The sequence below is a fragment of the Phacochoerus africanus genome, chromosome X (genome assembly GCF_016906955.1).
Source record: "Phacochoerus africanus isolate WHEZ1 chromosome X, ROS_Pafr_v1, whole genome shotgun sequence".
Taxonomy (NCBI): domain Eukaryota; kingdom Metazoa; phylum Chordata; class Mammalia; order Artiodactyla; family Suidae; genus Phacochoerus; species Phacochoerus africanus.
The window spans coordinates 114,373,386-114,434,333 of record NC_062560.1 but is presented as its reverse complement, the minus strand read 5'-3'; the positions used below and the strand labels follow the sequence as shown (position 1 = coordinate 114,434,333).

At 39.3% G+C, this 60,948-nt stretch overlaps 1 protein-coding gene across 5 annotated transcripts; it reads right to left on the bottom strand.

Annotated features, from left to right (window-relative positions):
* Window positions 1-1,021: 1,021 nt before the first annotated feature.
* On the bottom strand, window positions 1,022-55,095 carry PHF6 (PHD finger protein 6). 5 transcript variants are annotated; one of them, XM_047764756.1, is made up of 11 exons: window positions 54,933-55,095; window positions 50,775-50,958; window positions 50,433-50,534; window positions 36,348-36,481; window positions 35,996-36,039; window positions 19,911-20,080; window positions 19,590-19,733; window positions 18,012-18,116; window positions 14,884-15,017; window positions 4,518-4,647; window positions 1,022-1,653 (listed from the first exon to the last, which is right to left on the bottom strand). In XM_047764756.1, exons 2-10 carry the CDS (start codon window positions 50,910-50,912, stop codon window positions 4,518-4,520), a joined length of 1,101 nt encoding a protein of 366 aa, XP_047620712.1. In that variant the 5' UTR covers window positions 50,913-50,958; window positions 54,933-55,095; the 3' UTR covers window positions 1,022-1,653. The 5 variants fall into 5 exon arrangements, with proteins under 5 accessions (XP_047620712.1, XP_047620713.1, XP_047620709.1 ...); XM_047764757.1 differs by having other exon boundaries at window positions 1,022-4,189; window positions 19,911-20,077; XM_047764753.1 differs by lacking the exon at window positions 1,022-1,653 and adding an exon at window positions 1,676-4,189.
* Between the last annotated feature and the right edge of the window lie 5,853 nt (window positions 55,096-60,948).

Sequence of the window (60,948 nt, the reverse complement as noted above, 5' to 3'; positions counted from 1 at the left end):
TTAGCTAAAGAAAACCACATAACTCTCTTCTCCATATTTTTGGGTAATTAAAATGAAACTAAGTAATGGATTTTGAACACACACACACACACACACACACACACACACACGCCAAGCACAACTAGGAAACATTTGCAAGAAAGCACACGGTCCTATTGCAATAGCGTTAATCAGAACTTCTTACTTGATTTAGTTTTCCTCTTGAGTAGGAATGCAGGAATGCAGCTTAGGAATTGTATGTATGAAAAGAGTATATTCTATCAATTAAAACTTTGATTTCTGCCTTGGATAGGACCCTCTCAATATATGAGCACTATTGCTAGAAATAAGCTAAGCACAGAAAAGGGAGTAAGTACACTGGAATGGTTAAGGTGGAACACCTCTATGACAAGGACATTAATCCTGCACCCTTATTAGCAATCAGATAAACTGTACTCGGAGTTTTTGGTTTTTTAAATTAAAAATTTTTTTTGCCATTTCTTGGGCTGCTCTCGTGGTACATGGGGGGTCCCAGGCTAGGGGTCTAATTGGAGCTGTAGCCGCCAGCCTGCGCCAGAGCCACAGCAACGCGGGATCCGAGCCGCGTCTGCAACCTATACCACAGCTCACGGCAACGCACGATCCTTAACCCACTGAGCAAGGCCAGGGAGCGAACCCGCAACCTCATGGTTCCTAGTCGGATTCGTTAACCACTGTGCCATGACGGGAACTCCTGTTTTTTTTTTTTTTTTTTTAATTACCTTCTAACTAGGTTCCAGAGGAAGAACCAAGATGTAATGCAGTTCTACCATGCTTGAAAGATTGCTGTTTCTCTCCATGATAAAAACCTTTATGTGTGAAACTTTGGACTAAACTCAAATTCACATCTTTCTCTGTCTTATACCTGTTTAATGACAAAGTTATTAAACAAACTAGGCATTTCACTTTGAAATAAGAACGAGACTAAAAGGAACGTAATACTGCTGCTGTTACAAATAAGCTTCATCACACCGTTGCACAAAAAAAGACATAAATACAAACATGAAAGTCATAACTCATTTATTGAATGAATAGTATATGCAAGAATACCAATAAAAGGAAACTAATACTACAAACTACAATTTTGAAAATAAAGCCAATATAACAGGAACAAAATATACATAACATGAGAGGAATGTTTGATTTTGACCCATAATGCATTCCTTATCTTTACAATTACCCTAAATGTCTGTTAGAACAAAACTGTATACCTTGGTCTAACTTTAGTGCTTTTTAAAAAAGCAACAACATTCTAGAACACTTTTCTTTTCCTTTGAGATATTTAAGATTCACACATTTGTTCAAGTACATAGATTCTGATTCAACAGTAGATCTACATATCTTGTTATTCTCTTAGTATCTTGAGTAGCATGTACTCCTGAGCAAGTACTATCTGAAATTCTAAAACTGCTGATCCTTGAAATAAAACGTATTTCAGTTGTGGGTTTTTAATAAATTGAGATGAAAGTAAAACTCCCCCCTCCCCTCCCCCCTCCCCCCAGGAACAAAGAGCTCTTATTAAAGTATAGAAACTCAAGTCTATCTTTCTACTCTAAAGAACATTTCTTACTAACATTTCTGGTAAGGCAATAAATGCTCCAGAATAATCTTCAATATACGCTTGCAAAGATTACACTGTTTAATATCAATAACAAAAACAAAACAAAAAAAGGGGAAAAAGAAAAAGGGAAAAAAAGAACAGACGCTTCAAAATTTCAAGCTAAAATGCGTAAAAGACAGTCATGGCAGTATTTTTTGAAATGATGTAAAATGTTATATACTTAGCAAATAATGTCATGCTTATTAAAACTACAGTTAAGGACTTAAGAGATGAACAGTAAATACACTGCTGAGGTCCATTTTGCTAAATATTCATACCACAATGTAATTACTACCCAGAAGATGATGATGCTACTCGGGAACATAAGTACTGTACAATTTTTACATTGTAAGGCACTTTTACTCAGCATGTGACGAAAACATGGAGAGAGAATCAAAATATTGGAGGTTTACAACCAAAGGTGATTTTTCATGTGACTTCAATTTACACTTCAATTTTTAATGAAAGACTGTTTAGCCAATCACACCACAGTGAGAAAAATAGGTAGCCAGCCACTTCTCTAGCCAACCAAATGGTAAAGTGCTATTCTGGTTGCTAGTGGCAGAGAAAGGGTTGAAGAAACCCATACAAAGTCATACACTTTATTACATAACAAATCCGTCAACTGACAGTTATAGTATTTGAAGTCCGTTACATGACTATTGACTGGCCATTATTACCCTGGCACCTTCCATTTTTCCGAAAAACATCGTTACAGTAGTTGTCCAAAAATGAAGGTGCTCTATTATTCCATGGGTAAGTTTATGGCACACAATGTAAAAGTGATCTAGACACAGTGATTCAAAGATTTAAACTAACGGGTTTCAAGCTGTTGTAAGGAAATAAAGTACAGATCCTTTGGGAAAAGTCACATAGCTTGGTAAACAAACATCTAGATCTGTCGTTGCACTTCAAGTCATGGTGAATTTTGAAAATTCATCACATACACACACAAAAAATCCAATGGTATATTTAGAGCAAAAAGAGAAAAACATATAGGGCAAACCACTACTAAAGCTAGTTTCCTTCTAAAAATAATCAAAGATGGTTAAAATAAAGCAATCATCAAGTCCCTTGATTTAAGTAAATGTGTGAATACACACTTGACAAATGTGACTTTAAGGGACGAGCAGTTAAAAAAAATCAGTCATTAAGCACAGTGTAATTTTCCACCTGTTACATTTTTTAAATGCTTTTCCATAAGCTGCAGAATGTCAATGTACAGTCAAGTTAACATGTTATGTCTTGTTTGCTAATTTGCTTTTATGTGGTAGGTTAACTCATAATTCAGAAATCAGAATCCCTACCCTTGATATTGAGGTGCTATGGCAACATTAGGCAGAACACAACTAACGTTTTTTGGTTTTGCCATAAAGAAATACATAAATGTGCTTCAGCAGGTAAGTGGAAGAAAGTAGCACTAGCTAGAAATGCCAGTGTGAAAAATCCTTTCTAAAAAGCTGGGTTCTTAGGCTTTGAGAAACAATTCGGATGATCAATAAAACAACACCAAACCCTACCAGAAGAGAAACAGGGCACAGAAGTCTATTTTATAGATAAGCAAAGCAATGAATGAAAACATCAACAATATTAAATAAAGTTTCTAAAATAGTGGTCACGAAATTAAAAATAAATACTGTTTTATGCAAAGACTGTTTTTTTGTTTTTTTGTTTTTTTAACTTCTACAGCACATGAGACCTCCATACATACTTTGGGCCAATACATGAAGTGTTCCACAACAACACGGCACTTGAGAGGAACGGGGTTCAGACATGGTGGCTAAAGTCCTCAGTAAGTGGTAACCCTTTCAATCTTAAAGAGGTTTAATTTGCTGTTGCCAAATATTAATTTACTCTTGAAAGGATCCAATCATTTTGCTAGAAGCTCTTTGTATGACATGAAAAGAGAAGAGGTGTACTGTCAAGAGAATTTTGGCATAAGCACTGGAGCTCATAGCTTATAATCACCAGTTGCCCGAGTCCATGCTGGTCAGTGAGAACAGCTTTAACACGAACCAAACGAAAAGCTTTAGCACACTTCTTGGAAGAGATGTTTAGCATGTGCTATTAAAGCCAAGAGAAAAAGAAGGTTCTCTTCATTTCTAGCCTCCATTACTTGAGTGTGGGAAAAAAATTTCACAAATTCCTATGTGTTGCCACCAGAGGCAGGTTTGCACTGTAAAGTGAAATTTGCTTATGCTTTCCCTTGAGTACGAATTCACTAAACAAACTTAGACACTCTATAAACAGTAGAACTTTGTTCAGTCCAGAAATATAGCTTACTTCATTTCAATGTCTGCTTTAACTGATGACACTATACACAGGGTTAATAGTGTTTCAATTGCTTCCCAGAAACTGCAAACTACAGCTACGTAATATCAACATGTCAAACTCTGCCATCTAGTGAAGGCTCATAAAACAAACAAGATGTTTTTAGGCAGTTCAATGAAGGATCTAAGAGTTGGGCAGTAAAAAGTTACAAACCCTTTTTGATTTTAGAAAACAGTGAAAAAAGAATAGTAGTTATGGATGTCTTATTCATTCCCAGTTTTCTAACTCTGTCCCATGAACCTGTTTAAAAGATGATAAAAAAATGTAAAATATGATGCTTGAGCGGAACATAATAAATATAATGTCATCGAGGAGCGAGAATATCTTACTGGTCTGACATTACAACTACATTTATTGATAAAGTGGATAGCTTTTTTTTACTGCTACAAAATCAGCTAGTTAAAAAAAGAAAAAACTATGCAAGCCTACATGTCCTCAGCATTCTAGTAACATGCTTAACTAAACATAAGAGCATTAAAAAAATCATACTGCAGATCATTACCTCAATATATACTTATCAGTATGTACTGTATCCTGATAACAGAGCCAATATAATTAACTTTCATACCTAGTTTCCATTAAGTTGCTGCTGAGTTAGTTGTTGCTGATCAGTTTCTACTTTTCCCCGGCTTTTACTCTCTCGTTCCTCATCTTCTTCATCTCTCTCATCATTTCCACTATGGTTTTTACAATATAGTCTATGATGAAAGATAAAAAACTCAAAATGTTTTGCCATTGCTCATGAGAATATATTTATGTCATGAGGGAATGAGGTTGATGCCCATTTAAAACATAGGTTTCCTCATCCACACTTAAAAAACACTCCACAATTAGCTACAGGTCCATTTCTATCTAAAAGACAGCAAGGAAAGCACTATAAATGAGATAATAAAAGTTCACCTGAAATAAAACCTCTGGTTTAGGATCAAAGTTAAGTTACTACATATGCCCAAATATAAGGCAATTCTTCACTTTGCCCAATGAGATTAAAAAAAGTTTTCGGCCAACATGAAAATATCAACTTTCAGGTATACACATGAAATAAATTCTAGGTTTCATATACGTAACATAAAAAGCACATTTTGGGAAAGGATACAAATTCTATATATACTGCTGCTTTCCGCTCACATTTCCTGAAACAACTGTGGGTTTTTTGGTTGGTTTGTTTTTTGCTTTTTACAGCCACACCCACAGCATATAGAGGTTCCCAGGCCAGGGGTCAGGTCGGAGCTGTAGGTGCCGGCCTACGCCAGAGCCACAGCAACTCAGGATCCAAGCTGCATCTGCGACCTACACCACAGCTCATGGCAACGCCAGATCCCTAACCCCACTGAGCAAGGCCAGGGTGAACCCGTGTCCTCATGGATACTAGTCAGGTTCGTTCACCACTGAGCCATGACGGGAACTCCATCATGGAACAATTTTACCCAAACTCTTCAAGTGCCTTTTCATCATTAGCCTCCTGGCCGTCACTAGAACACCGTTATGGGGCACCTAACAGCTTTCCAGGCACTGCATTTAGCTACGTCTGCCATGATGTAGACTGGTTCCTCCAGTTTTTGCCCCTATGACACTTTCTGGGAAGAGAACATACACCTTCTCAACTACACCACATTCTGGATTTTTCTTACTGTGGTAATGTTTTATTTTGCTTTCTCTCACCCTTTATTTCCTATAAGCTAGAAATAAGGTCTAAGGGCTTGGTTAACTTTAGGTTCAACCTTGCTTTGTTAGTCCAGGATGCTCTGCGGGTAATTCTGCATACTTTGGGAGGCGTGTAATTTTAGAAAGTTCTGCTATGAGTGATGCTGTCTTCGTTTGGTTAAGGTGGTAGTGATGGCCAGATTCCTGCATTTTAAGGGTAGGTTTTCCCTCTTTGAAATTAGCAAGTTATCTCTGGAGCGATACTCTGACATCATGCTATTCCAACAACCTTTATTTGGGTAAACACACTATACATTTGACATTCATTGCTTTTAACGAAAACAGCTATGCAGGTGATTTTGAACAAAGGATCAGGCCACTTTACTGTATCTGCACCAATGTCTTTTTTATAGTTAACCACCCCCACCATATTCGAAGAAAGGTGGAAGCGGATCTGAGCTCAGTTTTAGGTCAATTATACACAAGATGACAAGATGGAACGATGCTTAAAAAATGTTCAGTGAATGCCCTCTTGTGGTCAGCGATGGGTAAAAGATGATCACGTAAGAATTCACCACAAGTGATAGATGAAAGTTTAATATGAAAGTTTTTAACAAGTGGGACTGGGGGGGCAACCGTAACAACTGACATCCAACCTAGTTTTGCTCTTTTTTTTTTTTTTTGGCTGTGCCTGTGGCATGCAGAAGTTCCCAGGTCAGGGACTGAATCAGCACCACAGCAGTGATCTGAGCCATAGCTGTGATAACACCAGATCCTTAACTCACTGAGCCACCAGGGAACTACTGAATCATCCTTTTTTATTTTCAATAAATTTCAAAGAACTATGGAGAATTTCTACTTTTTAAAAGTTGCACATTGGAAAGCATTTTTAAAATCAGTAGTTCAAATGTCCAGAATAAGACGTCTATATAGTGTACACATGAAGTATATTCCTCCCAAATATAACCTAAATAGAAGTAAGCCTTTGAACCGACTTATAAATTACAGGAGTAGAGAAACGAAGTAAACAACAATCATGGAAAAGCAAATAGATAAATCTAGAATATGGGACTTTTACAGGACAACTTATCAGGGTTCTTCAACAAGTAGGGGCAAAGGCAAGGGTGCTCTATATTGAGAAAGACTTAAGAGACATCCACTAAATGCAATGTAAGGACCTTGTATGCATTGAGATTTGAACAAATTAAGTCTAAAAAGGTATTTTCAAGACAATTGCGGAAATGTGAAAGTTGACTAGGTAGGAGATGATACTGTTAATTTTATAAGGTGTGATGATGACATAGTGATACCAAAGTACTAAGGATGAAGTGATAGGAGACAGATTTGGGATTCTGCTCTAACATACCTTAGAAAGAAAAAAAAAATACATGAAACAAGCGTGGCAATAATTTGGTACCTGCTGAGATGGGGAGTTGCTACATTCTTCTATTTTTGTGTTTATTTATTTACCTATTTATTTATTTGTTTTTGGCCACTCCCACAGCATATGGAAGTTCCCAGGGCAGGGATCGAATCCTAGCCACAGCTGCAACCTACACCACAGCTGTGGCAGCGTTGGGTCCTTGACCCACTGTGCCACAGCAGCAACTCCTTTGCATATACTTTTAGAAATTTTTATAGCAAAGTTTTATCTAAAAGGATGGGCCCTTTATTGTTAGAACAAATTTTAATCTTTTCATTAGATTATTTTTCACTTAAGGACTGTTTCCCATGGACCTATTAAGTGTCTTTCACCAGTCTGGACACCAACAGCTACAGGTGTCGATTAGTCAAACAAGATCCCTGCTGTCATAGAACTTACCATTTTTATGGTGGGAGACTGACATTTTAGAAAAACACATATTTAAATAGTTTAGAAATATAATAAACACAACAACAAAATAGGATAAACAGAATCACTATATAATCTTCCCTTGACTTTTAAATATGAATACATTCAGGATCCAGAAAGGGTTGGTAAAAAAAGAAAGCAAGTCACATGTAGGAGGGAAGGAAGCCACTTCATTCAGAAATATTCCTCCTTCCAAAAAATAAAAAATAAAATAAAACTTAAGAGTTCTCTTGTGGCACAGCAGGTTAAGGATTCAGCACTGTCACTACAGCAGCTCAGGTTGCTGCTATGGTGTGGGTTCCATCCCTGGCCTGGCAACCTCTGCATGCCACAGGTATGGCCAAAAAAAAAAGCGAAAGAGAGAGAGAGAGAAACTCCTCCTTGCATTTCCTCCTATTTGTCCATTCTTCTCTCCCCAAACTACTTGTTATGGACTCTCATTTGAACTCAACGGTCTCTATGAAAAAGTGTGGAATCTACCTTTTAAGCAGATTTTAGAAACAAATCTCAATGTGAAAAATAAAAAAAGCATTTCAAATCACGGATCCCAGTCTGAATATTTTTGTTTAGAGAGAGATGATGACTGCAACATGGTTTTCTAATAGCTAAAAAATAAAAACTATCTAAATGTCTTAAAAAACTCAAATAAGCAAACATGCCCATACAACGGAATACTATGCAACCATTAAAATGGTGATATACAACAATATCAGAAAAAAATGATTCAAGATATAGTTAAGTGGAAAACAGGCTATAAAACAGTATATATAATGGAGTTCTCATTACGGCTCAGTGGTAATGAACCCGACTAGTATCCATGAGGATGTGGGTTCGAGCCCTGGCCCCACTCAGTGGGTTAAGGATCTGGTTTTGCCTTGAGCTGTGGTGTAGGTCACAGACATGGCTCGGATCTGGTGATGCTGTGGCTGAGGTGCAGGACAGCAGCTGTAGCTCTGATTAGACCCCTAGACTGGGAACTTGCATGTGCCATGAGCGCAGCCCTAAAAAGAAAAAATGTATTAAAAAACAGTATATATATATATGAAAGTTTTGTTTTTTATAAGTGTACGCACATATACAATCATATAAATGTCTAAAAGAAAATATTCCAGGAGTTCCCGTCGTGGCGCAGTAGTTAACGAATCCGACTAGGAACCATGAGGTTGCGGGTTCGGTCCCTGCCCTTGCTCAGTGGGTTAACGATCCGGCGTTGCCGTGAGCTGTGGTGTAGGTTGCAGACGCGGCTCGGATCCCGAGTTGCTGTGGCTCTGGTGTAGGCCAGTGGCTACAGCTCCGATTCGACCCCTAGCCTGGGAACCTCCATATGCCGCGGGAGCGGCCCAAGAAATAGCAACAACAACAACAACAACAACAACAAAAAGACAAAAGACAAAAAAAAATTCCAAAAGATTTAAAGTTATTTCAGGTGGTAGAATTGTAAGTTGACACTAAATTTTGTTTTTCTTATCTATAGTTCCATTTTTTCCCAAAATGAAAATGGATAACTACTGCAATAAGAATATCTAAATAAAACTAAAATTTAAGTACAATAATTCTCCACATACCTAATTTTAAATGTTTTAAATGGGCCTGTTATTTTAAAGTATTATTAGCTACTTTAAAAAATAATGTATTGCTCATGAATTATATAAAGGAGAATATAAAATTGCCTTTCCAACCCATGCCTCGAATGAGAGATGACAACTGTTAAGTTTTCTACACTCCTAGAAAATTTTCTATCTATAAAAAACATACACATATCTTATATACATGTGTGTGCCTGTGTACTTTTTATATGCTGGAATAGAATTACACGTTTTTCCCCTGACTCTCTTATGGGAATACCTCTCCATAACTCTAAACATGGGTCTATTTCATTCTTTAACTGCTGCACAGTACTCCACCAAATGCATGTCCGTACTGAAATTTATTAAGTCTCCTGATGGAATCCTGGTTTTCCTTTTCTTTCTTTCTTCCTTTCTGCTATTGTGGTGAAAAGTTAACAAAACCTTTTTCCCTTCTGCATGAGAATTTTACCTTTGGTTAACTATTTAGCTCTGTCCCCCAGGCAACTTAACAAAAATTGGTGTCAACTATTCCACTGATCTGTTACCCCCCAACTGGTAGACTGTATCTAGACTGGGAAAAATATGAATATTCTGATAAGAAGCTTTATCTTTGGTCCTCTTTCAGTGTGGTGTAATCTGAAAATTATCTATGCCTATGTAACCATATTATAAGAGAGGTTGACTCAGATGGGGTTTGAGGCTTGTACCCAATGTGAATCCTATCCTACTCAACCTGAGCTGTATTGCTACACTGACTGCTGCAAGAATGCTCGTAGAAGAGGAAGAGTGGATGTCACCCTGCTGGCGAGCTGTAGTTCCTGTCTGCATCCTTCCTCGGTAGACTGATGTCATCTGGGGAAATCCTGTTAGTTTGAAGTAGAGTTGAGTCTAAGAGGATGCTCTGGGGGGGCGGGTGCTGCAGCTATCTTTAACGGTAATGCAATGAAACTTCTTGCATAGATATCTCTGAACTGTTGTCTTCGCAATCTCTACAAGCAAGTGAGCAGCAAAATATATACATTATTTTAAGGTTTTGGTCTCAAATGCAAAACTGCTTTCCTAAAAAGTTGTACCCATTTATTGGAGTTTCCACTCTGGTGCAACAGGATCAGTGCTATCTCTGGAGCACCGAGATGCAGGTTGATCCCCGGCCCAGCATAGTGGGCTAAGGATCCAATATTGCCACAACTGCGGCTTGGATCTGATCCCTGGGCCGGGAACTCCATGTGCCCAGGGGCGGCCAAAAAAGAAAAAAAAAAGTTGTACCCATATATTGTATTCCATCTTAACATGGAATGAGAATGCTTGTGTCTCAAAAACCTAGCTAACATTAGATAATCTAAATCCTATTCATCTTTGCCCAAACTGGTAAGACCTTGTTTTAATTTGTATTCACTTCATTACTAGGAAGGTTGAACAGTTTTTCACATGTTTATAACCAGTGGCTATTTCCTCTATACATTGCCTGCTCATGTCCTTCGCTCATTTTTCAAATTGGGTTGTGATCTTCTTAATGATTTGGAGTTCTCTTTATGTAGTCTAACTTTAATGTACTCAAATGAAAGTTCTGAGTTTCCTACCATGTTTAATTAGAATGGCCTTCTAGACGCAAGACTGTTTTCTAATGGAGAGGCAATCGCATAGACATCAGGTACTGAATTAATCTATTCTGTCTTCACAGATATATACATGGATCTATCTTCTGTGATCTTTGTCACTGGGCCAGGATCATACTGTGTTATTACTATACAATCAGCTTTGATATCTAACAGAAGATTTCTCCTTAATCAAATTAAAAATTTTCTTGGCTTGATGTGATAAAACCAGTTGGCTACCTCAATATCTATTTTCTCCCTTCCCCTCAGTTGTACTGAACCATATATATATTTTTTAATGTTTTTCTTTTTTGGCCACCCTGCAGCACATGGAGCTCCTGGACCAGGGATCAGATCCGAGGCGCAGCTGTGGCAATGCCAGATCCTTTAACCCACTGTACCGGGTTGAGGATTGAACCTGCATCCTGGCACTGCAGAAATGCTCCCAATCCTGTTGCACCATAGCGGGAACTCCTGAACCATATTTTATTTGGCTAGCACTGTGTCCACTAAGAGTGCATTTCCCAGCTTCCTTTGGATGTGTGACTAAATTCTGGCAAATCAGATGCTGAGCAGGAGTGTGTATGGAATTTTCAGGAAGGCTGACTAAAGCCTGACTCAGCTGGAGGAAGAGCTATTTTGTCCTTCCATCTTCCTTTGCCCCTGCTTCCTCCTACATCCGATGGAAGGACACCCCAAGGAGGAGAGAGCAGAAAGACGCTCATGGGGCCCCTGATAACACTGAAATGCTGCCACCACAACTGCACCGCTTTCATCTGGAAGTCTTTTAGGGGAGAAACAAACTTCTATCTTGTTAAGCTTTTTCTTTTTCTTTTTTTTCCTTTCAGGGCTGCACCTACAGCATATAAAAGTTCCCAGACTAGGGGTCAAATCGGAGCTGCAGCTGCCAGCCTACACCACAGCCACAGCAATGCTGGATCCGAGTCGAATCTGCAACCTGCACCAAAGCTTGTGGCAATGCCAGATCCTTAACCAAGGATCAAACCCGAATCCTCAAAGACGCTATGTCAGGTTCTTAGCCCACTGAGGCACAGTGGGAATTCCTTATTTAAGCTTTTATTTCTTTTCCTGTTACATAGGTAACTTAATCATTACCAATAGATAATAATACCACATTTACTTCTTTGGATAAAACTGTCAAAAGTTGGACTTCATTAAAATTATATTCAACATATAGATTTGTTTGGGGAGAAGAGGTATCTTTCAAAGTTGAGTGTATCAAGGAACATAATATATTTCGTCATTGGGGTCCTGTGTAAGATGCTATTTATTTATTTATTTATTTATTTATTTATTTTTATCTATTTGTCTTTTCCAAGGCTGCACCTGTGGCATATGGAGGTTCCCGGGCTAGGGGTCCAATCGGAGCTGTAGCCACCGACCTACACCACAGTGACAGCAATGCATGATCCAAGCCGCATCTGCAACCTACACAACTCACAGCAATGCTAGATCCTCAACCCACTGAGCGAGGCCAGGGATCGAACCCGCAACCCCACGGTTCCCAGTCTGACTCATTAAGCACTGAGCCACGACAGGAACTCTAAGATGCTATTTTTTTAAAAAAAAGGTTCACTCTTGGTTATGTGTGGGGAGTGAGAGTGGGTAGACACTTCTTTACATTTCCTAACTAGTTATTTCTGGAATTGTTTTTAAAAATTCATCTCATATTCAGCAGCCTTAGTGAGCTCTTATAAATTTTAATAAGTTCAGGGTTAATTTCTTTGGATTTTCTTGGCAGACAATGATATCAATAAATACTCTTCTCCTTCACAATATTTACTATACATCTTCCTTCCTTCTCTTGTTGCACCGGCCACATCCTCCAGAAAACCAGTGAAAGTCACCTTGGTAGCTGGCAGGCTTGTCTGGTTCCTGAGCTGAATGGAAGTGTCCTGATACAGTGGCGCTCAGGCTCTCAATTAGAGATGAATACGACAGTCACCTGGGGAGTCATCAAAATAGATGGTCTGGGCCTCAACCTACACAATTTCAAGCTGAGGGTAGGGCTCAGGCATGAACATTTCTAAAGAGGGCCCTATCCACCTCCGGGCCATTCTGAGGCTCAGCTCTGGTTAAGAACCAGGTCCATTAACTTTAATACTAAATAAACTACCGTTTTCTTTCTCTTTAACACTCTTACTAAGACTCTTAGCTTAACACGAGCACTCTTGCTACCTTACTTTAAAATACAGAAATGGGAGCTCCCGTCATGGCGCAGCAGAAACGAATCCGACTAGGAACCATCTCTGGGTTTGATCCCTGGCCTCGCTCAGTGGGTTAAGGATCTGGTGTTGCTGTGAGCTGTGGTGTAGATCACAGAGGTGGCTTGGATCTGGCTGTGGTGTAGGCCGGCAGCCACCACTCCGATTCGACCCCTTAGCCTGGGAACCTTCACGTGCCGCGGGTACGGCCCTAAAAAGGACAAAAAAAGGAACAAAACAAAAAAAAATTCAGAAATGGATGCTGAATGATATCAAATGTCTTTCACTATCCACTAGGTTCCCTTTTATGGACGTTCCTGGGCCAGGGATTGAATCTGAGCTGGAGCTGAGACCTATGCCACAGCTGCAGCAATGCTGGATCCTTAACCCACTGCGCCAGGCCAGGGATCGAACCGGTGCCTCCACAGAGATAAGCCAGATCATTAATCCACTGCAGCACAGTAAGAACTCCAACATACTTCCTAATTTTGAAGAGCCTTTAAATTTTTAGAATACAGCAATGAATTTGATTTTCTTATATTTTATTTAGGATTTGGTATATAATATTAACAATAAGATTGTTATAGTTCTACAATTTTTGTTGTTAAATGCTATCTTTGTCAGGTTTGGTGTCTCAGGTATGCAAGTGTCACAGAATGAACCAAGAAGTTGTCCATCTTTTGCTCTGTGCTAGACCTCTTTAACGCTGGAATTACCTGTTCCTTAAAGGCTCGCTGGAACTCACTTGAAAAACATGTGCCTTTACTATTAAGCAAAGTTTGGCCAATTTTATAACAGAGCATTAGCACCTCATGCGGTCATGCAAATCACTTGGTGACTGCTTTGTACATGGAATAGTAGACCCTGAGTCATTAGTTTATTGCATCCTGGGAATGTAAGAGCAAGAAAGTGCTTTACAACCTGCAAAGGCAAACCCAATATTCAGGGATCCCTACCAACTCATTCTCCATTCCATTAAACAGAGGGAACCAGAAGTTCCTGTCATGGCTCAGCAAAAATGAATCTGACTGGTATCCATGAAGACACAGGTTCAATCCCTGGTCTTGCTCAGTGGGTTAAGGATCCAGCATTGCTGTGAGCTGTGGTGTAGGTCACAGACGTGTCTCGGATCCCGCGTTGCTGTGGCTGTGGTGTAGGCTGGCAGCTACAGCTCCGATTTGAGCCCTAGCCTGGAAACCTCCATATGCTGTGGGTGTGGCCCTAAAAAGACAAAACAAAAACAAAAACAAAAAAACAAAAGGAACCATTTCAGATTCACACTTGCACCCACTAGCCTAACGCAGCACAGGTAAGTGGAAGGCCATAAAAAAAGAAGGTAACGCGTAATCCCAAATCTCCCAGTCTTACTCTTTCAGTCTTGCAAGTATATCTCTCTGTCTTCATGAACATTCTGTTCTAAGCTACCGACAATTCTCACCTGAACTCTCAGCAGTAGCCTCCTAACCGGTCCCCCCTGCCCCCGCCCCATCCCATCTGCACCTTTGTTTCTGGCCCACCTCAGGGCCTTGTACACACTAGTCTCTTGGCCTAGAACACCTTCCCAACACCTGCATTCACGTCACCCTTCATTTCGCAGCTCAAGCACTATGTCTTTAAGGAAATGCCTAAACATTTCCCATCTACAGACTGGTTTAGCTCCTCCTTGTTACATGCTCTCTCAGGGCTCTGTCACAGATCTTTCATAGCACCTCCAAAGTCAGTGATTGTATATTTACATATGTGGCCATTTAACTGAGCTGACTCTCCCACTAGACTGTAAGCTTTCATGAGGACACAGTCTCTGTTTTGAGCACCGTTCAATGCCCAGCCCCTAGCACAATGCCTGGCACTCAGGAATGGATGCTAATCCAGGGATGTACAGGCAGAGGAAAATGCCAATTACAGTTCCCATGTCTTACACAGAGTCCTCAGCATTCTGCGCTTGGCTAAACACCGTCTAAGAACAGTGAGCAAGTAAACTAACATCATATATTTAAGAGCAGCTACTTACTGACAAGTTTAGGAAAATGGATAATTGTGGTTCTCTTACTTGTAAATTCCTCGTGACATATTTTCAATGTATTTAGCTTTGTCTTGTACTCCACAGTGGTAATGGTAAGTCTTCACACAGGCTTTTATTTCACATCCAATAGTAGCACCAGGCTGACTGCAAAGTGTACATTTCTGTTTAAGGGAAGAGAAAGAATAATCATTAGCAGTATTTCCAAGTTTACGTAATCTTATTCTTCTATTTTAGCCATATCTCAGCCAAATATTCCACTTTACAAAGAAAACAGCCAGTTTTTCTCTTGAAAAAGAGTACGCTGAACTTATTATATAACATCTATATTAAGTAATGCTGCAATTTAAATCATACTTTGAAACTAAGTCACATCTAATGTTTCATTATTTAATTGCACCAGCCATCAGAGATCTGACATGTAAACATAAAGAGAACACTTATTACTGCCAAACACACAAAAAAGATGATAGTCTATATTTTAGTGGTTGGCTTCTTTTCCTCCCTGGTATCAGTTCCTTTCCTATTACAACCAGGGACAAGAAAGAGAAGGTAGGAAAGCAATTCCCTTCAGGGAGGGATTGCTACCCAGTAGGCAAAAGGGCAGAAGGAGACTAAAGGGGCTGCAATCTTTTCAAGACTTAAAAGTGGTTTTTGACAAAGGGGTTTCATAGTCAAATAAGTTTTTGAGAAATGCCAGTTTTAAACAGATTTTTGATGGCAGAACTTCTGATAGCCTTTGCTCCATGAAGGAGGGTACAGTAAACAGTTCCCAAGTTTACTGAACTCCAGATGCCCTTTTCATTTTGGAGCAGTGGAAGAGGATCCTGGGGGACTGATTTCCTTTGGAGCACACTTGGGGAGATGCTAGGTTAGTGTTTATGCTAACATATCACAGTGCACAGGTAAGGAAGTTGATCAAGAAAACGGAATTGGAGTTCCCAGTCGTGGCTCAGTGGTTAATGAATCCAACTAGGAACCATGGGGTTTCGGGTTCGATCCCTGGCCTTGCTCAGTGGGTTAAGGATCCGGCGTTGCCATGAGCTGTGGTGTAGGTTGAAGACTCGACTGGGATCCGGAGTTGCTGTGGCTGTGGTGTAGGCCGGTGGCTACAGCTCTGATTCGACCCCTAGCCTAGGAACCTCCATATGCTGAGGGAGCGGCCCTAGAAAAGGCAAAAAGACAAAAAAAAAAAAAAAGAAAAAAGAAAACGGAATTGCTATCCTAGTGACCTATTTGGACTTTAGCTGTCTGACACAACATTGCTCTACGTGACATGATCAAGTGATTTTTTTTTCTTTTTTCTATTTAAAGGAGTTTCATTTTTAACAGAGTATCAAGAAACCGAAATGGATTTAAATGAAACAGATGACATCAATATCTTTCTATCTTCAAAAATGCAGTTCCACAAGGAAAGGGTCATTTCTAATGGATTCAGACAAAGATCAGCAATGTCTGAAACCACGAGATGAAAGCTCAACAGGGAACTTCACAACGGAGGGGTCAGACTCACCACCTGAACCCAAGGATCAGACATAATGACCTGTCTCATGTGACAAAATATGGATGACAGACTTCCACCTGTGAAGTATTCTTACCCTCAAAATGTTGAAAATGAATCTAATCAAGCCTTTACAGCTACCTTACGCTTTAAAAGAAAACCTGGCAGACAGCGGGACAGGTTAAATGGCATCATGAAAAAGCAAACAGACAAGACAGGTAGGATATTCTACAGGACAATTAAGTCATTTTCTTCAACAAGTCAATGGCACACAACACAACAAAACAGAAACAACAAAGACAGGGAAGAAGGAGTGCCCTAGATTATTTAAGGGATATATAACCACCAAATGTAATGTGTGAACCTCCTCTGAGTCACACAAACCAACTTAAAAAAGATAGTTTTCAGATAATTGGCGTATTAAATGACACTAAAGACGCATTGTTAATTTATAAGGTGTAATGACATGGTTAGGTAAGAAATGTCCAACTTTTAAGAGCTACATACTGAAATGTGTAGAGGTAAAATGATATGAAGTCTCAGCTTTGCTTTAAAATACTTCAAGCAATAAGAATAAAAGGCATAGATGAAACAAGTGCCACAAATTCTTGATAACTGATGAGTCAAGGTGATGGACAGACATGTTACTAATCTTTCTAATTTTGATGTTTGAAAATTTTTACGATAAAAAATTTTAATTAAAGTCATTTCTAGAGACAATTACTGTCTTAAAGATTTTGCATTCCAATGACATTTTATAATATTCATAAACTGAAAAGGAGTAAGCAATCAATAAAGATGCCAATATTTCTTAAAGCTATTTATTAGTAATTCAGTACGTTTAAAAATATGAGACTTAGGCACATTTTATAAAGGAAACTTTAAAGCTATGATAAACATATTAGGATATAACTGTGTATGTGAACTTTAATCAGAAGGCTCTGAAAAAAATCTTTTCCTTTTATTTTTTTAAAAAAAGGAATGCATAACAACATGGGGAGGTTCTCAATGTTCTACCGGAGTTATGGAATTTTTCTTTAAGTGACCTTAAACAGCTTAACATTTTAAACTTAATAAGGTCACATTCACATCTTCATTTCTTTTATTAAGACTTTCAGGGAGTTCCTTTCGTGGCTCAGTGGTCAATGAATCCGACTGGGAACCATGAGGTTGTGGGTTCGATCCCTGGCCTTGCTCAGTGGGTTAAGGATCCCGTGTTGCCATGAGCTGTGGTCTAGGTTGCAGACGTGGCTTGGATCCCACATTGCTGTGGCTTTGGCATAGGCCGGTGGCTACAGCTCCGATTCCGATTCCGATTCGACTCCTAGCCTGGGAACCACCATATGCCATGGGAGTGGCCCAAGAAATGGCAAAAAGACAGAAAAAGAAAAAAAAAAAGACTTTCAGATACCCTGAAATATAAATCTTAATATAATTCTCTTAAGTAATGAAGTTACATAGAAAGAGGAATAACTTTCAGCAACATCAGCATCCTTTATTATATTACAAATAAGTCAAATATATACTTTGCTAACTTAACATATGAACTACATTATATTAAACTTTTTGAAGGCTGCATATATGTGAACTGTGTTCTAAATTTAAAGTACAAAGTCAGAGGAGTAACGTTGCATAGCATAAACATAAATCCACAGACCATTCTTTTTCCTCGCTTTATCTCCTGAAGTACAGTTTTAATATCAAAATCTCCAAATTCTGCTCTTGATGTTGTTGTGAGCTGGACTGTGCCAGAAGAAAATAACTAGAGAAGAAAAATGCAGGAACATTTAATGTTCACAATCCTTGTGAGAAAAATATTAAACAACATAAGAACAAATGCATTATATTATTTTAATGTCCTGAGAAAGATGACTTTTCCTTAATAATCAAGTATTGGCTCAAATATTTTTTAATATATCCATATGTCTGATTCAAATATAACCCAAAGTAAGGATGATGGAATAAAACTAAGGTTGCCAGTGTGAGGCCAAGATTAAATGCTTCATTAAACAAGGAGAGTTCAGCAATGCCACCTTGTCATCTCAACTATTTTACACTTCCACAAAGTTTCAACTATAGATGTAGATGAGAATCACCTGGTGTTTTTTTCTCCCAAACAAGACATGTTTGGGATCTACTCTAGGGGTGCATACTTTGGAAAAGGTTCCCCAGGTAAATGTGATATGCATCACTGGTTAAGAAAGAACTTCTGATATAAATAAAATAATTTTTAAAAGCTAGGGAGTTACTGCTGTGGCACAGCAGGTTAAGGATTCGGTGTTGTCACAGCTGGCATACGTTGCAGCTGCAGCTCGGATTTGATTCCTGGCCTGGGAACTTCCATATGCCACAAGTACGGTCCCCTCCGCAACCTCCCCCCAAAAACCCTAATAGTATTTGGGATGAGTAATTCAATACAATATAGTTCAAAAATGCTTACATAAATGGAGTTCCCGCTGTGATGCAGTGGATTAAGAATCCAACTGCAGTGGCTCAGGTCACTGTGGAGGCACAGGTTCAACCCTTAGCCCAGGAACTTACATAGGCCACAGGTGTGGACATAAAAATAAAGTCTTAAAAACGCCTATAATTTGTGGAAGTTCCTGGGCCAGGGAATCAGGCCCATGCCACAGCGACCCAAGTGGCTGCAGTAAAAATGCTAGATCCTTAACCTGATGAGCCACCAGGGAACTCTTAAGCGAGAGTTTTACTAGGATAATAGTGGAGGCCAAACAGCTTCCAAGACAAGTTTATAAAGTTGAAATTTTTACAGTTATGAAATTGTTAACTAAGGATTATCTGGAACATGGTAACTATAAGTAGGATTACTTTAAATCCCTCTAAATAATAAAGGCTATGTATTTTTTTGAATCTAGAGTTTATGAAATAAACTATAATTTGGGATTACAGAACTTCCAGGTATAAAATAAATAAGTCATGGGGATGTAATGAACAGCATAGAAAATACAGTTAATAATGCTATAATAACTGTGTGGTGACAGATTGTAACTAGTCTTATCATGGTGATCATTTTGTAATGTACAAAAATATCAAATCACTATGTTGTATACCTGAAACTAACATAGTAAGTCAATTATACTTTAAAAATAAGATTTTGGATTATAGGATACACTGTTCATAATTCTAAAACACGAATGCTGGGGACGAAAGTGCCATATCTGAAATGCCTTTCCAAAACTTGGGTTTATAAGCACATAAAAAGAACCATACTTACCATGCACTTATAATGTGCAGCTGCCTTCTTGGCATTAAATATATGCAGTTTTCCTCTTGCTTCATTTTCTTCCTCCCCTACATGACAAAATCCACATTTAGGCCTGGTGTCGCTAGGGCTGCTTCTGTGTGGAGACCTATCTCTCTGCAAATGAAAAAGCAAAAAAATAAACTTGAAAAAAAAATCCATGAAAATATACTACCAGTAGCTCAGGCTTAGTTAACATTTCAAATGATGAACTTTACCTATAAACAAACACAATTTAGATGAGATATTCATGATGCAACAAAAAGTAAGAATCCGACATTTTTTTCTACTTACATAGGAGCTACTTTCCATTTCATCTGTCCCATGCGAGGATGTGGACCTGGTATCTTCCGACAGCCCTTTAAAATTAGTTTTTCGTGGCCTTCCTTTGCGACTTTTCTTTTTACTTTTAGGTGATGAGGGCTCCAGTTCATGTTCATTAAAGCTTTCGTCTAAATCAGCTGCTTAAAAATGAACAAAAGCTTTACATGGACCAATCCTAAAAATGAGCATTAGTTCATGGGTCCTTAGAACATATGTTTCTCCTTAGAATGAAATCACCTCAAGATATGAGAAGAAGTGGTCTGCGATATGTCTGTCTAATATAGCAACCTAACATTTCATATAAATGCAACAATCAAAAACAAAGAAATAGTTTTATTATAATCACTGTAAAATTATTTCCACATTTATAATTCTATGAAAATGAGTTTTGATCTTGACTATGCACATAATTCAGTAAATATTTCTAAACTCTAATAAGTAAATTTTTAGAATTAGATCTTGTATAATTATTTTTTACCATCAGTTTCAGAGAGTTCTACCTCATACTGTTGGTGAAATCAGAACAATTACTTACTATAACTTGGAAAATCGAATGAAAATAAAGTACGTATACCTGTGCTATCCAATACAGTAGCCACTAACAACACATGGCTTTTTAAAATTTAAGTCATTTATAATTGAAGAGAATTAGGAGTTCCCGCCATGGCTCAGCAGAAATGAACACGACTAGTATCCATGAGGACACAGATTCAATCGCCGGCCTGACTCAGTGGGTTAAGGATCCAGCGTTGCTGTGAGCTGTGGTGTAGGTCACAGACATGACTCGGATTGCATGGTGCTGTGGCTGTGGTGCAGGTCGGCAGTTGCAGCTTTGATTTGACCCCTAGCCTGGGAACCTCCATATGCCTCAGGAAGACAAAAGAAAAGAAAAGAGAAGAAAGAGAGGGAGGGAGGGAGGAAGGAAGGAAAGAAGGGGAAAGAGGAAAGAAAGAAAAAGAAAATTAAACCATTCAGTTTCTCAGTCTCCATGACCGCATTTCAAAGTCTTCACAGTCACATGTGCCAAAGGCTGAGTCTCTACTGAACATTACACCACAGCTCACGGCAATGCCAGATCCTTAACCCAATGTACGAGGCCAGGGATCGAACCTGCGTCCTCATGGTTACTAGTCAGATTTGTTACTCCTGAGGCACGATGGAAACTCCCTTTACAGGTTTTTTTTTTTTTAAAGAAATAAAATCATATTCATTATGACAAGAAAGGGGTAATTTAATTAGTATACTTGAATATATAAGCTCCAGGAACTGAGAGCATTAGATCATTTGCAAAACAGTTAATAAGAATTAATATCAATGTAACTTCACCTAACGAGGAAGAATTTGAGAGAAGAAAAGGTAAAAGCTAGTAAGTAGTAGAGTGTTTCACAGGCAACATGACAAATTCATGTGAATAACTCTCCTTCGAAGACAGACAAGTCAATTAAAGATCTTCTGATCATAACACTATGGCAAATTTCACATAAGAACATAACACCTATTTTAAACAATAAATCTGACAATTTTTAAAATACAGAATTCCATTAAAGCTATTAGAATTACTTGCACGTACAAAAATTTAAAACAATTGAAAATCATAACCAAATGTTTTGATCATCCCGATACATATCATATACGTAAGATGCATAATATTCTGTTATTTAAAATGAAAACAAATAATCATTAACACTATGACAACACTACATTGTTAAACACCTATAAAGAAATTACTTAACTGATTGTATTATCATGCCAACATGACTAGTTTTCCACATGGCACATTTATCTGTCCTAAAGATGGAATCATTCAGTATAAAACTTAGAAGGACTTTAACAGGAACCATTAAAAAAAAAAAAAATCATAGGAGTTTCCATTGTGGTGCAGTGGAAACAAATCCGACTAGGAACCATGAGGTTGTGCGGTTTGGTCCCTGGCTTCGCTCGGTGGGTTAAGGATCCAGTGTTGCCGTGAGCTGTGGTGTAGGTTGCAGACGTGGCTCAGATCCCGCGTTGCTGTGGCTGTGGCGTAGGCTTGGCAGCTACGGCTCCAATTAGACCCCTAGCCTGGGAACCTCCATATGCCGTGGGTGCAGCCCTAAAAAGACCCCCCCAAAAAAAAAAAATCACAAAAAGAATGACAGATTTAAAGTTCTGAAAGTAAAAAAAAAAAAAAAAAGATATTAAAAGTTGAAATAATTTTTTTTTTTTGTCCTTTTAGGGCCCGACCCGTGGCACGTGGAGATGCCCAGGCTAGGGGTCAAATCACAGCTGTAGCTGCCAGCCTACACCACAGCTCACAGCAACGCCGGATCCTTAACTCACTGAGCGAGGCCAGGGATCAAACCTGCATCCTCATGGATGCTAGTCATATTCGTTTCCACTGAGCCACGATGAGAACTCCCAAATGGCAAACCTTTTATTTCCTTGCCTCCTTTGTTGAAGATTAGTTGACAATAGGCATCTGCATTTATTTCTGGGTTCTCTATTCTATTCCATTGGTTTGTATGTCTCTTTTTGTACCAGTAACCCACTGTCTTGATTACTGTAGCTTTGTAACATTGTTTGAAGTCTGAGAGAGTTTTGCCTCCTGCTTGGTTTTTTTTCCTCTCAGGATTGCTTTGTCAATTCTGGGTCTTTTGCGGTTCCACATAAATTTTTGGATTATTTGTTCTAGTTCTGTGAAAAAATGTCATGGGTAATCTGATAGGGATTGCATTAAATCTGGAGATTGCTTTGGGTAGTATGGCCATTTTAACAATATTAATTCTTCCAATCCAGGAGCATGGAATATATTTCCATTTCTCTGAATCCCCTTTAATTTCCTTGATTAACATTTTATAGTTCTCAGCAAACAAGTCTTTCACCTCCTCGGTCAGATTTATTCCTAAGTTTTTAATTTTGGGGGATGTGGAGTTCCCGTCGTGGCTCAGTGGTTAACGAATCCGACTAGGAACCATGAGGTTGCAGGTTTGATCAGTTGGCCTCAGTGGGTTGGGGATCCGGCGTTGGCATGAGCTGTGGTGTAGGTCACAGACGTGGCTCGGATCCCACGTTGCTGTGGGTGCGGCGTAGGCTGGCAGCTACAGCTCCGATTAGACCCCAGCCCAGGAACCTCCATATGCTGTGGGTGCGGCCTTAGAAAAGACAAAAAAAATTAAAAATTAAAAAATTAATTTTGGGGGTGTGTGGTTTATTTAAAAGGTATTGTATTTTTATATTCCTTTTCTGATATTTGTTAGTACATATAAATGCAACCAATTTCTGAATGTTAATCTTGTATCCTACTACTTTGCTGAATTTGTTGATCAGTTTGAGTAGTTTTCATGTGGAATTCTTAGGGTTTTCTATATATAGTATCATGTCATCTGGATAGAGTGACAATTTTACCTCTTCTCTTCCAAATTGGATATTTTTTATTTCTTTTGTTTGTCTGATTGCTGTGGCTAGGACTTCCAATGCTATGTTGAATAAAAGTGGTGAGTGGGAAAAAGACAGTCTCTTTAGCAAGTGATGCTGGCAAAAAAGGACAACTGCATTTAAATCAATGAAAGTAGAACACATCCTCACACCATGCACAAAAACAAACTTAAATGGCTTAAAGACTTAAACTTAAGACAAGACACCATAAAACTCCTAGAAGAGAACATAGGCAAAACAGTCTCTGTCATCAACTGTACAAATGCTTTCTTAGGTCAGCTTCCCAAGGCAATAGAAATAAAAACAAAAATAAACCAATGGGGCCTAATCAAACTTACAAGCTTTTGCACAGCAAAGGGAACCATAAAAAACAAAAACAAAAAGACAACCTACCGAATGGGAGAAAATAGTTGTAAACAATTAAGCAAGGACTTAATCTCCAAAACATACAAATAACTCTTACTACTCAACAGCAAACACACACACAAATTGAAAAATGGGCAGAAGACCTGAAGAGACATTTTTCCAAAGAAGATATTCAGATGGCTAACAGGTAGGCATATGAAAAAGTGGTCAATATCACTAATTATTAGAGAACTGTAAATCAAAACTACAGTGAGGTACCACCTCACACCAGTCAGAATGGCCATCATTAATAACCTATAAATAAGAAATGCCAGAGAGGGAATGGAGAAAAGGGAATCCTGGAGTTCCCGTCGTGGCGCAGTGGTTAACAAACCTGACTAGGAACCGTGAGGTTGCGGGTTCTATCCCTGCCCTTGCTCAGTGGGTTAACGATCCGGCGTTGCCGTGAGCTGTGGTGTAGGTTGCAGACGCGGCTCGGATCCCGCGTTGCTGTGGCTCTGGCGTAGGCTGGTGGCTACAGCTCCGATTCAACCCCTAGCCTGGGAACCTCCATATGCCGCGAGAGTGGCCCAAGAAAATGGCAAAAAAAAAAGACAAAAAAAATACATTAAAAAAAAAGAAAAGAAAAGAAAAGGGAATCCTCCTGCACTATTGGTGGGAATGTAAACTGGTACAACCACTATGGAAAACAGTATGGAGGTACCTCATAAAACTAAATACAGAACTACCATATGATCTAGCAACTGCACCCCTGGGCAAATATCTGGACGAAACTTTCACTGAAAAAGATACATGCACTATTCATTCCTATGTTCCTTGCAGCACTATTCAAATTAGCCAAGGAGTTCCTGGCATGGCTCAGCGGAAACAAATCTGACTAGCATCCATGAGGACTCAGGTTCGATCCCTGGCCTCACTCAGTGGGTTAAGGATCTGGCATTGCCGTGACCTGTGGTATAGGCCAGTGGGTACAGCTCTGATTTAACCCCTAGCTTGGAAATCTCCATATGCCACAGGTGCGGTCCTAAAAAAAAAAAAACAACAGCCAAGACATGGAAACAACCTAAATATCCATCAACAGATGAATGGATTGAGAAGATGTGGTGTATATACACAATGGAATACTACTGAGCCATAAAAAAGAACAAAAGAATGCCATTTGCAGCAACATGGATGGAACTAGAGACTCATACTAAGGGAAGTCAGAAAGAGAAAGACAAATACCATATGATATCAGTTATACCTGGAATCTAACATATGGCACAAATGAACCTTTCCACAGAAAAGAAATAAACTCACGGACATGGAGAACAGATCTGTGGTTGCCTAGCAGGAGGGAGTGGTAGGGACTGTGAGTTTGGGGTTGGTAGATGCAAACTACTGCATTTGGAGTGGATAGGCAATGAGATCCTGCTGTATAGCACAGGGAACTGTATCCAGTCATTTGTGATGGAACATGATGGAGGATAATGTGAGAAGAAGAAGGTATGTATATGTGTAACTGGGTCACTCTGCCATACAGCAGAAATTGAGAGAATACTGTAAATCAACCACAAAAAAAAAAAATTTGTTTAAAAGGCAAACAAACTGGAAAAATACCTGCTGTACTTAAGACAAAGGATTAGTATCCTTATGATCTGATAAGCTCACAAAAGATTAAGACCCCCCAACAGAAAAATGGATCAAGCATATGATCAAATAATTCATAGAAGATTAAGTATTTAAATATACTTTTAGAAAATTTGGCTTCTCTAGAGTCAAAAAAGTGTAAATTAAGTGATATATCATTTTCCCCTACCAAAATAGAACCTTTAAATAGTTATAAAAAGCTACAAATAAACCCAACTAAAAATATGTTAGAAATACAAATATAAAAGCAGCCCCACAAAAATGTTGAGGTAGACCATGCTTCTCTTAGATGAATGGGATCAACATTAGAATATCAGTTCTCGCTGACCTAATTTAATGAAATGCTGATAAAAAGGAACTTCAAGTTGATTCCACGGTTTTCTGCAAGAGTAAATGTATAATACAGAGACTATCTTTTTTAAAAAAAAGATATCAGAATATGCCATAAAGCTACAGTAGTTAAAACACTGGCATAGGAATAGATATATATCATCAGAAGAGAAAGCCAGGTTGAAAACAGCCCCCTATGCATATGGGAAATCAGAGTATGATAATGGTGGCATTTCAAATTAGTGGGGGAAAAGACATATTGGCAAAACTGGCTATCTATTTTTTAAAAACTGAGATTCCTTTCCTCATATTAACATGAAAAAATTAGGGATGGGGCAAAAAAAAAATCTAATAAAATAATAAGCTAAAAACATAATAGAAAAAAACGGAAGAGAGTATTTTTTATAATCTTGGAGTTAGGACACTTAAAAAGCCATTTAATTGCAGAGAATTAATATCTATATTAAGAGAGCACTTCAAATTAATGTTTTTTTAGGAAGTGCACTTTTATTTTATGGCCACACTCGGGGCATGTGGAAGTTCCTGGGCATGGGATCAAACCCGTGCCATAGCTGTAAGCAGAGCCACTGCAGTGACAATGCCAGATCCTGAACCTTCTGATCCACAAGGGAACTCCTTCAAATCAATTTTAAAAAGACAAACCTCAAAAGAAAAATGTGCAAAGAATAGGACTAACAATTCACAGATGAAATATAAATGACAAAAAAAAAAGAAGGGCAGAAGCCCAGCCTTACTAGTGATAAGAAAAATGCAAATTAGATGAGATAATGAAAGACTGATGATAACCCCAGTACAGGTGTAGGGAAGTGCACTCTCACACACTGTTAGTACATATGACGGTACTTATTCTCAAAGTTAAATGCACACTCTCACCTGCCATCCCCATTTCTAGGACTTTGTCTTAAAGAATCACTTGTATAAGTACATAAGCACATATGTATACAGAATATCGATGCAGTTTTATTTGTATTTGTGAAAAAAGATATAACTGATTTTTATTAATAGAGAAATCCTTAAACTACAGCTCTGTTTATTCTAGGGGATATAACACAACTGTTAAAAAGAATGAGGTTGAGCTACATGCACACAGAGAAGGGTATCTGTGATATAATACAGAATGAAAAAAACAAGTTGGATAAATTATATATACCATGATGCCACTGTACTACTGTACTACAAATAGTGCACATATGCATATATACGTCAGATTGTATGTATGTAGGGAAGGCTCTGGAAATATACAAACTGTCATTAGTTACCCAGAGAATGTGATTTGGGGCTAAAGAGAGGGCTTTCTGAATTACTTTAATTGTTTTAACAATGGGCAATATACTACCTTTGTATTTTATTTATTTATTCTATTTTACTTTTTTTTGTCTTTTTTTTTTTTTGCTATTTCTTGGGCCGCTCCCGTGGCATATGGAGGTTCCCAGGCTAGGGGTCGAATCGGAGCTGTAGCCACCGGCCTACACCACAGCCACAGCAACGCAGGATCCGAGCCGCGTCTGCAACCTACACCACAGCTCACGGCAATGCCAGATCGTTAACCCACTGAGCAAGGGCAGGGATCGAACCTGCAACCTCATGGTTCCTAGTCAGATTCGTTAACCACTGCACCACGACGGGAACTCCCACTACCTTTGTATTTAAAGGAATTTGTTAATATCCAACGTGCTGAAAGGAGGGGGTAAAGTTACCCACTGCTGATGGGAATATAATCTAGCACAATCTTTCTAGAAAGTAATATGGCAATGTGTATTGGGAACCTTGAAAAGATTAAACCCTTTGACCCATTGATTTTTACTTTTGGAAATGTATCCTAGAAAATAACTGAAGACCATTTGCACATGAAAAAAATGTGAGTATGAAGCTAGTCACAGCACCTTTGTTTAAATTTTTCACGGTTACTTACTGTTTTTTTCCCAATTCGAAACTGAAAATATTTCAACATTTCAAAAAATTATTATTATTTTTTCATAATAATTATAAAAGAACTATCAGTATAAAAGTAGGGGAAAAAAACCTTCCTTTCCACCTTCTGATTCTACCTGCTCTGCCCTCTCAGCTGGGGCCCTAGCCTCCATGCTTCCCATTCTTTGTACTCACTCCCTCCCTCCCTCCCTCGGATCGAACCCGCACCACAGCAGCAACCCGAGACACAGCAGTGACAGCACAGGATTCTTAACCCATTAGGCCACCAAGGGACTCCTCCAGGTAATTACTCTTAACACTTCTTTTTTCAGTCTCAATGGTGGAGAGTCTGGTTTTGAATCCTGGATCTGTCAGAGACTCTGTGTCCTTGGATCTGAGACCTACCTCAGAGGGTTCTTCAATTAAATGAGTGAGTTCACATAAAGTACTAGAACAGGGCCTGGCACAAAAGACACTCTCAGTAAACGTCAGCTATTATTTTCTATGCATATACAAATCTATTTTAAAATAATATACAAACAAATGGCATTCTAAGCATACTACTCTGCATCTTGCCCTTTTCCATTTAATATATGAATGCAAATACTCAAAATATAAGTGTTAACATTTGAGCTTTTTCAGTTTTGACTACACTGGATGTGCTATGCAGTTTACATCTAGTATAGTCATGACCTCATTTGAGACTCACGACAGCTGCATAAGGTTGTATCAGTCTCCATTCCCATCTCCGTTTTATAGATAAGAAAACTAAATTCATAAAAGTTAAATACTTTCGCCCAAGGTCACAAAGCTAGGGAATAGCAGAGCTGGGACAAACACATGTCAGTGAGTTACTACCTGCTTTGGAAGTGGCCAATACCCATTATCATGGAAATTAATATTTTCATATGCTCCTACAAATTAGGAAAGGGATAGCTATACACATGCTTATGTATGCACAGAACTGCTCTGAAAGGACACATAAGAAACTGATAAGCTGTTGCTTTTGGCAAAAAAAAATTTGGAAACTGAGATACAAGGACAAGGATGGGAGGAAAGCTTACTTACGGTGTATACTCTTTTGTATTGCTGATTTTTGTACAATGTTCATCTAGTCAAAGAAATGAATATGGTGGAAAATGAAGCCTTATCCTTATATTCACACCTACAATTTCTAAAAATCCAGGTTTGATAAAGTAGCTGACACCAATAAGGTAGTCCTCCTTTCCTGAGCCACCAAGCCTTCCCAGCCTTTATGAGCACAGGCCCCAGATGTCTAAGTCCCCTTAGACAGGCCAAGCCTCTCTCTATTACCCTTCTGATTATCCCTATTCGACAAGGGATTGAACCTGCGTCCTCATGGATGCTAGTCAGATTCGTGGTGAGATTTGCTCTGCATGCCCCTTGTCATGAGCCAATTTTGCTATTTCATAAGATGAGTTTCAGATAACAGATTTATTTTATGTAACATACATATGTATATAAATACGTAACATATACACTTATTATTCTTAAGTGTGCTAAAATGAAATACGATGTCTGGGATTTAATTAAAAAATAATCCAAGTGAAGGAAGTGGGTAGGGGGCATAGATGAAACAAGACTGTCCATGAACTGATGGCTGCTAAAGCTAAGAGACGGGGCTTTTTTTTTCTAACATACTTTTGCGTATGTTTGAAACTTTATATAATGAAGGTCTATGAAGTATGCTAAATCAAAGATGGGTGTAAATAATGCCTAGCGCAGCCTTTGCACATGGCTGGTCAATAGATCTGGAAAAGCAAATAAAAAACATGGAGCTAGTTCTAGCAAAGAGCACAATATGAATACATTACTAAAATTGTCCTAACCACAAATGCAATTTAAATTCTATTATCTTCCAAGGAAGAGCACAGGAAAGATGAGTTGTAATAAGAAAGGTAAGTAGGAGTTCCCGTCGTGGCACAGTGGTTAACGAACCTGACTAGGAACCATGAGGTTGCGGGTTTGGTCCCTGCCCTTGCTCCGTGGGTTGACGATCCGGCGTTGCCGTGAGCTGTGGTGTAGGTTGCAGACGCGGCTCTGATCCCGCGTTGCTGTGGCTCTGGCGTAGGCTGGTGGCTACAGCTCCGATTCGACCCCTAGCCTGGGAACCTCCATATGCCGCGGGAGCGCCCCAAGAAATAGCAACAACAACAAGAAAAAGACAAAAGACAAAAAAAGAAAAAAGAAAGGTAAGTAAAGGAGTCCCGTTGTGGCTCAGCGGTAATGAACCTGACTGGTGTCCATGAGGACATGAGTTTGATTCCTGGCCCTACTCAGTGGGTTGAGGATCCAGCATTGCCTTGAACTGCAGTGTAGATCACAGATGGGGCTTGGATTTGGCATTGCTGTGGCTGTGGTGCTGACCGGCAGCTGCAGCTCTGATTGGACCCCTAGCTTGGGAACTTACATAAGCCGAGGGTACAGCCTTAGAAATACGGGGGGGGGGGGGGGGGGGAAGGTAAGTAGACTTTTCAAGGAATAACAGTAATGACGATAATGACATAGAATGAAGTATTTGCTGAGCAACTTGCTCTATCCAGGAACATTGCCAAGAGTCCTTTCATTAGGTGCACTATTTCATTCAATTCTTTTCCCCCCACCCCATTTTGGCCACCTGCGGCATATGGAACTCCCAGGCCAGATCCAAGCCACATTTGCAACCTAAGCCCCCTGTGGCAACGCCAGATCTTTAACCCTCTGTGCCTCGTCCCAGCGTTCCCAAGACACTGCAGATCCCGTTGCGCCACAGAGAGAGCTCCTCATTCAATTCTTACAATAATCCGACAAGGTGAGATTTTTTTTAATCCCCGTTTTACAGATGCAGTATCTAAGGTTCTAAGAGGTGCTAAATAACTTGCCCAAGATCATGTGACTAGTAAACAGCAGAGCTAAGATTCAAATACAGATCTGAACTCAAAGCCCATATTCAACCAGTGTACAAAACTGCTTTTCCAGTATTTAATCTATTCAATGCACCCCAACTTAAAAGGTTTGAAAAGACTTTGATGCCACATTAAAATCTCTCTAAGCTTCCAGTTAATAAAAGTAATGAAGATTGAAAATTGCAGCAAAATCTAGAGGGAAAAAAACAAGGAAAAGAAAATACTAAGGGACTATTAAACCAGCAAAGGCTTTGAATCTAAATGGTAACACACTTTTTTCCCCCCAACATACTTCCAATATAACTTCATACTTCCACATACTTCCTAAAACATAAATTGAGTTATATCATTAGACAAGCATCTCTAAGAGAAAGTTCCTAAACTGTCCACTGGAGGACCCACCAAGTCCCTGAACAAACTCAAGATGAGAGCCTCCAAGGTTATAGGTACCAAAGATTCTTTTACACTGTCTGTCTCAGAATACCTGGGATTTTATGGTCACTGTAATTGTGGCACTTATGACTATGATATATATATATATATATTTTTTGTCTTTTTAGGGCCGCACCTGCGTCATAGAGAAGTTCCCAGGCTAGGGGTCAAATTGGAGCTGCAGCTGCCGGTCTACGCTACAGCCACAGCAATGCCAGATTCGAGCCACGTCTGTGACCCACACCACAGCTCACGGCAACACCGGATCCTTAACCACTGACCGAGGCCAGGGACTGAGCCCATGTCCTCAAGGATACTAGTTGGGTTCATTTCCGCTGAGCCACAAGGGGAACTCTACTAGGATATTTTTAAAAGTAATTTCAGACTTAATTTGTAAAAAAAAAAAAAAAAAGTTACTATATACACTTCATGCAAATGTTAATATCTTACCACATATGCTTTATCATTCATTCTCTCTGTCCACATAATTTTTCTGAAAGGTTTAAAGAGTAAGATACAAACATGATGCCCTTTATCCCTAAGCACTTCCATGTATCACCGCTGTATTTTAATCAGTTGGTCACACACTAAATTGTGTTACCCCCCCCCAACTGAAACCCTGTTTTATTCATTCGTCTTGCTCTACTCACTCCTCACACAAGAGAAGCTAAGGATTGTAGTGAGCATATATAAGCGTCGCCCGCAAACAAGTGACACATCAACTACCATGCTTAGTTCCAAGCCAAAGAAACTGAAGAAGTTACAAACATTTCTTGAGTACCCATCCTACGCAAACCATTCTATATTGGGTAAGTTAAGTAATATAATAAACCACAAGTTTGGCTCTTCTACAGTTAAGAACTTAAGCTAAGCTGCGGTTATCTCTGTGATGATGACTTACATTCTACACATTCTTGCTGTGAATAGCTAACACGCAGCATCTACCCTAGATACTGTTTTCAGCTCATCACAGATCTTTGCTCTATATAAATTATTAAACACAAAGATCTTAACACTCCTAATGAAAATGATTTTAAAAGAACCACCATTCATTTGTAATCAACAGTTCCTTGTAAGTACTCAAATGTTAGTGATGCCAAATTATATTAAAGTACTGCTACAAAAGGGAGACTAGCATCAGTTGCAGCTAGAGTTATTCCCAACGTTTGACATTTTTGAAATATCGCTTTTTAAAAAAGGTAAAGGATGTACCTATTATTAAAACAGGCCAGTGGGGGGGAAACATTTAAGATGTAGGATTTAATTGTGACCATTCCTGGCCATTTTTAACATGGAAGTTTCTATTAAGAATAGGAGGAGTTCCCGTCATGGCACAGCAGAAACAAGTCCAACCAGGAACCATGAGGTTGCAGGTTCGATCCCTGGCCTCGCTCAGGGGGTTAAGGATCCGGCGTTGCCGTGAGCTGTGGTGTAGGTCGCAGATGCAGCTTGGATCTGGCATTGCTGTGGCTGTGGTGCAGGCCAGTGGCTACAGCCCCAATTTGACCTCTAGCCTGGGAGCCTCCATATGCCTCGGGGGCGGCCCTAAAAAGCAAAAATAATAATAATAATAATAATAGGAGGGCACTAAACCATTTTAAGCACTCCACAAACCACATGTGGCCTGTGGCTACCACATGGGACAGGGCAAACATAGAACATATCCATCATCACAGAAGTTCTGCCAGACAGCACTGCCGGGCCATGAATCCTCCATTCCCTTGTAAACAGCCCTGCACCTTTGAGCTCATTCATGTCATTCAGCTAAACCACTGCTTCCCAAACTTTAATCTGCATACAAACCACCTAGGATCTTGTTTAAATTCCTATTTAGCAGGTCGGGGTGGGGCTTCAGGTTAGGCATCTCTAACAAACTCCTAGCTGACGCCACTTCTTCTGGTCTGCAGACTCTGCTATCTTCTTCCCCTCCTCCTTGCTAACAATTGCCAACTCCCACTCATTCGACCTCCCACATCCGACTTTCTTCAGCACTCAGCTCACAGCCCTTTCCTCCATCCCGAACCCTGCCATCATCGTGGGTGACTTTACAGTCCACACGGACAAGCCAAGCAACAACCTAGCCATTCAGTTTCTTATCTTCGCTGATGTCCTCCGGCAACCACCTAATCCCTATAATCACACCCAGCTATCTCATGATAACCTAAAATGCTTCTACCCCTGAAATTCTCTACATCATACTTGGGGACCACAAATGACTGCTTTCCCACGTGCTTTCATTCCCACTGTTCTTCGGTCTTATCAGGACCTCCAGCCTATTCATTCCTTTCAGTTTCTTATTTCTCTCTTGCAAATATTCTAAACTCCCTTATCCCTTTATTTCTTTGTTGAACCCACGTGGCAAAACCCCGATTCTGAATGAACCAACTAGCCACTTTCGCTGCCACACCCAGGATCCGGAATTGCTGGAGGAAATGTTACACAGCCTGACTGACGGCATCCCTTTATAAATTCACGGTTACCAACTGCAACTGGTCCAACCCAGTCCAGAAACTTTGCATTTCTCTAAGCGAGCTTCTTCCCTCAGTCTTCACGACTATTCTTTCGAAACTCTTCTCCTTCAACCTCCAACCCTTGCTGCTCTCCCTGGCTCACTGAGGAAAGAGACCTGATAGGAACCACCTTTCCTCTTGCTCCTTTCCTGTCACAGTGGAAATGTCCTCCTTATCACAGGGCAATTGTTCCACTTGGGCACTGAATCCTCCTTTTTGTATCTGCAATCTTCTCCTGCCCAATGGATCCTTTCTTGTAAGTACTGTTATATCGACTAATCCCCCCCCCCACAAGAAAAGGCCAACTAAGTGAAAGAAACCAACCTGAGAAGGCTACGTACTGTATGAGTCCAACTATATGACATTCTGGAGAAGACAAAACTACAGAGACTGTAAAGAGAGTCTCAAATATAATATTTCAAAACACAGTTCACCTTATATCAAACGAACATGACACACTGAATTAAAGAGTATTTCTCATTTCAAGTATTAGCAAAGCAAGTATTAAACTACAGATGGCAAATGATCAAGAACCTGTCACAGGTATCCATTCCTCTTTGCTGTAGAGACTAGGGCAGTACAGTTCTCAAAGACAGGCCCTGAAGTACAACCCTACAACCCCCACCATAAATTACAATCATAAAGTAGAACATATGTTCCCCATTAAAATAATGAAATAATTGAAAGTTCTGTTATTGACAAAGCACTCAATATCTAATAAATTCAAGCTAGATGAATGTGATGAAAGTCAAAATTCAATAAATACAAACTCTGTAATAGGTTTAAATTGCAAAATTATGCTTTCAAGTTCTATGAGTATAAATACATACACATGTAAATAATAGAAGTGACCCCAATGTGCTACAAAGTATACACTGAACCCAAAATTCAAATCAACTGTAGCACAAATTTGAATTTTAGTATTCCTGCCAGTCATGTTAAAAGAAAAGTCATCTTGAAAAGTATGAATTTAGATCTTCCTCATTAAAGTTTCTCTAAGCAAAAAGGTAGTCAAAATTATTCTACTTCAGGAGTTCTCTTGTGGTGCAGTAGGTTGAGCATCCGCTGTTGTCATTGCAGCGGTTCAGGTCACTGCTGTGGTGGGTTCAATCCCTGGCATGGAGAACTTGCATGTGCCACAGGCAGCCCCCAACGTCCTCCAAAAAAAGAAAGAAAAAAAGAGGTGGCCTGCAGTGATTTAGCTCTACCACTAGATGGCACTATCAGCTGCAGAACCAAGGGAATAAAAGGGAAGATGTCTACATTAATCATGGTTGCCACCCTCAAACATCCTGCCCCAGTATGCGGATACATTCGTATTTGCCGGATCTTAAGTCTCAATTCTCGGCTTATCATATATGCTCACTACATATTTATTTGACTCAAGAGTCAAATAAATACATTGTTAAAATCTGAAATAATGAAAGGTAGGAAAGCATATTCTTAACTTTTCAGGAAAGGTTTTTCAATTCAATTTTGGAATTAAGTCAGGAAAAAAACAGAAGGAAAACACTAAAAATGTTTATCAGTTGCACTTTATCACCTCAAAAACATTCTGCTCTTATTATCTGTCCAATTTGTTTACCTTAATGACAAGTTTTTGCTAAAGACTGAATTTTTAACCAGCACTTCTAAAGTACTTAGACTAATCCGGTCCTCAAGTGGAAACAATACTATTTTGTATTATAAAAACAAGATCTAAGAGATCAAAAAGGGCTACAAATTTTAATATGCTAACACTGATAATTAGCTAAGTCTTTATAAAAGAAACAACTTCCTGAAACAACAGGCTCAAAACCATTCTTAATTCTAAGCAACATGCTTTCAGAAGCTAACAAAAACTTTAAAGATCTCTAATCTAAATGGAAGGACAGAACGATCTCAGATTAAATCTAAGCCTTTTATACTGTTAGTAAGTGTATCAAAACCATCTGTTTGAAAAGGTTTGAAACAAGTCAGAATTCAATTTGAGACTTTCCCATACCTTTTCAAGACCAACTACAGCTTGGCTAACTATATATAAATATGACTATCCTGGTTTTGTGTCAATTTAAGTGGAAGCAAACTATAAAATAATTTTAAAGTTTGTATTTTAAAATTGACTACTTCTTATGAATATGTCTGTATAAGAAAAAGTACTACAATGCAAATAAAAATTTAAGAGAAAGCCTAGTTATCACAAAATGGCCCGCATCCCCAGTTCACATTTTCTTTACCTGACACTAGCAAGGACTCTAATGATCACCTTTACAATCTACGAACATATTTTACCTGAACACAGAAATCATAACTACTGGCATCATTTTCTCCTAAAGATAAGTATTTTCTCAATGTACTCTTTATAAGAACTTTGGGATAAAAGTTTTCTTAAAAAATCAGATCTTTTTCACTATGTACATCAGTTTATTCCAATGTTTTTATTAATTCTTTGAAATGCATTCAATATTGAGATATATCTCATGGTAAAAATTCATATAATTCACTCATATTTTACTAAAATTTCCTCTTGAAATTGAAAAGTGGCTGAATGACATACCTTCAGAGTTATGTGCAGTTTTCTTGTGTTTTCGGCAATAAACCCTATAAAAAAATGAAGAAACTAAAAATTACCAAGTACACAAAGAAAATTCATTTTTCAAATTAAGAATGAGCACTACCCTTCATCCCTTTGGGAATTCACAAGCTGGATTCCCAAAACCCTATCATTAAACTCCCTATGCCATTTGTCTAAGCATTAAACTCCCTGTGAAAACCACTGTACGCTCAAGAAGATAAAAATGATTTGAAATGGGAAAATCTTTCACAGGAGCCTAAAGAAAGAATGACTGTTACAAAAAAAAAAACAAACAAACACAAAAACCCCACTAAAAGAGAAGTTACATAATTACATGTAAATTCCTTGGGAAGGTTTCTCTCGTATCTGAGCTTTATCATGCAACGCACAGTGGTAGTGGTAGGTCCTGTGACATGTCTTCACATCACAGCCAATTGTTGCTCCTGGACAATGGCACAGAGAACACATCTACAGCAAAACAAGAAAATAATATTATTAGTGTGTGATTTTGCTATGGTTATGATACCAGGTTAGAGGCATATCAAATCTCTGTCAAAGAAAACAAATTGGTTATTGAAAAGTTTTGTAACGAATGATGCTATTTTTCTTGTTTTCTCACCTAGCAATAATTCAAATAAAATTCTACGGGGAGTATTTTTTCCTGTGTTAAACACTGACAAAATGAATGGAATATTATTAATGACTATTGTTTCACTGTGGTCAAGAGAAAATCTGAAATGCTGCGAATCAGGAATGTAAGCTGCAGACCTTTTCACTACCCAGATCTTCCTGGAAATGAGTAACTGAGGAAAATGGCTCATACTAGAAAAATACTCCTTCACATTTGCATTTAATCAATGAGAATTTTTAGGAAAAATCTCACATAGTATTTCGGAACTTGGTAAAATCAACTTCAAGTGAGGGAGGGAGAGAAAATAAAAGGATTAGGTAGATTTTTAAATGGCTCGATCTCTAAGAACACAGTGATATCAACTGATTGCGAAAATATGCTCATCTATTTTAATTTCACCTATGTTACTTAGCTCTCATTATGAATTCAGGCAAAAAGATAAAAAAACTACAAGATTCTTTCCACATGTTTTAATATACCTTACACCTTCAGACTTTATTGGCTAATTCACATTAACTAGCTCATGCTCTAAACTCAGAAAAAAAATTCTTTAACTACATAACAATGATTGTTAGTGGTTTTGATGAACATATCAGTATATCACAGCATACTGTACTGGGTGGACTTTTAATGAGGCTGTCTCCTAAGCAATAAATGCCATGCCCAAATAAATTCACAATAAGGTAAATATTCAAAACTGCTCATTTGTTTCTTGGTTGCTAGATGCCTCATTTGAACTGTTCTCATTCCTCTTTATTAATTTTAACATAGAGAACATCTGAACTTTTGGATTACTTGGCCCCTAAGCAATTCTGGTTGAGCAAGAGGCTAACAGATATTTGAATAAGATGCTTTATATTTCTCTAAGCAAGTCAAACACTCAACCTCTCATTCGAGCTATCATTTCAAAAAAGACTCCTACGTAAGAAACAGAAACATTTTCAATACAGGTACTTCCCAGAAAACATGAGGGCCAGTGCCCATTATTAATGCTAAAGAAACATGCCACTTCCTTAAATAAACACGGAAACTTCAAAGTACTACTGTAAAAAGAAACTCTGCCAAATTATCAAGCAGGGAAAGCTATTAAATACTTTGGGTGGCTTATAAATTCTTGAGGAGGTGGAGCATTTGTACTACAGCTTTATTTATGAGGTTCTATTATTTTAGTAAATTATACTTCTAATTAAAAAAATACTTGAAATTGTGGCAAACACAAGAAGAGTATAAAGAAAATTTAAAAATCACTCATACTCACCAAGTGTAGACACCATTACAGTGTTGCCATGCTTATGTGAAAGTATTTTTCTATGTAATTCTATATGTATTATTTTGCTACCTGTTTTTTTTTTTAACTTAATGAACACTGCCATTCCTTCAGTAAGACCTCTACCACAGGTAGCTCATTTCGAAATTACATCTAAAATTGGTTTGCATAGGCACATTTTGAAAAAGAATACTGAACTCAATGAGCAAAAGTAAAAATGAAAGGAGAGGTGCTGTAAAAATATGGGCTGGCTCAGCATTCGCCTAGATACAGTGAGATGGGCACTCTCAGATTCCGCTGGAAATCAGTGTGCTCTCTGGACAGCCACTTGCTTTATTTATCAAAGAGCTTTTGAAAAGTTTCTGTTCTCTGATCCAGTAATTTTCCTTCTAGTAATCTACAAAATAAATCAGACTTAAATGATTCATATGCAATCATGTTCACTGCAGAAGTACTGAGAACAGCCCAAAATGTAAAATCACCTGTGGAAAACAAGTGAAAAACCTTCAATGACCCCAATTATGTTTATAACATACGTTCTCTGAAAAGAGGTGGAAGTAAACACAGCAAAATGCTGAGTGGCTATCTCTGTGTGGCTGTTTTCTTTTTCTTAATTTCCTATATTTTCTGATTTTTCTACAATGTGCAAATGACTGTGATATACAAACAATTCTTTAAAAACCACTGGGGCCAGAGCTCCCATGCCTGCCTGCTTGCATCTCTCACAAGCCCACCTCTCAGTTTACTGAGAATGAGAAGAAAACCAGATGTCAAAAATATATCAAAACCCGGAGTTCCCGTCATGGCTCAGTGGTTAACGAATCCGATTAGGAACCATAAGGGTGCGGGTTCAATCCCTGGCCTTGCTCAACAGGTTAAGGATCCAGCGTGGCCGTGAGCTGTGGTGTAGGTCACAGACGCGGCTTGGATCCCGCGTTGCTGTGGCTGTGGGGTCGGCCGGCGGCTATAGCTCCAATTTGACCCTTAGCCTGGGAACCTCCATATGCCACGGGTGCGACCCTGGAAAGACAAAAAAGACAAAATACATATATATATATATATAAAACCTGTTTTGGCAGGTTATAAATTCAAGCCAGTTCAAAGTATAAAGTAACTAACTACAGCAACACAGGACAAATAAAAATTTTTTTAAATGAGCTTTTAAAAAAATGCTTATTTTCACACCTTTATTTTCAGTTTTGTTCAAGGAAGAAAAGAAAGAGGAAGATATACTAAAAATATTTTCAGAGAGTGGAAGATTCTCCCCAAGGTTAGAAGTAGGTCTCTCTCTCTCCCCCTCTTGGCCACACCCTCTACATACAGAAGTTCCTGGGTCAGGGATTGCATCTGAGCCATAGCAGTGACCTGAGCTGCCACAGAGACAATGCTGGATCCTTAACCCTCTGCACCACGGTAAGAACTCCAGGAATTTCTCTTAATTAGAATTTATAAGATCTATTTGATGCAGCACGCATACACAAGCAGGAAATTCTGGCAAGGTACTAAGAAAGTAGCAAAACATTCTCCATGATAAAAATGAATATACCTGCTTGTGTACCTATGAATACAGAGCAGGAGCACTACTGTTATCTTCAAGGTATCACTGCTATATTCCAACCCCTGAAATTATATTTTCTCCTTGAACTTCCATGGGACTTAGAGTATTCATTTTGGCTTTTACCTTGTATGGCTAATGATCTTTATAAATGTATAGATCTTATCCGTCAATTGTTTCTAGATTAAGTTTTGGGGAAATTAACACTGTGTCTTACCACGAAGTGCTCAATTAATCTGATTTTAAGCTTACGCTGTTATTGAAGATGCCAATAGCATATGGCATATTCTTTCTCGTTCATGTTTCTAATAGCTGCAGTTTTGACATAGTTATCTTCAAGTACATCTAAAAATATTTTACAAGTCTGATTTGCAAAGGTGAAATGGAGAACAAACCAGTTGAAGGGGCACAGAATGAGCATAGGCAGGAATACTTGGGGGAAAAGATTAGCCCTGTTTAGAAACAAAGTTGAGAAGCAGAAATAAAAAGAAAATTAAAGAAGTTGGGAAACTAGATAGACGGTTTCTTTTAAAAACTTTCTTTTATGGAAAATAAAATAGAACAAAGAGGACTTCTATTAAAAAAAAAAAGTAGAATAGAGCAAGGCGCCAGTTGGTTAGACCTGAGTGACCTTATCCTCTTTACACAAAACATTTATGTGCCCTCCACTCTGTCACAGTCCCTACTGGGCCCTCAGCAGAATGACTGTCAGCTGCCACTTAACGCCCCCCTGCACCATAGCCAGGGCTCTCTCAAATGTAGGGAGATGAAAGTTAACCTGACAGGAACATGTTTGTTAAGGACAGTGGCGGACTCCTTCCCCCCTGAAAAAAGGTCTGTCCCACATGTCAAATATTCTGTGGAGGGCTAATTTCCTATCTTCAAATATAGGTATAAACGTCAATTCTCAGCTTATCCTGACTATACCCAGATTCCAAGTTTTTAAAATAAGGGTGAGGGAGTTCCTATGTGGCTCAGTGGGTTAAGGACCGGTGTGGTCACTGAAGAGGCCCAGGGCACTGCTGTGGCATGGGTTCCATCCCTGGCCTGGGAACTTTTTCATGCCGCAAGTACAGCCAAAAAAAAAAAAAAAAAGACACAGGTGAAAATTTCTTTGTTAGCGATTTCTTTTTTTTACTTTTACTCCTCTATTCAGTTTGCTACCCAGTAGACCTAATAAATTTCAATAATCAATTACTTCTTCCAAAACAGGGAGATTAGAAAAAGAGACCTCATCCTCTTACAGATGTCTACATATCACGCTCTTAAAATTTTTTAATAAAAACTACATACATTTAAGGTGTGCAGCGTGCTATTTTAATACTCATATAGTGAAATGACAGCTACAGTTGAGCTGATTAACATACACATCTCTTCACACAGTTACCATCTTTTGGTGCATGTAGTACAAGCAACTAGAAATCTACTCTCAGCAAATTGCCAGGCTACCAGAGAGTGTTATTGACGATATTCATCATGCCCTAGGGCAGATCTCTAGACTTACTCATCCTTCAGAACCGCAACTTTGTCCCTTCTGATCATCTCCCACTTTCCCCACCCCTCTTGCCCCTGGTAACCAGGGTTCTACTGTCTGGGAAGCTCTACTATGTTGAGATTAAGTTGTGCCACAGAAGCAGAGTCTCAAGGAGCTGATCCCCAGGAGAAAGAGGAACTAAGTCACACATGAGAGGAGACAAAAGGAACTGAAAGGACTATGACTTAACTCAAGTCCCACAGGAGCCAGAGGCTGGCACATACCTGCTCCTCAGTCAACTGAACTATAGGCTAGGACTGAAATTCACCTTGCAAAAGGAAGAAGTCTTAAGTCATAAAAGGAAAAAATACTGCTTTCTTAGTAGCAGTGGGGAGAGCGTGGGGAAAACTCAACTAAGACCACAGGCAGACATCACGCAAAACAAATGAGACTGCCAAGTCCTAGGACAGACAGACAGAGGAGGCTGGGCTCAGAAGGCCAGACAGCCAAACGGAACCAGAGGAGGAAGAGCTCTCTAGGACGTAGCTTCGTCCAGCTTAACTGCTGAGTATCTACCATGCATGTCAGTAACGGACCACGGTGTACAGACAGAAATTCTCATGGCCAAGTAGTTACTACTTTCAAGGCCCCTGCTCCAAGAAAACTCCAAATACACAGAGAATGCGAGAGGTTTCACAAAGAGTCTCTAGGCAGAGAAAAAATACCAAAAGCATTTGGAGTTGGCAATAGGGTCTTTACGCAGGAGACATGAGACAAAAAGTGAGAGCAGTTTACCTTATGCCAGTGTTTGTTTGTTTTGTGTATTGTTTTTAATCACAGAAAACGCTACCTCCAGTATAAACTAGAAAGCAGGACAGTGCGGCTGGGACAAATTTTCAGAGTTCCCTAAAAAATGCTCCTAACTCCAGATTCATTACTTTATATATACTAATATCTCATGTCTCCAACATAGTTAGAAAACAGAGTAACCTCTGAACTATGTTTAGCTGATGTTTTCCAACCTATTTCTTAAAAACCCCTAAAAAAATTACCACTGCCTAGAAGGGTAGAACATAACTGACAACTGTTTCTGGTTTATCTGAAAGCTATAATTTAAAAAATATATTTATAGCATTTTGAAGAAGGTCTCATAAAAACAAAATAATAATAAGGGTTATATAATAAAATAATTAGATTTAAATGGAAAGCTAGGAAGCAAAAATGAAATCTGAAAGTTGTTAAAGTCTTTGACAAGGGACTTGAAAATTAAGACAAGTAAAAGATAATGTTTTTGATTAAAAAAAGAAAAGTGACTTGATATATTAGAACCTTAAATTCCAAGTGCTTCTTAAAAAACAGGGCCACTGAAAAGTACTTGTGTTTTTTTAACTAGAGTAACAGACTAAATCTAAGCAGTTACTGGGTAAATCATTTCAGAGCTCTTTTGGAAATCAGAGGCCAAGGAGCTAAATAAGTAAGCCTACCAAGCTCTTCCTTAACCATCTCCTGACCTTGTTCTCAATATCACAGATTTCAGCTCCATCCAAATTTATGAATCACCATTGATGAGGAATATAATTCTCTTACTGGAGCTTTTAAAGTTTCTTTATCCATCTGAAAGATTCAGACAGATTTTCCAAGCTCAGCTCTTTATGTTTAAGCTCTTCCGAGATGCAGGTCTTTCATGCTGAGGGTACCCTTAAACTGCCGTGCTGCTTGCTTGCTATACTTCATCTGTGACGAACACCAAATATACATCCATGGTCAAATAAGTAACAAGACTGCCCCCCACAAACCATAGATTCTTTTATATTATTGGTTTGGGTTCTCTTCCATTAGCACAAATAAGTCATTAGTAATTATATAATGGCATACATTTGCAGCATTCTCAATTACAAAGAAGTACTAAATGAAGGCAAAGGGAAAAAGCCGTGAACTTTCAGTAATAGTCGAAAGACCTGATTTTCTCCATCATTAGCCTTAGTTTCTTTTCGGTCTTACATTCCTTCTCCTTTATCACCTCCAAAGTAAAACAAAGTTCATTTTATATAAATGACACGTAAAATATCTGCACACATTAAAACTAATCTGCATGCTATAATCCAAACTTTCAAAAAAATTCACATTTATACAAATACATTCGTGATGTATGTACACTTGTAAAAGTTACACAGATAACAATGAGGCCAGTTAACAAATCTTCAGGAAAAAATTTACCCGTTTTCCCCCCAAAATACTCTAAGGCAAAGGTCCTACAAGGCCAATTCAGCCCATCACCTGTTTTCATAAAGTTTTATTGGAACACAGACATACTCACTTTGTTGTGTACCATCTGTGACTGTAACTGAAAAAGTTTGGCCGGCAAAACCTTAAATGCTTATTATCTGATCCTCTACACAAACTGTGCCAACCCTGTCCCAAGCCAACGGTCCGGAATCGAGAGTGTTCATCAAAAATCGCTTGGGAACCTTTTTCAAAAGATACCTCTCTGTAACTGCCCCCTGCTTTCTGATTTAATAGTTGGTTAAGTACCAACTGCTCTAAGGATTTAGTAGGGCCATTAATCACCTGGCATCCTCTGCTTCTTTGTATGTAGTAAGCAGTAGTAGCATTCTATACACTTTGGGTGGTCCATTTTACTCTTACTGAATGCTTAATGAGCCACACACACACTACTTTAAATAGCACAGGCATCAAATATTAATACTTGTCAAAAGTACTTCCTCCTGGAGTTCCCGCTGTGGCTCAGTGGTACCTAACCTGCCTAGTATCCATGAGGATGCGGGTTCGATCCCTGGCCTTGCTCAGTGGGTTAAGGATGTGACGTTGCCATGAGCTGTGGTGTAGGTTGCAGACATGGCTTGAGTCTGGCGTTGCTGTGGCTGTGGCGTAGGCCGGCAGCTGCAGCTCTGATTCGACCCCTAGCCTGGGAACCTCCATATGCTTCGGGTGCAGCCCTAAAAAGATTAAAAAAAAAAAAAAAAAAAAGTATGTCTCCTCCTTGAAACTCTTCCCCCTTTCACTTCTACAGCACCGTTTTCCCAATGGGACACATTTCAAATGTCCCTTTCTATGAAGTCTTTGGACTTCTCAGGTAGAACTGGTTAGAGTCCTCTTTCCCAGGTGCCCTGTGGCATTCACAATATACTTCTACGGCTAAACTACATGCATTCATGACTGTACAAAGTGTCCAGCACTGTGCTTGGTACAAAGAAGGCGTTCAATTAAGTATCTGATAAAAGGGCAAAGAGATGATCTTTAGAGTCTAGATGGAGGCCTTGACAAATATAACACCTAAGGAAAACTACAAAAATCACACCCTACTGGGAGAGAGAAGATTGAAGAAACACGAAAACCTTCTCGTTTGAGGCAAACACAGCTCTCCACCATCCCGAACAAATAACCAACCTGATTTTTCCCTTTAGATTTCTCTCATCTTCAAACCGCTAGAGCTGCAAATAACACTAAAACACTGATTAACCAAAACAGAGGAATTTTATGCTATACTATTACTTCCCTGGTCAATTTACGCCTAGCCCATTATTAAAACTTCACACTATTATCCAACTGAAGCTCTTCTCTCCTTCAAACTCAGCCAACAATTAACAAGCGTCCACTTACTAGAGTACTACTGAGCACAAATGAGATGTCAAGCACCGTGCTAAGTGTTTTCCATGAGTTTCCCCCGCTTTAGTCCTGTGCGAGGCAAAGAGAATAGTCTGCGCTCTCCCGGAGTTCACAACACAGTGGAGAAGAATGGCCTCCGCAAATGCGGCAAAAACAACGCATAAACTCTACAATAGAGGTGAAGTCAATTGAGTTGGACTCAAAAACACAACTTTTAAGAGGCAGCTGGTAGATAAACAACATCAATAATGCATGGCAATGAAGACAAGCAGAGGATGTGTGGGAAACCAAGAGGAGACGGGATGAGATAAGGAAAAGGCAGGTTAAGGTACGGCTTCTGAAAGGCAGCCTGAGGCCTCTGGATATTATTTTGTAGGCAGTAAGGAATCAGTAAAGCACTGGAGTTGGGAGTGAGATTAGGTCTGAAAGGTAGAGATCGAGTCATTGCCAGCAGTATGGTGGAAGGATGGGAAGAGCAAGTGGATACAGGGTCACAGTAAGAAAGAAAAGAAGGCCAAGACACCCCAGAAACAGAATCCATGGGACGGATTCAGAAGAAGGAAGAACTGAAGGTAAAGTATTCAGAAGAAGAATCAGGTTTCAGGCCAGGGAGATGATGACTGCTGGTGCAGACAGGCTGACTTTAAGATGCCTGCAGGACATCTATGCACAGCAGACAAATACGCTGCCACTGTTACATTTCATTCTCCCCAGTGACTACTGTGCATCACTTGTCTCCTGAAAAAATCCTGCTTTGCCCCTCCCCTCCCATTTGAGTCAAAATCCCCATCTAATGCTTAAAGACTCTGCAGGCATCCCACCTTTCTCAATTCTAATCCATGACTGCCAGTCTCAATGACCCATTCTGGTACAATTAACCTGTTTTGTGGACTCATCATCTTTTTTTAAACTTACCATCTCTAGGAAGCAGTCTTAGTTACCTAAACTGACAAGACTTCTCCCACAGAGCAGAAAAAGGTGTATCTACAAACGGTCGTATATGCAGATGGATGGCATGCCCAATACCTAGATGAAGTATTCTCAAAACCAGACATGCTGTTCTCTGGGGTGTCAAGCACTCCACTGGTACCGGTACTGGGTAAACAACAAAGTAAAGACTATGCAGAATTGGTCTTTTTATTTTCAGAAGTTACAAAAAAATAATATTTTGAGGGTAATAGAGACTTGGCATATTCCTACATAGCATGGATATAAGATTGTTGTCCTAAAAACTAACAATGCTAGTAACAGAATATCTTAATAGGAATCTATTATGTCCTAAATTCAGTACTATTTCCATCTTTATTAGAAAACTACTAAGCTCTAATCATTACATCTTTTTTTTCGTCTTTTTGCCTTTTCTAGGGCTGCTTCCCAGGGCATATGGAGGTTCCCAGGCTAGGGGTCTAACCGGAGCTGCAGCCACCGGCCTACGCCAGAGCCACAGCAACGCGGGATCCGAGCCGCGTCTGCAACCTACACCACAGCTCACGGCAACACCGGATCGTCAACCCACTGAGCAAGGGCAGGGACCGAACCCGCAACCTCATGGTTCCTAGTCGGATTCGTTAACCACTGTGCCACGACGGGAACTCCTGATCATGACATCTTTTAAAATGTGATTTTTGGCTGGGTGGCTTAAAAGGCAGTCAAGTATAACCCAGTGGTTCAGAATGCTGGCTTTGGAGTTCACTGTCCCTGGATTCAAAGTTCAGCTCTTCCACTTACTAAGCTATATGACCACAGTCTGGTTACCTAACTTCTCTGAGCCTCAGTTTCCTAATCTGCAAAGTGAGAATGAATGACATACCTCCTATCTCAAAGTATGACCGTGAGAATTAAAAAGGATCCTGTATTTAAGGTACATAGTCCTAGCACATATTTGGTGTTCAATAAATGTTAGCTATTTCTGCTACTGGAAAAGGTAGGAACATGTCCCGAGGATTTTTTAAGACATGTGAGTAAAATTTGAAAAAGGGAAAGTTTAGGAATGACCTGAGGAACAGTCATCAAGTATATGAAGGACTTCTCATTTTTAGTATAAGAAAATCAAATACTTCCTTTAACGGAAGGAGATAGACCTGGAATAAATGACTTTAAATTGAGATACTTGAGTTATATACAAGGATGAATTTCTCAACTGGGAAGAGTGTTATATAATACTGGTCCTGTTTCAGGTTGCTTGGGTAGAATCACAATTTCTTGATATACTTAAAAATAAGGCAGACAAAAAAACTATGTCGCATGGCTTGTCAGTCATCCTGCCGCAGGGGAAGGAAAACAGATTAAACAGCCTTCTCAAAGCCTTCTGTTCTGAGTCTGTGATACATCTGACACAGGTACCAATGACAACAGCGACTATCTGCTGTGGATACTCTTAACAATCTCACCACCTAGCTGCAGCCGGCAAGAGTACATTCTTCAAACAGTCTCCTCGCAGGTGTCTCCTTAAACCAAATGAAAACGGCAATGATAACGCATAATTTTACTTTGAAATGTGCCTTTCTTGGCTAGATGGCTGGAGAATAAGAGTAGATGGTACAGATGTGGTGTCTCCACATATGGATTCAACAGGAACCAGAAATCATCCTGGAAAAACATAGCTCTTCCTGAACTGCAAAAGCAGCGTCTCGAATTATAAAAACCTTAGTAAGGTGGCAAAGGTCTTTTGGTCCATCTTGGTGCGTAAAGGGGATGAATGTGTTCGTGCTTTCCTCCCCCGATCTTTATGGGTGACATGAAAACCTTGGAAAATGGCCTACAGCAGCAAGAACACAGAAACCTGCCACCTGGAGCGCCTGCTCCTCTGTGACTGCCCATCCTCTTAAGACTCTGACCCATTTGGCCGCCTATATATTTTCACCTCAAACCCCAGCCTCTTCTACTTTTCTCTGGGGGCAAATGAGAACCTCTGGAGCCAGCATGAGATACAGACTGGAACCTGTCTTAAAAGCACCCACGGACCAGCACTCCTGTTTTCGATGACTTTCAATGGGTATTCACCTAGAAATCGAGATGGACAGGAGCCAGAGTGAACAGACTCGCAGGAGAAAATGTCTTTAAAAGTCAATGAGGGAAGTTGATTTACCTAGTTTACATGTAGTCTACCCATTTACATGAAGCTCTGCACTTTTTCCCCCCCTTTCTATTTGATTTATGGCCCTTTTATTGCTTAGACAAATCTACACAGGGAAAAGTAAAGAGGAAAACTGAAATCTGGAGTTTTGATTACTTAATAGTACTTCATGCAAAAACGACATAGAGCAAAACTAAAGGCTAAAAGGAAACTTAAAAATTATTTCAAAATTAAACATATGGAGTTCCTGCCGTGGCTCAGTGGTTAACGAATCCGACTAGGAACCATGAGGTTGCGGGTTCGATCCCTGGCCTTGCTCCGTGGGTTGATGATCTGGCGTTGCCGTGAGCTGTGGTGTAGGTCACAGACGCAGCTCAGATCCCGCGTTGCTGTGGCCCTGGCGTAGGCCGGTGGCTACAGCTCCGATTAGACTCCTAGCCTGGGAACCTCCATATGCCGCGGAAGCAGCCCTAGAAAAGGCAAAGAGACCGAAAAAAAAAAATTTTAAAGAATATATAAATGCTACTCTAGTCCTAGCCCCTATGTAAATTATTTAAATTCTGACATTTTAAAAGAAGGAAAAGAGGCAAAATTATATACCGAAGCTCAGAAGTTCCTTCTGCCACTATTCCTCAATGCTGGATGCCCACAGCCTCAAAATGGCTTCAAAATACCTTTCCTAAGTAACTCTTTATATCTTTTATAGCACTTTTTAGTTATGCAACATCACTGTTTAGGAAGCAGTGATATAGCATTATCCATTTACTGTTGGTGAAAATACAAGTAAGTTAATGACTTGTCTAAAGTGGCAGAGTTATTTAAAAACCAGGCTTTATGACTTCCCCACCCAGGATGCTTTTCATTAGCTTACAACAATATTAGCAGGACCTTATTATTACTTATGAACAGTAACTACAATGGGGGCTACCATTTATCAAGTCTTAACCACGTGCCAGGCACCATGTTAAGTCCTGCATAGTCTCTAATTCTCACCATATCCCTGGGAGGCAAGGGCTGTCATTATCTCCTTCTGGCAGGTGAAGAAAATATGGCGTAGAGAAGTAAATAACTTGCCTCGGGTCACCCAGCTAGTCAGTGAGAGAGCTGGGATTCAAATCCACGGCCGTGACTATAGCTTGTGGTTTTAACCTCTAATCTTGTTCTAATCCCTAGATCAAGAAACAAGTTTAGTTATTTATAACTCACTACACTTGGGGAAAAAAATATCAACTCCCTACACCATACCATTAAAAATGAATCCAAAAAAAGTTATAATAGTGAAATCTGTACAAAGTGCTGATGCTTTCTGCACAAACAGGTCTAAATAAATTAAATCTCCATTAAATTTAGCGATACTGCCAGATGTATGCTGCTGCTTTGTGTAAAACTAGGCACTGCATTTGTTAATAACACAGTAACACTAAGGATCAAAACTGCTCCTGTTCTGACTGGAGCAGCCATGTCAAATAGCAATGCTAACAAGTCAGATGTAGAAGAATTTTCCAGGAGTATTCATAATGCAAAGGAATAAATAATGAGGTGCTAAGGGTTACAGTATGACTAGTTTCAAGTAAACAGAAATTCTTCCTTTGTATCCAAATTTGTTTTTAACGATTAGGAAATAAAAACATACTGCTCTGGTTCTCAAAAATCAGCATGCCACAGTAACATGAAGAAATCTAAAACCCCCATTTTTTTAAAATCACATTTAAAAAATGGAGCATTCTCTTGCTATCTACGGTTTGGGGGGTGAGGAAGATAAACATCTTCCCAGTTAAGGTCTCACTACAACAGAAACGGGTTGACCTCTGCATTCCCATTTGTGCCAATACTGATTCTAGAGCTTGAGACGATCCGAAAACAAACCTCAAATGCTCTCTTTGAACTTCTTCGTATTTTTTTCTTAACGTAATACTAGAAAACTGACTACTTTTCAAAATAGGTTATTCCTGATATCACAATGATAGCCCCCTTCCCATCAGGTTCTTTGTGAAATATAAGTTCGTGCCTAAGAAGACACATAGATATTCTCCCAAACCTGTTTTAAAACGATGAACACTTGACAGTGATGCTACAGATGTAATTTCAATACAGAACTCAGAGGAGAAAAATAACCAAGAAAAGAAAAAAAAAATTGTTTCAGTGTAAACCATAGTGTATCAAATATCAACTGAGGACTTTTCCAACAGAGCAATATAGCATCTTGCCAAACTGGTGACCTGGTAGAGGAGAAAACTGCAGGGTCGTTACACTAGCTTAGCTTCAGAAAAAAACTGTAAAATTCACTAAAAGTTATCCAAAATCATAAATGCTGTGTTGTATAGCTGTGTGCTATAGTTAATTACGTTGTTTAGCAACTGCTAACATTTTCCTGTTGAAAGGGTTCTGCCATCTTCATTTGTAAGGGTCACAATTACTTTATCATGGAAAATGAAAACGTATCAGAATTTTAATTATGAAAATATACTTGAATGACGACTTTAACACATAAAACATTCAAATAAAGCAAGCTGCCTGTTTTCTACGTCAACAAAGCCTCCAAGAAGATTTTGAATTCTCTTTGAAAAGAAAAAAAATTAGATAATATAAATATTGATTCACTCCTTTTTTGTTGATTGGCAAATAAGTTAAACCCAGCCTCACAATTTGCTGATTTGATGAAAAAAATAAGACTGCAATTAAAAAAGCATATACTCAGTTAATAATGCAATACACTCTAAAATAAGCAATTTCCTCCTTAATGAGCTTAAAGTAAGTTTTATTCTCAAGAGGCAGAAATACTAACTTACCAGCTTCGTGCCTCTTTTAATTTCCTTTTGGACATCTTCAATAGAAAATCCACCAAGACTTTCGTTATCAGAGTGTGATGACACCAGAGCAGATGAAAAGAGCTATAAATTACATTAAAAAAATTAAGGTTCACATATGAACAAATTACAGTGAAACGTAAGATGTTAAATTTAAAAGAAATAATCAAGTAAAAAATGGCATAGCATTAGTGAGCAACCACTTCTTGGACATTTAACTGGGTTTTGCTGCTGTTGGTTTGTTTTTTGCTTTCAGTATTTAGGAAGAGCCATTGTCAAGATTCTCAAGGTTTCAGTCTCTTGGCAGCTGCCAGCAGTACTTACCATGCACTTGTGATGTGCTGCCACCTTCTGGTTTTCAGATATTAGTAACTGTCCACATTCCTTGTCTCTATTTGACTTACAAAAGCCACATTTGCGCTGTCTTGTAGGCCCTTTTTTCTGTTCAACTGAGCTTGACATGATTTTTAAATTGCCTTTAGAATGCCACTTTATGCCTCAAGAAATGCTACAGAGAATAAGAAGCGCAACAAAATGGTTAATTTTGTTTTAAAATCAGTTTACATGTGGTCATATAAATTTATTTTTTCATATATTTGACCTAGGTTTTAATATATGCATTTTAAAATAGCTATTTAGTATAGACAAATTAGTTTTGAAACATAAGATGCTTCTATAATTTAAAAAATATGTATTGTGTATGCATAAAGATAAGTTAACGAAGTAACTGAGAAACAAACTGCTCTCAAATTAAGGGACGTGAAATAATTAGAACTATTCCTACATGGATAAATAAAACATGAACAATATGTGATTTTAAAATGATCATCTGCTAGCATAATTAATGAAAAATATTTTTCATGTATAGCTAGGTGCCCCTTCAAGGAGACAAAGAATTATGTATGCATCTAAGAGCAGACCAAAAACTACTAAGAGAACTACACAATATCCAGAGTGAACAGAATCCTATAATTGCAAAGTTCCTTAAAGTACCCATATTGATGATACAATGAATAAGACATGTATTTATATAACCATGACTTTGGAATACTTATTTTTAAAACTTGAATTATTTTCAAGTTTAAAAAATCATGTATACATCTTTATTAATTTTGCTGTTGTACTCCTTTTGCAAGAAAAGAAAAATTAAGCTTTATACCACTCTATAAAAAAAATAGACTTTAGGAACCAATTATTTATAAAAAAACAACTATATTATCTGACTCTGAGATTCACTCCAAAAGTCTGCTTGCTTATTAAAGTTACAAACTGACAGTGGTGTTCTAAATGTAGTTACTTTCCTACTTAAATTAGTAATACTGTATAAAGAAAGGAAAATTTTTCTGAATGAGCCTTAAATTTACTCAAATTATAATTATCTTAGTATAGTCAAACAAAAAAAGGGAAGAAAAGCTCTAACATGGAAGGTTTCAGATTTAGATCATCAATCTCAACATGGATTCTTCAGAAGAATCTAAACAGATGTAAAATCAGTTATTTAAATTGTGCGATTTTCTCAAATCAACATAACTAAGCAGCCTGGGATCCAGGTTACCACAACACACATGACAATCAATAAAATCTCAAATTTCTGTCTTAAAATTTACTAAATTCTTTCCACTCTTCTCTATATTTGAACATTTTCATAACATTGTGTTGAAAAAATGGATTCACTACTACCATACTGTTGCTTTCTGAGAAGCACTTGTTCACCAACGGCAGCAGCAGCAGCTGGACACTAGCAAGGTGGTAGATGCAAACCATTCAGTGCTTTCCAATGTAAAAATGCAGATACTTAAAATTTCACAGGAAGCCACAAAGAAACACGTCTTCTCCATCAACTTATATCTCGGTTTTTCTCTTTAATGGAACTTCAAATGTTCTGACAGTCTCTGCATTGATGGGTTTAACAAACTCTTAATGTATCTACAATTTTAAATACCTCACTCTTCCAAATGGCATCAGATACTTTACAACAATACTGTATTCATAGCACTGGCTATAAACCGTGAAACTGATTGAAAACAGGCAGCAAATACTTTTAGGATTAAAGAAAAAAAAAAAAAAAGAACATAACAGAGAAACAAAAGAAACAAAAGGGGAAGTGTGTTTGCATTTGCTCAAGCAAATATGTGTTCAGTTGCTTTATCAAGAATATAGCTGCCAAAACCTTTAGAATTAAATATGCAAAACACCAAAATTCATAAATAGCACCAAAATTTGCTATTTGAGTTCTAAATTAGCTTTCTTCACTACTACGCAATGAACAGTAAGCACTCTAAAAGCACTGTAGTGTATTCAGCATTTCTCCCGGTCATACTTGGCTAGTTGAAAGGATGGCACATTATGAATCCGATCTATACAGACATCTTAATGTGTAATTTCTGTACAACCCTAGCATAAGCTATAAAACCAGCTTAAGACGAAGTAAATTCCTAGATTAGAAAATCGCTTTTCATTCTTGAAATTAATTCTGAAAATGGTGCCCCCCCCCACCCCAAATCCTACCTACATTGAATCCTGCCTCTTTCCATTTTATACACAGGTAAATTTCTCATCCTAATTTTAAGAACCTACTTTTCTAGATATCAAAGACGCCAAAATCTAAAAGAGAAAAAAAAGGTACACTTTATTTTGCATTCAAAAATATCCTAGTGTATCTTTTTCTGTTACCAGTTTAAACGTAATTTGTAAGGTGAACAAAATGCACACAAAGTGCATCAAACCAATTAAAAACTTTCCCCAACGTGCAATGACTAAATGGATTTTTCCACTAAAATTCAAATAATGCATCTGTGCATATCTTGCTAATTTTTTTACAGTCTCCTTGTAAAACATGAAGTGGCGAACATCATGGAAACAATGACTCCTAGCAAAAATGTCTTTATCATAAAAATACAGATTTTTATCTATTGCTGTCACATTTGTGGTCTCTCCTTTAGAGGAATAAGGGCATTCCAAGGACCAGTATTAAGAGGTTCATAATGATCCATACAGTATAAGGCATTTTAATTTTGGTCTAAAAGGTTTTTCAGGGCAGGCAGAGATCAAACTTTGATGCTTTCACCCAACAATGAAAGCTTTTCCTTAAAAGAAACGCAGCATTATGGATAATATTACAAAACAGAAATAAAGAGGCAAAGATAACAGCGTCAGAAACATCATTCAAACATTTGAAAAAAAATGCATAAATAAAAGCCCGATTAGTCAGGCTGAAGCAATCAGTGCATTTCCGATTTTCCAAGATGCTGTAAAGCACCACGGTGGAAATAACCTGAAACATCAAGGAGAGCATTCAAGAGCCAACTCGAGAGCTCATTCAATGGCTGGTATCTGAAAGACCATTTTTACAGAAAAACAAAACAAAACAAAAATTGCAGTTTCGGAAGATCAAACAATTCCCCACGCAAGCAAGCTGAAATATACAGACCAAAACATATAAACACGATCCAAGAGGCAGTATTTCTGTCAGGAAAGTTACACTGGAGAGAAATAAACGAATAAGAGATGAACCGGAAGGGCACCTGAATTTGGCTGCACGATATTATTACATGCTTCGCACTGCTTTTTGCGGTTATTCAAAAGGAAACTGAAGGAATTTTCCAGTTGTTTCAAACCCAAGCGTAGAGAAAGGATTTGAAGTGTATGAATAAGACCTGATATTACGTAGTAAGCCGACGAAGAGGGAAGCTTTTTCGAAAATAAAGGGTTTTTCAACTTCCACGCAGAATATCGAAACGAAGAAATTTCAAAAGAATGCCGTACTGTTCGTCCATATAATAAAGGATGGTACACATAACGTACCAGATCCTCTCCGTTATTTACTCCTCAATATACACTAGACTCCAAGATCTCCCTCTAATCAAGAGCTAGGTAAACTCGCAAAAACTATCTTCCTCTAAAACACTTTAGCAGGTTCCTTTCGGTCGTAAAGTCAGGGTCCCCTAATTGTCCTTTGCCAATCCTCCTGGATCCAGGGAAATATCACCCTACACTTTCCTTAATCCTCCTCCCCCCAGGAGTTCGCCCTCTAACAGTCTTCGCTTCCTATCTCAGTTTCACCCCTAATTCCCCCCACCCTGGAGTTTTTCCTTATTCCGTAAGGCTAACCTTCCTGCCACCCTAACAATTCTTCTCACTCTTCCCAAACTGGGAGTCTCCCTCCTTCCCAAATATGTCCTAAGCGATGGCCAAGACTAAAAATTCCCAGTATTTTTTTTCCTCCGTAAATGTTGCGCCCCCTCCCCCGAAGTCTAGCCTAAAGCCTAACCTCTCCCTTGGTGGCTCCGCAGCACTTTTCTCCGCAGCCTCTCTGCTAAGCGCCTTCAATGAGCGGCGCTTCTGGGGTCCCTGACAATAAAGCGAGACCACCAAGAGTCCCCCTTAACAACGGGCAGGGGCGGCGGCCTGGCCACCGCCATCCTCCTTGTCTTCTCCCGCCGGGCAGAGAATAGGGGGCCCCAGGGTACCGTGGGGACTCACCGGCGGGGCCCAGAGGCGAACGGCAGGCGAGAAGCGCCAATGAGGGGAAAGAGAAAGAAGTCGGTCTCGGTTCTCCAGCAGCGCCTGGGAGCGGGGCTCTGTCGCCGGAGGTTGTTTCCTTTCATTCGAGGAGAGACGGGCTCGCGGAGCGCCCTTACGTCGCCCCCCTCGCACGCAACGACTCACAGAGCGTTAATACGTCTCGAGCGCGCCGCGGGCTCTGATTGGCTGCAGCGAGGGGGCAGCTGAAGCCGCAGAGCCACGACGCATGTGCAGAAGCCACCCCCGGTACGGCTCGGGGCGGCAGGCCCCGCCTCCTGCTCGCGCGCGTACCTTCTATTCTCCGGTCCGCCCCTCAACCCAGTGTTTGGGGGCAGGAGCCGAGGAGATAGAGAAAGAGATTCAAAGATATCGCCGTGGGTTGGGCGGAGAAGGGGCTGGGTTGGGGCTCGAAACCGTTGGCCAGGGGCCCGGGTAGCCAGTTTTCGACAGTGATTCAAGTGGGTAGGCCTGATCCCTTGCACTTGTTCACCGAGGCCTTTTCACATCCATTATTTCATTGTACTCTCGTGGCATCCCTTTGAGGTCCTCCGTTCTCTCATTTTACTGCCAGGAAACACTGAGAAGCTTGTAGTGGAGTCAGTCTGCCTGGGTTTCAATCTTTGGGCGAGTCGGTTTTCATCTCTGTGCCTTAAAGTCGTGTGTGTCTTTAAAATAAGGAGAGAGAACAGTACCTCACGGGTTTATTGTGAGGAAGAAATGAGACAGTGCAAGTAAACCGTGTATTAGCGTCCCTGGCGTGTAACAGGCCTTCTATAAATTATGAGATTTTCGTAATCAGGAGAGATAAGTGATTTTATTCATAATTCGTACAGGTAAACTCGACACCTAAACTGAGTGCTTTCCTCTTTGATGTATGAAGCCAGACTGCTTGGGTTTGAATCTCAGCTCCTCCACTTCTCGGTCTATGACCTTGAGCACGTTGCATTACCTCCCTGTCCCTCAGTTTCAACACATCCAAAATGGATGTTTCCAGAAATGCGTTAATATATGTAAATCACAGAAAAATGTTTGGGCACATAGTATGCTCTAAGTGAGGGCCAGCTTTTGTTATTTTTCTGCTGGGCTCACAGACTGCAAGCCAGTGGTTAAATTAAAAAAAAAAAAATCCCCTAACAAACCAATGAATATTTAAAGATGCCCTTCAAGTAGCTATGTTTCCTGTTTGGGGGGGGGGGGCGCAGTGGCTTTCCATTGTTTTGATCCACTGCTGTTTCTATCGTGTTTCATTATTCTTTTTATTTTTCACTGCAATGTCAACATTAAATTGTAAATCCTCAAGAAAACAATAACCATGTTTGATGTAACACTGTAAATCATACAAACAGGTACCTAATAAGCGCGGACAAAGCAGTCATTTAGCTGCGAGGGACCCTTAGCCCTTTCACTCAGGCCCTGTACCTTTGAAAGGGAGTGGTTAGAGATTTGCATAAGATCTACAATATGTATTCCAAATATTTAGCACATCATTTTCTACCAGTTTTGCACACTTACTGATGTCAGGATGAGACTGATGATTGCGTCAGTGACAAAATGCAGTGCCTGTGCAGTATGTCACCTCTTTAGATGTCCCTGCAAATCCACACATTTTGCTTTTATTCATTCTCTCATCCATGCATTCATTCTAACAAAATTTGATTCAATAACCATCTGCACAGCTACTAAGTTCCAAACACAAGAGAGACATAGATCAACTCAATCCCTGACCTTGAGCTCACAGTCTAGAAAGGGAGACAGACAAGCAAACAAACAAAGTATGATGTGATAAATGCTGTATTAGGTGTGTGCCTGGTACAGACATCCTCTGCCTATTAGGTACAACTCACTATGCTAAGGTACATCACAACAGTGAATAAGACATAGCCTTTGCCCTCAACTATTTACAGTCTAACAACGAAAAGACACATATCTTTGAAAGACTGAAGTAAGTGCCTTTAAGGTGGAAAGGAAGTGCAGGAAGAGTTCAGGAGAGGAAGAGATCAGTGGCTCCAGTTAGTTTCAGGCCCCAGGTCTGGTAGCCAGTTTCAGTTAGCAAGACTGATAGACGCAGCCCGTTATTTCAAGGGCTAGGGAAAGGAGTCAGATTGTGACAACGTATTCTTACCGATGCCTGAGGATATAGCATCAGATCTTAATCTATTGATTCGCCAGCACATTCCTACCAAATCTCCCTTTTCCTTTCACTTTTTCTTCAGGCTCTAGCTCCTGCTTTTTGTCCCTCATTCTCGGCAAAGGCTTTAACTTCCTTTAACTTCAGGACCCTCTGAGCTAAGCTTCGTTATCTTATACATCCATCCTTTCTGGTTTCCTTCAAGATTCAGAGAAAGAATCGTCCTTCCTGCTTTTTAAAGCCAGAACTGTGGTTTTAATCACATCTTTCCCGTACTCTGGAGAAACTGATTCCCTACTTATTTTCTGCTCTAGCAGCATCAATCGCCTGCTCTCATTTACCTTCAAACACATAGGATTCCTCTACTTTCGCTGCCAGACTGTGTCCTTTCCCTCCAATTACTCTCAGTCATTCATTCAGCAGGCATTTGCAGATATTTTCTGTATGCTAAGTATTATGCCAGACATTGGACATTTGAAAAGGGGTAAGACACAGCTTCTACCTTCAAGGAATTCTCTGTCTAATGAGGAAGAAACATAGGTATTTCCAATGAAAGAAAAACAGAATTTCCGTACAATAGGTGAAATGCTATAGTGGAATTACGTACCACAAAGATTGATGGACTCTGTCCAGCAGAGCAGGAAATATATATATCCCTGGGGAGGAAATGTTTTGAGCTGGATCTTAAAAGACAAGTCCAGGTTCAGAAAAATTTGGATCCCAGCTTCACGACTCTTCTCCATCTTCATTCTTGACGTCTCTGTTATGTTACACACTTTAGGCCATTTACTTGTTCTTAAACTTTCACCTTCCTTTGTCTCATAACATGGACTCTGACTCTGGCTCTCGCACTGCTAGTTCAGTCTCTTTCGTAGGTTTCCCTTCTTATTTTCAATGCAGACTTTTCCCTAGACTGAGTCCTAGACCCTCCATTGGTCTATTGCTATTCCAGCCCAGCCGGTCTTAAACTTTGGAAGTGAGAGTTACCTGGGAGCTTGTTAAAAATGCAGATTTTTTTTTTTTTTTTTTGGCACCACCCCTAGAGGATTCTGAAGGTTTGGGTCCAGGAATCTGCCTTATACTGCCCAGATATTCTGATGCAGATCTGCTGAGGACCACACATTAAGTAACTCCCCTCCATTCTTTTTTTTTTTTTTTGTAGAATTGGTACAATCTCTTGACTTTCACTACCCTGTAAACAACCATTTAGTAACTGCATCTGCTCTGCTGAGATCATCCTGTCCTTGAGCTCAAATCACTAAGTCCAATACAAGCAAATTCATCCTCTCCAGCAACTACAAAGTAATTTTTCCCCATCTTCAGTGTTTTCCTGTAAGATACCACTAGCATTTCTGCTCCTGCCTAAACCAAACGTAAATTCACCTGGTGCCTGTGCCCTCCCTTCTACTTGTAATCAACCCCTGTAATTACTCATTCATTCATTAAGTACATATTATATTGATCACCTATTAAGTGTTAGACAAATGTCAACCTGGTTCATTTTGGTGTAGTGGGGGAGACAGACCTTAATCAAGTAATCACATAAAGCAATGTAACACTACAATTATGACAAATTTTGCACAGCTGGTTCAAAAAGGAGCAAATGTCACTTACATGGAACTGAAGTCTATTTGTATTTTGCATATTGAATATATTTTAAATTTAATTAATTTTTTTTTTTTTTGGCCATGCTCACAGCATGTGGAGGTTCCAGGGACAGGGATCGAACCCATGCCACAGCAGTGACGATGCCAGATCCTTAACTGATAGGCCACCAGGGAACTCCTTTCTTCCTTTCCTTCCTTCCTTCCTTCTTTCTTTCTTTCCTTCTTTCTTTCTTTCTTTCTTCCTTTTTAATTTAGGGCTGAACCCACAACATATGGAAGTTCCCAGGCTAGGGGTCAGATCAGAGCTGCAGATGCTGGCTTATGCCACAGTCACAGCAATGCAGGATCCGAGCCATGTCTATAACCTACACCACAGCTCACAGCTATGCTGGATCCTTAACCCACTCAGTGGGGCCAGGGATCAAACCTGCAACCTCATGGATACTAGTTGGGTTCAGTACCACTGAGCCTCAGTGGGAACTCTTCTATTCTTTATTTTTAAAGTGTATGGATTAAGCATCTTAAATGTTCTGCGAAAAAAATTAGAGTGCTATTTATTTGTGCAAAATGCTGCATAAGAGCTAGAAGACCTGGGTTTGAATTTTGAATTGCTGGCTGTCCACTAACTAGCAGAGTTACCTTGGGTTATTCATTTGACGCCTCTGAGCCTTTGTTTACACATCAGTCAAATGAGATTACTATTACTTGCGGCACAAGGACAGATAATGATGTGCATGAGTGTTCTTGCCCCAGTAAATATGAAGGATTTTTTTTTTTTAGGGCCGCACCCACGGCATATGGAGGTTCCCAGGCTAGGGGTCGAATCAGAGCTGTAGCCATTGGCCTACACCACAGCCACAGCAATGCGGGATCCGACTTGCATCTGCAACCTTCACTATAGCTCACGGCAACACCAGATCCTTAACCCACTAAGCAAGGCCAGGGATCGAACCTGCATCCTCATGGATGCTAGTCAGATTCATTTCCACTGAGCCACAACGGGAGCTCCTGAAGGATTTTTTTAATGTATCCCTTAACTGCCATATCATCTGATTGATCTGCTTGCTAAAATGTAGGCTCCCAGCATTTGGCCCTCAAGCTCTTCTACTTAGTTTTTGTTGTTGTTGTTTGTTTTTTAAACTTCAACTTAGTATGTTGATGCACTTTTATAACATTCTTAACTCTTTCCACCCTATGGAGCTATTGCCTAACTGAGGAGCTGGGAGCCTTGGTGGACTTTGTGTTGACATCTTTCCCTTGTTTAGCAATTTGAACCTGTGGAGAACAGGGGATGGAAAAGAATGGAGAACGAGGAAGAGAATGTAACGAAGAATGGGGAGAAATGGAATTGGAATGGACTGACATCATCTCAAGAATTTGTTAATAATATGCAGCCCAAGCCCCACCCCAGTGATTCTGGCATAGATATGCAATGGGGCCCAGCAACTGTACTTTTAGCAAGCTCGCCAGCTAAAACTGTCATAGTCACAAAAGTTTGAGAACCACTGACCTACAGCCATCAAGCTGGAAACAAGGGGAAAAAACCTTATCAGTTGGGCATTTGATCAGTTTCATCTGAGTGCCCCAGAGACTCCATTCTGATAAATATCATTCTTAACATAGATGTTAGTGAGGACACATGCATATAAATGGCTTTGCCATTGGGTCCTGGGTGATTTTGAGCATCTTTGTCCCTTGGCCCTGTTTTTTAATTGGTTAAATAACATGATCGGACACGTCTACACTAATCTCACATATTATAATAACAAGTCTAAAAACTAGAGGAATTGCATAGGGAGAAGATTTATGGGAAGCTAATATTCACAATGAGGAATAATCTCTACTGGGAGGCCGAAACCAAATGGTGTGGACACAAATTCTGGTTTCGGTTTAACTTCTCAGGGCCTTCATTTCCTCATCTGTAAACTGACAATTATGGAAGTACCTTTCTTAAGGATTTTTTGGGGGAGATTGCATGAGATAATGCACATCTAGCACCTAGCACAGTTTCTGGCCCACAGAGCTCAATAAATATTAGCTATAAGAACTAGCTTTATAGGCAGCCATATGGAGTGTTCCACTTATGAGTAGCCATAGTTGTCTCCAGTTTTTCTGATAAGTGGAATAGAGAGACAAAAAGGCCTTGGTTTCTTCTGCTGTTCTTCTAAAACCCCCTTGATGGCTTTCTTGGACTAACTATGACCTAGTAGCCATCAAAATCCCAGGCAGGTGTCAGCTC

Excerpts from the sequence above, each read along its gene's own strand:
- PHF6 (XM_047764756.1), bottom strand. The coding sequence starts at position 50,912 with ATGTCAAGCTCAGTTGAACAGAAAAAAGGGCCTACAAGACAGCGCAAA. Across the intron at positions 36,040-36,347 it reads CCTTCCCAAGGAATTTACAT|GGTTTATTGCCGAAAACACA; the intron begins GTAATTATGTAA and ends ATTTTTTTATAG. Across the intron at positions 20,081-35,995 it reads AACTGCACATAACTCTGAAG|CAGCTGATTTAGACGAAAGC; the intron begins GTATGTCATTCA and ends TTCATTTTTAAG.